The sequence below is a fragment of the Diospyros lotus genome, chromosome 2 (assembly GCF_014633365.1).
Source record: "Diospyros lotus cultivar Yz01 chromosome 2, ASM1463336v1, whole genome shotgun sequence".
Lineage (NCBI taxonomy): Eukaryota > Viridiplantae > Streptophyta > Magnoliopsida > Ericales > Ebenaceae > Diospyros > Diospyros lotus.
This window is the reverse complement of record NC_068339.1, coordinates 42,862,444-42,934,532: the sequence shown is the minus strand read 5'-3', so window position 1 is coordinate 42,934,532 and position 72,089 is coordinate 42,862,444. Positions and strand designations below refer to the sequence as shown.

General features: G+C 34.7%; 4 protein-coding genes across 5 annotated transcripts in view; all 4 read right to left on the bottom strand.

The window, feature by feature from the left end:
* Window positions 1-21,681: 21,681 nt before the first annotated feature.
* LOC127794836 (uncharacterized) lies at window positions 21,682-23,336 on the bottom strand. The gene is made up of 5 exons (XM_052326091.1): window positions 23,062-23,336; window positions 22,859-22,991; window positions 22,474-22,767; window positions 22,277-22,390; window positions 21,682-22,176 (listed from the first exon to the last, which is right to left on the bottom strand). Exons 1-5 carry the CDS (start codon window positions 23,334-23,336, stop codon window positions 21,682-21,684), a joined length of 1,311 nt encoding a protein of 436 aa, XP_052182051.1.
* Window positions 23,337-29,648: 6,312 nt separating this feature from the next.
* LOC127794835 (glutamate receptor 2.2-like) lies at window positions 29,649-30,867 on the bottom strand. Its single transcript, XM_052326090.1, has 2 exons — window positions 30,588-30,867; window positions 29,649-30,439 (listed from the first exon to the last, which is right to left on the bottom strand). The coding sequence occupies exons 1-2, from the start codon at window positions 30,865-30,867 to the stop codon at window positions 29,649-29,651; spliced, it is 1,071 nt and encodes a 356-aa protein (XP_052182050.1).
* Window positions 30,868-48,494: 17,627 nt separating this feature from the next.
* On the bottom strand, window positions 48,495-52,103 carry LOC127795568 (glutamate receptor 2.7-like). Its single transcript, XM_052327337.1, has 5 exons — window positions 51,790-52,103; window positions 50,299-51,641; window positions 49,861-50,173; window positions 49,249-49,652; window positions 48,495-49,102 (listed from the first exon to the last, which is right to left on the bottom strand). The coding sequence occupies exons 1-5, from the start codon at window positions 52,076-52,078 to the stop codon at window positions 48,737-48,739; spliced, it is 2,715 nt and encodes a 904-aa protein (XP_052183297.1). The 5' UTR covers window positions 52,079-52,103; the 3' UTR covers window positions 48,495-48,736.
* Window positions 52,104-68,773: 16,670 nt separating this feature from the next.
* LOC127794157 (uncharacterized) overlaps window positions 68,774-72,089 on the bottom strand; it is a 4,375-nt gene continuing 1,059 nt past the window's right edge. Inside the window, exons 2-9 of one of the 2 annotated variants that reach the window (XM_052325083.1) lie at window positions 71,562-71,643; window positions 70,519-70,747; window positions 70,247-70,401; window positions 70,033-70,078; window positions 69,853-69,944; window positions 69,600-69,696; window positions 69,339-69,395; window positions 68,774-69,170 (exon numbers count right to left, since the gene is read on the bottom strand). In XM_052325083.1, the coding sequence (XP_052181043.1) occupies window positions 69,057-69,170; window positions 69,339-69,395; window positions 69,600-69,696; window positions 69,853-69,944; window positions 70,033-70,078; window positions 70,247-70,401; window positions 70,519-70,747; window positions 71,562-71,643 (872 nt within the window). In that variant the 3' untranslated portion in view covers window positions 68,774-69,056. The remainder of the gene's footprint in view (window positions 69,171-69,338; window positions 69,396-69,599; window positions 69,697-69,852; window positions 69,945-70,032; window positions 70,079-70,246; window positions 70,402-70,518; window positions 70,748-71,561; window positions 71,644-72,089) is intronic. The other variant, XM_052325082.1, reaches the window with a different exon arrangement.

The window sequence follows — 72,089 nt, the reverse complement described above, 5'->3', positions numbered from 1 at the left end:
TAATCGGACCCATTTGGCGCTTGTTACTAATTGCCTTAGACCAGTCTATCCGAGGCTCATGAGGATCGTACTGTGGAACATAAGCATGTAATTTCTCTAGCAGCTTATCAATGGTGGATGCAGAAATGAGAATCTTTCTTGCTGAACGAGAAATGAACTGTTGGTCCACAGCCTGATCAAGAAAAGAGAGTAACCCATCGAAAAAATGGTTAACATTTAAAAGTCCAATGGGTTTGGTATGGAGATTACTCTTGGCCCAGGAGATTATACAAAAGATTTCTTCAAGTGTTCCAAAACCTCCTGGTAAAGCAATGAAGGCATCTGACTGATAAATCTTACAAGCCATGCGCTCAGACATAGAAGTCGTTTCTATAAGTTGACCGTGTGTAATCCCGAAAATATGTGGTTCAGCTAAAGGGATTGGCATTACACCTACCACAGATGAATTTCCAAGATGTACAGCTTGTGAAACATAACCATTCAATCCACGACTTCCCCCTCCATATACCAAATTAATTTTTTTCTCTCCTAAGTTTTTACCAAGTTCGCTCGCTGCAAGTGCGTGACAAATATCGCTCCCAAGTTGAGAGCTACAAAGTACACATATGGTATTGATTTGATGAACTAACTGGCCTTCCATGTTTGTTCCTTTTGTATGTCCTGAAAAGAAGTTTGGCGATCAAAAGTAGCTATACAACAATTCAACAAGAAATAAATACAAACAAAAATCATGCGTATGTATAAGTAGTTGTGATTGTGGCTCACATTTTCCTCTGGTTTTACGTCCAGAAACATTTTAAACACTTTCTATGAAGTGGGGATAAGCTTCCCATCCAATTTTCTTATAGATTGGCAAACAGGGTCGTTTTTAGTCAGATTCCCAAGACTATAGCGTTGGTGGTCACTTCTGAACTGAGTCCATAAAGCAAGAAGTTCTCTTTGCACTATTCCACATGGATGCGTCTCAAGAGTCAATCGGATATCATCCAAAGACTCCTTACTCAGTCCATCCTTTATGAAACTAATTTTATCTTCTCGATTTATGGACATAAACCCCACAGATTTGCATCGTGTGTTACAGGTCCATCGAGCACATTTGTAACAACCATTCACTCTTTTCGCTCTTCTTTTCTTCGCAAAATTACTCTTCCCTAAGCCTAGAAAATGCTTAAAACTAGGTGAAGTTTCACCAGCTAATCGAACTTTTGCTTCGATTAGCCAACGAATATCTTCAGGGATGTTATTACGCATCAACAGCCAAAGTCTTTCACACCTAGCAGCATAAATTTTTTTCAAATCATTATGCGGGAGAGATGGATAGTACTTGTGAATTTTTGAGAGATAAAGATCCATTTTTTTTTAAAAAAAAAAATTATACTAAGAAGAAAGTAAAGAACTATAAACTTTACAAAATGGATGAGAGTACCTGATCGGAGAATAACACAAAGGAGAGAAGATTGAGCTCAAGAGGGGTGACTTGCCTCATACAGATATGGAGTCTCTTATAGAGCAATGGGCATCACTATTCTACACTCGACTCGAGGCATGCCATAATTGCACCGTCAGACTTGACGTTGTTTAGCGTCTCATTTTTCAACATTTGGCAGTGTGCCTTTTTTTTTTCAACGCTCGGCGCCTCTGTTTTCAACATTTGGCAGTGTGCCTTCTTTTTTTTTCAACGCTCGGCGCCTCTGTTTTCAACATTTGGTAGTGTGCCTTCTTTCTTTATAAGGCAGTGTGATTGCACTGCCCAAGAAAAGATGGCTACCACCAGCGTCAATTCTGTCTCTCTCAATTCAATTTTTTTTTAATTAATTTTGTTTTAATTTTTGTTTTTTTGTTTTTTTTTAGGTAAAATTTTGTAGACACCTTACCCCCCAACTTAAATTGCGCATTGTCCTCAATTGGCAATAAAAGGATAGAAGATAGGCATACCTGGCGGTCTTCAATACATAAACTCGTATGGAGAAATTTTATTTAGACTGCACATAGAGAAACACTAGTTAAGTAATGCAGAAAAGGAACAACTTATATGTATATATAAAATTATTTAATTATATTTTTATTTATTTTTTTTTTAGAATTTTTTTTTTCTTTTCTTCCAATTAAGGATCAAATGAGTGATTGCCCACCTAATCGTATAATATCTCCCATTCACTACACCACTTTTAAAGTTATTTTCAAAATTATATAAATTGATTTTTCTCATGAATGCACATATATATTTTGAAAATATATCGTCCGGAGGTGTTGGTTTTATTATATCCGCGTATGGCACATTAATTTGCACAAACATCTCACATGTGTTTGGTTTAATTTGATCCTCAATAATATCGACTAACCTAAAAGATAGAAATTGAGGGGTAAATGTGGATAAACTTATGATTTTTTCACATTTTGGCTCTCGAATTTTATCCTCTTTTTCCTCCCAGGTTTCTTCTTTTCTTACATCATTTTGGTCTTTTTCTTCCTCCAAGGCTTCATTGACATCTACCTCACTGTGATCAACCACTCTCTTTTCTTGCACCAAAGGGTGTACTGTCCTAGGGGCATCAAGTTTCTCAATTATGTCCTGCTCCTGACTTTCACTTTTGATGATGGGTTTTATTAATGGGATTTGGAGTGAGTTGGGATGGACAGGCTCTGACATGCTCAAAGTCTGTGTTAGCTGTGTCAATTGGTTCCTAATGTCCTCTGTAACTCTAATGGTATGTTCTTGACATTTGGACATTTGTGTAAAAATTTCCATTTGGCCTTGCATAAATAGATTGAAGGTATCTTCTAATGAACTCCCATGAGGGGGTTGATATGCATCGAATGTAGACCCTTCATTCATTTGAAATGATTGAGGCTGGGAAAGGAAGTGCTCATGTGGTTGGGCTACAAAATTATTTTCCCATGAGAAATTTGGATGAAAGTGTGAATTAAGGTGATATGCATCAAAGTCCGAATGGTAGTTTTCCTCATGATTCTGGTAATACATTCCCTCATAGTTGTGTGTGTGTGTGTAACTGGATTGACCATACAATACCTCCTTAAAAGCAGGTATTATAGGGCAGTCATCCGTTAAATGAGCTGAAGTCTCACACACAGCACACCAAACCTCAATTTCATGGTAAGTGGGTAACAAATGGGTAGTGTCTGGTTGCAAATCAAAAGTGGTTTGCCTAAGAGGGTATAGATAATCCTTAAGAGGTCTAGACAAATCAGATTCAAAATGATAATTTTCATCATGACAAGTATCTTGAGCAGACAGATTGTAGTAATTTTGAGACATGAGTGTAAAGTTGACAATCCAATTGCAGGTAAAGACTCAGAATGATATGAAAATACTGTTTCAAAATTCTACCTGATCTCAGTCTCATATACAATGCACAAACAAAAATAAAGTAAAAGAGAAATAGAGTTACCGATTTTATCAAGAGATGCTTATTCTTTTATTTTTTTTATTTTTTTCTTTTTGTTTTTGCCTTAATCTCCCCGGCAACGGCGCCAAAATTTGGTTGCACTCTCACCTTGCAATTTTCTCACCCTGCAATTAAAACATAATAAGAACAAATCATAATAAAACTTTTATATTTTTTTTATTTTAGTGAGAGGTTTATACTCGCCAGTGTACGAGTGCAGTTGTAGTCCAAATTTAAATTTATATTTTCTGGATGAATCCAGGTCGTCCACTGAGAGATTTATTTATGGCAAAAGAAAAAGAATGTCACACACACGCACATGCATTTGGACAAATTGGCAACAAGGTTTTTTTATGAGTTTTTTTTAGACAACAGATACTAGAAAATAAAGTAAGGCAGAAATTGAAATAAACATTAAACGTAAAAATATGAATTTGGATAGTGCTTGAGTTAAGACAATTTCAGTACCAACCCGTTGATTCCCAAATTTTAGCATAAAAAATTAGCAACATTAATTTAATTTCAGATATGAGGGTTTGTTATTAAATGCAATTAGAGATGATGATAGTTCTAGGTTAAGCAATCCCCATACATGATATGCGAGATTCTAATTTAAGCAACCACCATAAATCCAATTGCAATTAATACACAAAACAACTAAATTAATCATCTGGGTTTAGGTATGATAGCGTTTCCAGTTCTAGTAACTCTCATACATGGCATGAAAGCTCTAAGTTAGGCTTACGCTCCAATCCAAACCTAGTGATTTTTTAATAATTAATACACACTCATACTGAAATTTAAATTAATGTTACTTATTTAAAGCGCAACTTTCTTTGGGAATCATTGGCGTTGGACACTGTCCTTGCCTTAATCCAATATTAGATTTAACTACTCATTTTTATTTGAAAGTTAATTGACAGAAATTTAAATGATGTAATTTAAATAACAGAATTTAAATGACAAGAAATTTAAAGGCATAAACTAACCGACCATTTAGGCAGTGGATAATTAAATGACAAGAATTAAAATTGCAGAAATTTAAAGGCACAAACTAACCGGCCATTTAGGCGGTGAATAATAAAGTAATAATAAATGATATAAGAATTTAAAAGAAGAAAGAAAAAAAAAGTAAGATTATAAGAGAAAGTACTAAAGAAAATGAGAAAGAACAAGAACAATTCTCAAAGAGAGAATTATAAGGAAACAACTAAACTTTTATTCAAGAATAATAATCACACTTACAAATGCAATCAAGTGATCTATTTATAGGTCACAAGATGCAATACAAACCACACAATTTCAATTATTCAACTAGACATAATTATATCTAATGGGCACTCACACACTTAAAGTTAAATGGATTTTAGCTATAATACACACCTAATATTAAATGGATTTTAGCTAAAATAATACCTAATAAAGCACTCATAAAGTTAAATGGATTTTAGCTATAATATCCACCTAATAGTTAAATGGATTTTAGCTAAAAAACACACCTAATAAAGCTCTCACATAAAACATAAAAATATATTTCTATAAATTGGTTTTTAATCTTTATTAGGATTAAAAATAATCCTTGGGCCTTCTCCAAATAATATCTTTCATGGGTTGCTCAAATTGGGCCTTAATTCTTCATGGGCTTGAATTCTTCATGGACTTTAATTTTTCATGGGTTTGATTTCTTCATAGGTTTGATTTCTTCATGGACTTGAATTCTTCATGGACTTTAATTTTTCATGGGTTTGATTTCTTCATAGGTTTGATTTCTTCATGGATTTGAATTCTTCATGGACTTTAAGTCTTCATGGGCTTTAAGTCTTCATGGGCTTGAATTCTTCATGCCTAAAAAAAAAATAAAAATAATTTAATGTTATTAATAAATTATATATTATATATATGTATTACACATGGCACATATATATATTAGATTATATTATATATATATTACATGCATGCATATAATGATATATATGTATTATATATAATTTTATATATTATTATTATTTACTTTAGAACTTCATTTCATTCATCTTTCAATTTAAATTTGCATATAACCATAAAATATATATTAATATCTAATTTAAACCATTTTTAAGATCAAAAGAAGGGTATAATTATAACAAATTTTTTATAAAATTAACCACTAATCAGGCCCTATCCCGGAAGTCTTGCTAGCATAGGTGTCCGGAGAGGTGGTCCTGTCAAAATGGACATAAATGCAACCACAAGAGACACATTCTCAAACATTTTTCATTACTTTACACAACGAAAGCAAAAATCATAAAATCCACAATTTCTTTGAACTCAACATCATGGCCCGCCTGCCTTTACAACTCAAAACAACACTTTTTAACGAAGTAAAACAGTGACTTTTTAGGATACAAACAAAACAAAATTTAAATAGTCTTTTGGTTATGGTGTCTCTATACACGTTATCTACCCATGGAGGACTAAGCTTTGTTGGACCCACCCTCGACTTTCTCTTTGCCTTAACTTAGAATGATATAAAGTAAGAGTGAGTCACAAGACTCAGCAAGCACAAAGAAATAAAAAGGGTACAAGGCTAAAGATAAACTCACCCTTACACCACATACAAACCATGTCATGAATCACAACTCGACCTACTAGTCATAAACACACACCAATGCACATATAATGAACCAAGGGGCCCATATAAGACACAACTGGCACCCAAAGTTTTGTATACAAACTTGCTCGCAACCATGAACTGGTTGGCACATATCCCCATCTCGAGCCAAAGCTCCCAACACATCATCCTGAGTTAAAGCGCATAATCTCATCTCTAGCCAATGCTGGTATAACATCATCTCTAGCCAACTCTCACATAACATCATCTTGAGCCAACGCTCATAGGTATACCCCGCGGATAAATCCGTTGAGCACATCAGTAATCATGCAATGCAATACATAGAAAATACATGGCGGAGTAAGCATAAACGTGATACCATGTCCCCTATAAACTAGGCATCAGGCCACACTTCACCCACATAGATATTTACACCTGGTGCAATGCTTGTGCTCCTAGTCTCTTTACAATGCCCGTGTCTAGGCACACATAACAAATGATCCACCTGTTATGCAAACCCAAAACTGAACCCTAAAACCACAATGTAATGCCAGATAATAAATATTAATAGACTCGGTTGACAACTTGTGATTGTGGGGGAATTGGTTAACATCTTCCTCAACCCAGTTAACAGTTTTCTCCCATAAGACACCCAAATGGTCGATCGCATAACCCAACTAGTTGACAGCCTCTGTGACTTACACCCTTAAATCCACACACAATACAACCGAAGTCCACACACGATAATTGTATCACCCCACTTTCATAGGCATTTTATTACTTTAGAAAATTTTGGGTTATGCACTTTCTTTTTCAAGATATAATACCAAGATAACACAAAATTCCCAAAATTTTCCATCTACGCAGCTAGCATAGGATTCATACATCATATAAACTAGGCTAGGTACTTAATTGATAGCGAAAAACAAGAATCGAACTTTAACTTTAACATTAACCATAAATAAGCTTATACATCATCATTCTTTAAAACGTTCAGAATTTAAAATATCAGAACTTAAATATATAGGCTGCATAACCATATAGCCAAAACAACATTCCCTTTTGCTAAGTGGCATTACACGCTTCTTCCATGCTCGCTTCTGCTATATCTTCATTTGGAACGTTTGAATATTCCAAGAACAAAGTTCAATTAGATGTTGAATTATCTAAGTAAGGGTATAAAATTCATGTTTCATGCATGTATGCAAAATGCAAAATGTTCTCATTCTTTTGTTTGAGCTGACGAGACATTAACCACACTTGAATGCTACTCTCCATTTTACAATCTCCTTACCAAGCCGAGGTGTTGTACAACACCTGTGGTAGAGCAGCGATGCCTGTTCGTACTCTCAAACATATGTTATGCATATTTTATCATCATGACAGGTGAAGGCAACTACATGGTGTATACATATCAAAGAATGTCAATATATCAAATGGATGGTGGGGCATACTTGCATATATGAATCACACTGCTTTATAATATAGGTTAAGTTTGGATAGAACCACTTATCTCGACGTATCTCAAAATATCTCGATTCTCGTGCTAGACTTCTAATGTACTCAATTTCGAAATCTCAACGTACCCTGGCCATCATATTTATTCAAGAATATCAATATTCTAATTTTCCTAAATTCTCTATAATTTTCTTTTATTTTTTTCCTATTTTTCCCTCAATAATTCCAAAAATGCATTCCTAAGCATTTTCTCAATTTTTCCACCACCATAATTCAAAAAATAATATTCTAAAAATATTTAAATTAATTTCAGAAAATACTTGGACCTCACACGCCTAGCGTGTGCCCTGCGTGTGAAACCCACACGTGTACTACATGCGTTAGTTGTCTTCTCAAGTGAACCTCTGGCACGTGCCTTGCATGTGAAACTCACGAGTGTACTGCACACGTTGGTTATCTTCTTAGGCGAGCCTCTTGCCACAGACGATCGAAAGTTTTCTTTTATCACACCACCTTGAAGATCTCTTCAAATCAATTGCGATGGTGCCACCTTTGCTTGAAAAACCAACCGGAAGACCCTCAATCAGTCGTTTAAAGACTCAACACTAACGACTGTTGCAACTTCCGGTGAAGCTTGAATCACACTCAAACCTTGACGAACCTTGCTCAAATTCTCTAAAAATTATCCTCTTGACCCAAGAAACCAAAGCGCCTTATCCTTCTCCCTTAATTCTTCCTTAAACTCTCGGATTTTCGAGTTTAAGATTTGAAGTTTTCAGCCATCTCTAATCTCTATTTATACCCGATTCCTTGGCCGCAAAATGTTAATTCTTGTCAAATCCTTGGCCTCTATCATCATTACAACCATTTAATGGCCTTGAATCGCTTTGATTTAGCCGAGATTTGGCTCGAAATCTCCTTGATTTTCCAATGACCTCACGGCCAAAACATCGGTCAAATCGTATCCAATGGCTGGCCATGATGGCCCTAGGCCTAGCCCTAGAAGCTTTGAACCCCTCCTGGAAGCCTCCACTGGCTAAAATCGATAATGGGAGATGTGGCTAACGGTTGACAGTGTTCATACTGCTAGTCTTCTAAAAATTATATTTTGGCCCCCTTTAATTTTCTAAATTTCATTTGGGCCTTTCCATGCAACCTTTTGAGTTTTTGAAAATTCCACAATGAACCCCTAAATTTCCTCTTTCACATTTTATCCCCCAAGTTTCATTTTACCATTTTTGGCCAAAATTCATAAATTACACTTAGACCCAAATATATGCAAGATCACGTTTTGATCTTGAATCCCTTTGTTTTACCCCGAAACCACTTCAATGTTGTTTCTTATGCAAAACTTGAATCCTCTCAAGGTTCCGTTTACTTTTCAGAAATCTCTTACAATCATTTATTTTTTAGGTTGCATCATAGTTGTATCGCAAAACAATATCTGTTCTGATTTCTTTCATCGTCATAAATCTTGTCTCAAAACGCTCGTAAATGACATATTCTTTTCTTTAGAAATTTATGTTCTAGGGTGCTCCCTTCCATTGACTCGACTGTTTAAATTTATTAAACTATTTTCTAGATCTTTCGACTTGACTCTTATAACATCACGAAATATGGGATATTTCGATATATTACTTATTTTGTTTTGAGGTATCATATCCTCCCTCCTTACAAAAATTTCACGCTTGAAATTTCTTTTTCCTCAATCCATTTTATTTACTGATTCCTCGAACAAATATGGAAAATTACTTCTCATATCCTCTTCTTGTTCCCATGTTATTTCCTCATTTACCGGAATCTTCCACAACACCTGCACTAGAGGTATAGACTTGTTCCTCAAGAGTTGTTTTTTCCGGTCCAATATTTTGATTGGTCTTTCTAGGAAAGTGAGATTTTCTTGAATCTCCACAGCTTTAAATGACATCACTTGAAAGAGATTTGGCTCGTGTTTTTGAAATTGAGACACATGAAACACATCATGGAGATTGGATAGGGTCATGGGTAAAGCGAGTCGATAAGCAATTGGCCCAATTTTTTCTATGATATCATATGGCCTTGTATATTTGGGACTTAACTTGCCTTTCTTCTTGTCTCGAGTTACCATTCTGAGGGGGGGATATCTTTAGGTATACCTTGTCGCCGACTTGAAATTCCAAAATCCTTCATCTAGTGTCAGCATAAGACTTTTGGCAACTCTAAGCCTATCTGATTCTTTCTTGAATTGTCTTTATTTTCTTGGACTATTTCTGGCCCCGCCATTTTTCGTTCTCTAACCTCGGTCTAGCACACCGAAGAACTACATTTCCTTCCATATAATGCTTCATAAGGAGCCATACCAATACTGCTATAATGACTGTTATTATAAGCAAATTCTACCAACGATAGATGTTTCTCCCAGCTTCTCAAAAAATCTATAGCATAGATTTTTAACATATCCTCTAAAGTCTAAATAGTCTTTTCTGATTGTCCATCAGTTTGGGAATGATAAGCCGTACTTAGCTTGAATTGAGTACCTAAACACTTTTGCAAACTTCCCCAAAATCTTGAGGTGAACCTTGGATCACGGTTAGAAATAATACTTATTGGTACCCCATGAAGCCTGACAATTTCGTTGAGGTATTATTAGGCAAGCTTATTGATAGGCTGGCCTACCTTCGTAGCCAAAAAATGGGCGACCTTAATTAATCTATCAACAATTACCCAAATAACATCGTTTCCCTTAGAGCTTCTTGGTAAACCAGTTATGAAATCCATTATGATATGTTCTCATTTCCATTTTGGGATTTCTAACGGTTGCAAAATTTTGCCGAGCTTTTGATGTTCAATCTTTATTCTCTAGCACGTATTATATTGACTAACATATCTTGCAACATTTTTCTTCATTCCAGGCCACCAATACATGGATTTCAAATCTTTGTACATCTTGATGCCTTCTGGGTGAATTGAATACTTAGATCGATGGGCTTCTTCCAAGATTACTTATCTTAACTCTTTTACTTGAGGTACATATATCCTTCTCTGGAATTGGACTATGCTGTCTCTTAATTCAAATTCTGGTCTTTTTATCTTACCATGCTCATCAACCCATAATTTAACTCTGGGATCTTCAAAAAGTGCTTATCGTATTTGTTCCATCAAGTTTAGCTGAATGGTGAGGCTGGCACATAGGTAGAGTTTCCTTTAGGAGTAACTCCTACTATTAATAGACTAAAAGCCTCAACTAATTTCCCTTTGGATACTCTCATCTTAGCCATACAAATAGGTTCCTTTCTACTCAGGGCATTGACCACAACATTGGCTTTGCCAGGATGGTACTAGATGACACAATCATAGTCTTTCAAGTGCTCCATCCATCGACGCTGCCTCATGCTTAGATCCTTATGGTAGAATACATATTGTAAGCTCTTGTGATTGATGGAAATTTCAAACCTTTCGCCATACAAATAGTGTCTTCAAACTTTTAAGGCGAATATTATAGCAGCTAATTCCAAGTCATGGGTTAGGTAATTCTATTCGTGTTTCTTAAGTTATCGGGATCCATAGGCAATTACTTTGGGGTGTTACAATAGGATTATAGAGTGGAGCTTTTATATTACCGTTAAGACCGGTACACACTATGCATGCTCATAAAGAAGGTAGTTGATCACATTGACTACTTGTGTGGTGACACTAATGCAAGTGTGTAGGTGCTCATTGGTGAATGAGTTCACTGAATAACCTAACTCGAGAACACCCAAATGGTAACTCTCACTAAATGTTAATTAGGAGTTCTCTGTAGCGACAAGTGCTAGTAATCTCTATTTCCTAAGGTATCACTATTATCTTGTATGAGGAGCATCATGCTTTGATGCCACCGTACAGGGTCCAATAAGATGGGTCTTTAATAGGGTGGTTATTGGGTATGATCCAAATCATATGAAGGTAGGTGAGTACGAAAGATGGATCCATTGAGTTTAGCAAGAATCTTAAAAGGTATATGTCCTATGTGAATGATGAAGTCACAACTCAAGAAGTCGTTGGCCAACGTGGATAGTTGAGAATTAATAAGAGTTATTAATTAAACTATACGAGTTGTGGACTTAACATTCGTACACATAGTGTTGGTTATTAGAGGCTTGACATTTCACCATACTTCTAGACCATATCGAGGTATTATGATAGAGGGATTGAATAACATTGAAACTCATCGCGAAAAAGCTCATCTAAAATGTTGTTTGCATTTCGTTATGATATGGGGATCATGATACATTGCTAAACGTTAATCTTGGTCTAAGGCAAGATGATAATTTTTGTCATGTGATGACATAAATTACTAGGAATAAGATTCTTTAAATTTCCCCTTTTCCATCTTCATAGTGAACCCATAAGGTCACACACAAACAAAGAGAAGTTTTATGCCAAATTCAGTGGGACAAAAAAGTGTTTTGGGCCCGGATGAATTAGTGGATTTTTGGGTCGAGCTAGCACTCGCAGAAAAGTCCATAGGATGTTAAAAGTTGAGCAAAAAAACAAGAAATGGGGAGAAAGGTGGCAACGAGCCGTGTTTGGCATGGGCTAGGGCCTGCCTGCGCATGGTCCAACGAGCGCGACTCGTGTGCGACCAGCCCATTGTTGGGTTGGTCGCGACTCTAGCATGTCCAGAACGTGCTAGGACCTTTCAGTAACCCTAGTTAGACTAGGGTTTGGCCTTCCCCCTATAAAAAGGCTCCTATAGCCTTTGCCTTTTGAGTGAAAAAAAATTACTTTTGAGAAAAAGTTAAAGAAAAATACCATATTTTAATGAAAGATTGGGTCTAATCTTGCATTCTTGGTGAAAGAAAATCGAAAAGCATGCTCAATGACATTTATAAAGCTTGTCTTTAGTGTGGATCACTTGTAGAGGGTGGGTGACATCTTGCGGCACAAAGATATAGCCTTTTGTGCGTTAAGATAACCAAAAGGCTAGTTTTTCGTTATTGTTTTTTATTTTTGAAAAGATTATATATTTGCAAACGAGATCCGTTCCTTTTGGATTTTATGATTGGCTAAAGAATTTGGTTGATCAAAAAATTTTAAAATTTTCATTGTGTTTTGTTCATTGAAACCCCACAACAACAACATTGGTGTTAGTAGCATCAGTGGTAGAGAAGTCATCGGAAACATAAGTGTACTCCGTTGCATAAAAGTATCCTCGAGGTTGTTGTTAAAATAATTAAGAAAAACTAAATTAGACCTGGAAGAGACAATTCCACAGTCGCAGGAATGCCCTCTGGTGCCACAAGTATTGCTAGAGAAAACAAAAAGAAAAAGATCAAAAGCCTGAGGCGTGTTAGAAACTGTCTTTAAGGGTATTTCGCCAGTGTAGCGTATCCTCCAGGATTCAACAAACTCTTTTGGCTTGAAACCAGGAACAGGAACAACAAGAAAATTTAATAAGAGAAAACCCAGCAAACAGAGTAAAAAAGTGTTTAGTGGAGGGAAAGACTCATATGTTCTCATTGTATTTGAAACATAAGCCAATTATGGTATTTATAGTTGTTAAACTATGTGAACATTGACGAATAATCGAAAAATGATTTGGTTCGTTGGAGAAAAATAAATAGGATTTAATTTGGATATTATCCAGCAAATGACGAAGTCTTCAATGGCTAGAAGCGACTATTGGGGGAATTGAGGCCGATGACAGTGCGAGAGGGGTGGTGGACAACCTGGTAGAGGAGCCAAATCTGGTAGTTGCTAAGTCTCTCTCTCTTATTCTGACTCCAAGCAAACTTAAATCCTATTTAGGAACTAGAAACCCAGAGAAAGAGTGAGAAAGCTGTTGGAAAATGATGGGTCCTAGATGGCTTGCAACTAATAGTTGAAATGAGATGAATTGAAGATAAAATGAACACAATGATTTACGTGGAAAATCCCCAAACAAATTAGGGTAAAAATCACGGGTAAGAATAAAAGAATTCACTATGAGAAATAATAGGAGTTACAATTTTCCTTCTAAATCACAAGGAGATAACAACAAAATAACCTCTCTTGAAAATAGGAGAAAACACTAATTTTCCCAACTCTTTATTTCTCTCTCTCTCTCTCTTTCTCTACAAATGAGAGACTTGGATTTTGGGATGATTTGGGATGCTTGTGGAGAGGATGGGATGAAGGGATTGAGCTGGGGAGGCCAATTTATAGGCCTTCCTCACGCCTAAATGGGTTAGGCAAAAGGCATGAGCAGCAGCCAATGTAGGCTGCTGCCTAACAATGGTAGGCTGCCTACCTTTCTTTAATTTAATAAAGGTTTGGCCACTTTGCAATTCCAATTACAATTCCATGTGCTGCTTTGACTATTCAACAATCTCCCACTTGAAGATTTGATTGAGAATCAATCAATCTTCACGCCATTCTTTCTTTCCTGCCATTCCCTGTTGCTTACGTCTTTGTCAGGCCACTAGAGGATCGACACCAAACGAACTTGTCAGTATTGACCGCCTTTGTCACGAAATCTGCTAGGTTGTCTTTTGTATAAATCTTCTGCTTATCTACTGTTCATTCTTCCACTTTCTCACAAACGAAGTCAAATCGAACTCGTATGTGCTTTGTCTTTGAATGAAAAGCTGGATTCCTTGCAAGATGCAAGGCACTTTGACTGTCACAGAATAGAGAAATCTTCTCTTGTTTGTGCCTGAGTTCTTCCAATACCATCTTCAACCATACTGCTTCTTTACTAGCTTGTGTAGCTGCTACATATTTTGCTTATGTTGTTGACGTGGCCACAACTGACTGCAGTTTTGAAACCCAGCTTACAGCTCTGCTAGTAAGTGCAAACACATATCCTGTGGTGGATTTGTTTTTGTCAAGATCACCTGCATAATCTGAGTCAATATATCCTCTGACACTAAAGTCTGATCCTCCATAACATAATGCAACATCTGCGGTCCCCTTAATGTATCTCAGGACCCTTTTCACGGCATTCTAATGCTCTTTACTAGGATTCGCCATATACCAACTAACCACTCCCATTGCTTGTGCAATATCTGGTCTTGTACAGATCATAGCGAACATCAAACTTCCCACTGCTGATGCATAAGGTACTCGAGACATTTCTTTCCTCTCTACTTCATTGCTAGGACACATACTTGAGGATAACTTGAAATTAACAGGAAGTGGGGTAGAAATTGGCTTACAATCTTGCATGTTGAAGCGTCGCAAGATCTTCCTTAGGTAGTTCTTTTGAGAAGCCAAATCTTCCTGCTATTTCTGTCTCGGTGAATTTGCATCCCTAGAATCTTGTTTGCTGGTCCCAAGTGCTTCATTTCAAACTCCCTAGCCAATTGTGCCTTCAATTCTTTAATACGATCTTTGTTGGACCTGCCACCAACATGTTGTCCACATACAACAGCAAAATAGTGTAATCACTTTCACCAAACCTTTTGAAATATGCACAAGGGTCTGCATTAAGTCTGTTGTATGCTCATGATGAAGGAATCAAATCTCTTATACCAACATCTCGGTGCCTGTTTGAGACCATATAGAGATTTGTTCAACCTGCAAACCAAGTTCTCTTTCTCTTTTTCTTCAAAACCTTCTGGTTGGAGCATATATATTTCTTCTTCAAGATCTCCATGAAGAAAAGCCGTCTTCACATCTAGCTGCTCCAGATATAGATCAAATGTAGCACACATTGCCAGGACTACTCGAATTGTAGTAAGTCGTACCACTGGAGAAAATATTTCATTGAAATCAATACCTTCTTTCTGAGCATATCCCTTTACCACCAGTCTTGCACGATATCGCTCCACTTGGTCATTGCCATCACGCTTGATCTTGTAGACCCATTTGTTTCCAATGGCTTTTCTTCCATGTGGTAGTGGAGCAAGATCCCATGTCTTGTTCTTATGAAGAGCTTCAATTTCTTCTTGTATTGCTGCCATCCACTGAGATGCATCTGAACTGTTCAGTGCTTCTTGGAGAGTTAATGGCTCTCCATCCTCTATTAGAAGACAATATGTAACATTGCTCTCCATGACATAATCTAAGTGCCAACCTGGTTGTCTTGTCAAGCAACTTGACCGACAAATTTTCAGTGCCTCAGACACAACTGGTTCTTGTTCCTCATGCTCTGGTGCTGCTTCAGAAGAATCCGCATCTTCTTTCTCTTGTTTATTTTCTATTTGAACTGTAGTAATCTCTGGTTTTTCCTTTGTAGTGCCATCATTTTCTTTTCCTTGCAGTTTATCTTCTACAAATATCACATCTTTGCTGATGACAACTTTGTGGGCAGTGGGATCCCACAAGCGATACCCCTTGACTCCATTAGCATATCCCATGAAGATACACTTTTTGGATTTTGAATCCAGCTTCGTTGTTTCTTGGGCATTGTATATCACGTACACAGGACTTCCAAACGTATGGACATGAGAATAGTTAGTTGGCTTACTAGTCCACATTTCCATCGGCGTTTTCAAATCAATCGCAGTTGATGGAGATTGATTGATCACATAACAGGTGGTCTTGACTGCTTCTGCCCAAAACGACTTCACTAGTTTTACAGTCTTCAACATTGCTCTTGTTCTCTCCAACAAGGTTCTGTTCATCCGCTCTGCCACTCCATTTTGTTGTGGAGTGTATGATGTAGTGAACTGTCTCTTGATACCTTCCTCTTGACATAAATCATTGAACTCATCGCTAGTAAATTCTCCTCCATTGTCAGTCCTCAGACACTTGATCTTTTTTCCCGATTCAAGTTCTACCTGTGCTTTGAACACTTTGAAAACTGGGAATACATCGGCCTTCCTTCTGATTGGATACACCCAACATCTCTTGGAGTGATCATCAATAAAAGATACAAAGTATCTTGCACCTCCTTGGGACAAAATCGATGCTTGCCAAACATCAGAATGGACTAGTTCCAAGATAACTTTACTTCTAACAGTGGAACTGTTGAATTTTGATCTATGCTGCTTGCTCATGACACAATGCTCACAAAAGGGTAATGATACGTTGTTGAGCCCTAGGAGAAGCTTTTGTTCTGAGAGAATCTTCAAACCTCGTTCTGACATGTGGCCAAGTTTACGGTGCCACATCATCGTTGATTCTTCTGCAGAGCTTATCGAATTAACATTCATTTCTCCATCTTGTATTGTCTCTCCGTTAAGCATGTATAGATTTGTAGCTATCTTTTCTGCTTTCGTCACCACAAGCGTGCCTTTAACTATCTTCATGATCCCATTCTCAATATGGGTTTTACACCCAACCTCATCTAGTTGTCCTAAAGACAATAGATTTTTCTTCAGGCCTTTGACATGTCGTACTTCTTGGATAGTGTGAACCGTATCGTCGTGCATCTTTATTTTGATGGTACCGATACCAGCGATCTCCAAGGCATGATCGTTTCCCATGAACATAGATCCTCCTGAGATAGGTTCATATTTATGAAACCATTCTTTCCGAGGGGTCATATGCCATGATGCTCCTGAATCCATAGTCCAAACATCAGTGAGTTTCTTTCTGCCTTCAACAATCGTTGTTGCCTCGCTGTATAGAATTTCACCATCATCTGAAGTACTTGCAACATTTCCCTGAGCTTTTGATGACTCGGGACCTTTTCCATTCTTCTGAAGATGCCAACACTCCTTCCTGATGTGCCCTTTCTTGCCACAATGGTGACATTTTATATTTTTCTTACTTCTTGACTTTGATCTACCATGATTATGGCTCCCACTGGGACCACGTTTCGTTGACCTCCCTCTCGTCATCGATAATGCCTCTGCTTGTTGCGAATTTGCCAACCTGTCCTTCTTATTTCTGCACCTTTGTTCCTCTTCCAAAATTGCGGCTGCAACGTCCTCAAAGACTAAATAGTCAGTGAGAATATTATTGGTCAGATTGATGATGAGTTGGTCATACAAATCTGGCATGCTTTGAAGTAGAAGTTCCGCACGCTCATTTACATCTATTTTGTAACCCAACTTTGAGAGTTTAGAAAATAGTGTATTGATGGCATTGATATGATTCGTTACTGAAACAGATTCCGACATCCGAAGAGTGTAGAGTCTTCTTTTTAAGAAGATTTTGTTGTGTAATGACTTGGTCTCGTACAACTTTGTGAGAGTATCCCAGATTTCCTTTGCAGTCTTCTTCTCTTCCACACTTGACAAGACTTCATCGGCTAGACTCAAGTGTAGATTAGCGACAGCAGTGTCATTCATTTTCTTCCACTTGCTATCGTTGGTGATCTCCACTGGTTTTTCTCCAATCGCCTCTATGCAATCTTCTTTTGTTAAGATCGCCTTTATCTTCATTTTCCATAACGAGAAATTATTCCCGTTAAACTTCTCTATCTCGAACTTTGTTGCCATTTTGCTCACCTTGATTTCAATCGTTTCACTTGAACTGTGAACAGTACCGTATACGTGAACAATGCGTATACGTGCCCAGTACTTTGAAAAGAGTGAATAATAATCTAACTTATTTTCTGATGTGGAGGATCCACTTTTTAGTGGCAACCACAGAGCATACGATAAGTAGATATCAACACTCAAGTCAAGCTCTGATACCACTTGTTGGAAAATGATGGGTCTTAGATGTCTTGAAACTAATAGTTGAAATGAGATGAATTGAAGATAAAATGAACACAAGGATTTACGTGGAAAACCCCCAGACAAATTAGGGTAAAAACCACGGGCAAGAATAGAAGAATTCACTATGAGAAATAATAGGAGTTACAACTTTTCTTTTAAATCACAAGGAGATAACAACAAAATAACCTTTCTTGAAAATAGAAGAAAACACTAATTTTCCTAACTCTTTATTTCTCTCTCTCTCTCTACAAATGAGAGACTTGGATTTTGGGATGATTTGGGATGCTTGTGGAGAGGATGGGATGAAGGGATTAAGCTGGGGAGGCCAATTTATAGGCCTCTCTCACGCCTAAATGGGTTAGGCAAAAGACATGAGCAACAGCCAATTTAGGCTGCTGCCTAATAATGGTAGGCTACCTATGTTCCTTTAATTTAATAAAGGTTTGGCCACTTTGCAATTCCAATTACAATTCTATGTGATGCTTTGACTATTCAACAATTGAGAAAGAGAGAGAGAAAAGGGTTGGTACGATAAGTTTTGAAAAAGCTTTGAAAGGTTCTTGGTCACGTGTAAGCAATTGACATAAAATATGCAAACTATTAGACAAATATCTTTTAAAATATTTTTATTTACAACAAATTTTCGGTCAGCTGATCGATCATTCGAGCTCAAAGCTCCCACCTGCACAGGAGCATGCGCTTTCCTCTGGAAATGAGATAAGCCTCGGGGAACGCCATAGACCGACTTGTTCTGTGTTTAATCAACAAATCCCATGTCAAAAAACAAACAAACAAAATCAAAATCGATCCTTCCGATCCCAAGAAAGGGTATTGAAATGGTGGGAGCTCGAAAGTGGAATCTGATTCCCAAGTTTTGAGAAGAAGTAATACTAAATCTGTGGGCTTAAGGTTGTGATTACTTACCAGAAAGCAGCTGGCATTCAAGGATATCATGGCGAAGGAGATGGGCTTCCTTTTCTTCTTCTGCGTTAGCTAAAGATAAACAGATAGATATAAGTTACGCCCACCACCAACTCATGGAAGTGGCGGCGAAGGAGCAAACCGCAAAGCTCTGAAGATGTGTTCCTTAGGGTTAGGGTCACATTCAGAGAGCTAGGGGAGAATCTTTGGAAAATTAGTTATAGGTGGGTTGTTTATTTGTACGGACTCATGTAATTGGAGAGTAAATTACCAATTAAGTTCTGATTTTTGGAGGATTGTTTACCCTGCCAGTAAACATTTGTCATTTTCTTTTTCTTTTCATCTTTTTAACAAAATAAGCAAGAAGGGAAAGTCTAAGGCGCACAGAGAGTTAAGAGCTTTGTGAGAGCAAAATATCCTTTAACTTGGGAAAATATATTGTTATCAAGTGAGTGATTGGCATTTTAAGTAAGTTTATTTTATAAATAATAAATGACGGTTACCATTTTATTTGTCATAATTAGATATAGGTAATATATATAAATTATGTATTTGATTATATCACCTAATTAGACATATTCAAATATGTCAACAGTAATCCCAACACATCAAAAGAAAATGAGAAAATGCTAACTTCTTTAAATTTCTTGTCAACAACTAGAGTTGATTGGGACATGTAATAACATAAAATGCTTCCCCAAGATAATGTTCATCTAAACCAACAATCATGGAATTAAAGTGCAGTTAATTTATTACAACAAGAAAGCTCGTGACAATTCGCATTTGTTCATTATTTTATACAATTGAAATATTATCATGAATTGGTGTACTATAGGTCCTATTGTGAAACATCCTTCATCTGGAGAGCAAATTCCCCCGGCATTAGGAAAGATACTTGTAGCTGGACTTTGAGGGCAATCAAATACTGCAGTCGTTGCCAATGTAAAAATTGCTATCCCTTCATCTATGGCAATTGGTTTTTTTTGCATCCATCAAAGGAACCATCTTTTTGCTTATCAAAGCTCTTAACCATTAGGGGTTTCATAAAAATCCATGCATTCTTGCTTTGATCATCCTTAACTAGAATGATCATTGTCACCCCAGATTCTGTAAGAGGCATTGTAAAATCAACAAATCTGGATCTATTTGCTCGAATGGTTACGTCACCCACAACAACATCGAACTTCTGCAAATACAAAAACAAACTTTGTTGCTTCGGTTAAACTAAACATTCCAAAGAAGCATCATGTGATTTCTAACTAAAAGTTAAACAATGAGTAGGGATTCAAGTTAGAAATTTAGATTACATACATTAAGAGCAATTTGATAAACGAGGTCATCATAGCTTATAGTAATATTAGCACCAGGAGTTACAAAAGGAATAAACTCATATTGGATAGCATAAGGGAGCAAATGATCCATTACTTCTTCGAACACATCTACACAAAAACCAATGGCAATGACAGCATTTGTTTGAGGATCCTTTTCCATTTTTATGAATCCAGATAATGTATTTTCAACCGGAAATCCAACCCTCAACTTCTTTTCCGTTGTTGTCATTTCCCAACCTTTAGGCACTATAAAAGATTCACCAGGCCATATGATTGGCTTGATGAGATCTTCTTCGTAAGTTGTATAACTATCCTTGTCTGCCATTAACTGCTTTGAGATCCCATATTTTTTAGTCCAAAAGCCTACTTCCCAATCTCGTTTTCCAATCACATTGCACTACAAGAATTCCGGGATTTAGCGACGGAATATTTCCGTCGCTAAATCCAAAATTCCGTCGCAAAATATCTTTAGCGACGGAAACTGTCCGTCGCTAAAGTCTGCGTCGCTAAATTTTCTTTGCGACGGATCCGTCGCTATTTTAGCGACGTCTTAGCGACAGAAATATTTCCATCGCTAACTGTATTTTTTTAAAAAAATTGCGACAGAATATTTCCGTCGCAATATTTTTAAAAAAAAAATTTAAATTATTATTTTTTATTAGCAACGAAAAATTCCGTCGCTATTATTTTTAAAAAAATATTTAAAATATAGCGACGAAATATTCCGTTGCTAATTAAAAAAAAAAGAATTTTTTTATTTTTTTTTAAATTCTGCGACGGAAATATCCGTCGCAATTTTTTTTTAAAAAAAGAAATTATTCTTTTTAGCTACGGACTATTCCGTCGCTATATTTTAGAATTTTTTTATGAAATTTATAATATTTTAAATTTTTTATTAAATTAACTTTATCGACGAAAATTTTCCGTCGCTATTAGTTTAGAATTTTTTTATTCAATTAATATAGCGACTGAAGTTTCCGTCGCTAATATTTTTCGATTTTTTTTTAAAATTAATTATAGCGACGGAAAATGCCGTCGCTACGAATTTTTTTGAATTTTATTAAATTAATTATAGCGACGGAATTTTTCGTCGCTGAAGTAAATTAAAAAAATTAAAAAATATATTAAAATTTTATTGCGACGAAATTATTTCGTCGCAATATATTAATTTTTTTTAAAAATTTTAGCGACACAATTTTTTTCCGTCGCTAAAAGTTATACATTTTTAATTTTATTTTAATTTATTTATTTAATTTTAAAATTTATTTATAATTATTTATTAAACAAATTATATAAAAATTCCAAAATTTATATTTATAATATAAAAATTATTATTCAAACAAGATACTAATAATTGTCTATTACATGCTAATATAATTGTCTGTTACATACCAATCGTTACATAAAAATAACTGCAAAAACTAATCATCTAAATCATCATCAACATTAGGTGAGTCAGGTTGATAAGTCGATTGTGGCTGAGAAGAAGAAGAAGAAGGAACAATACCACGAGTAGATGCAGTAAGTTGTTCAATCAAAAATCGCATCTCAAACATCTGTCGTCGAACATCGCTCAGCTCATGAGCCTGCGAATTAATCTGCTCCGCCTGCGAATTTATCCGCTCTGCTTGTGAATTTATCTGCTCCGCCTGTGAATTTATCTGCTCTGACTGCACTTTTAATTTCTCTGTCATTTCTTGTATAACTGGGTTTTCATTAAGACCAGATGAGACAGAGGATGAGCTGCCAACGTCAGAAAATTTTGATTGTGATAAAGATCCTATGCCGTAAATCCTCTTCTTCTTATTTTCCCCCCCAGCAGCCTGGATGAATATCTGATCGCAATCTGGCTGCTGAGGCTCCTCAGACCCTTCATTTGGTTGAGTTGCTTGCTCTAGCAACTGTCCATACATTTCCTACAACAGTTTAATGAAGAAAATAAAATAAATCAATTATGAATATTAAAACTTATGTTAATTATAAAAATGATATTACTTACAATTAAAAAATACTTACAGCGACACTTGAAGAACGTCTGTCGACATACACCATCTGTCCTTCTTCAAATTTTTTAGAATGAATTCGTTCAAACAATTCAATCAGTGTAGGCTCTCTCCCAAACTCATGTGTCTAAAAAAAAAAATGACATAAAATTAACCATGTTAATAAAAAAAAATTAAATATTAACAAATTAAATAAATTAAATATCTCACCATTCGTCTTTTATGCTCTGCTGAAGATATAGAACCCCCAGTATGACGGGAAAGACCAGCCCCAAGGCCACCTATCTCACTCAAACGGTTCAGCGATGCTTGTGCAGACCGTTTCTTGAAAGCTTCATCTTGTTCCCATTTCTGCATCCAGCTATCCCAAACATCATCTGGCACAAAGATCGATTTTCCATTGGCATGCCACATACGAATGTTGTCGATATATCGTTTCGCTGCTTTTTGTGTCCACTCTCTTCTCACTAATGCATCAATTGCAGGATCCCACTGAAAAATTTTCTGTAAAACAAAAAAAAAAGATTAAATAATTTAAACATTTCTACATTAATAGTTGAAATATATATATATATTATTAATTTGAATTTAATACCGCAAATTCATCCCAATACATGCCCTTTATCTCCGAAGGCACTTCTTTCCAAACATGACCTTTCTTATGAAGACGTTTCTTGAAGATTGTCGATATAATATGGGAGATATTTATTGTACGACAAAAGATGCTCCTGTATACAAATAATAATAATTAGTATAAAATTTAATACATGTCATAATGTAAAAAAAAATTAAAGTTACCCATCGCCATCTTGCTCTATAACATGTAATGGGTCGGATGTAAAATGACTGGCAGTCGAGTAAGATGATGGATGTACTGGTGACTCTGCAGGAAGGGTCGGTGAAGAAGCAACTACAAGAGTAGCAACAGGAGATGCTGATGGGAGGGATGCTGGTGAAATATCTCTCGAAATATATGGTGCTGCAGTAGATGAGGTGGAAGCAGCAGTAGACCCAGACGAGTTAGGTCTAGAACCACTGCGTCCTGCACGATATCGTCCTCTAACACCTGTCATCTATATATATATTATAATGAAAATGCCGTCAAAATTTTTTCCCGCCCATTTCCACTTTCTATTTCGATATTTTATTATATTTTATTTATTTCTTTCTTACCCAAAATAAAATTTTTATAAATCATTAATTAAATATAAGTTTGTGGAAAACGTGTAGTTCTTGAAACCTGTAGATGGTTTTTTCATAATTAAATAGTATTTGGAGAATGTATAAACATGTTAGTATATAAAGAAGTAAGATCTAATCAATATTATTAATTTTGGCAGCATCTCAGCACAGTTCTCCAGATGCACGATAAAGATTATGTGTTGATTCATACAAGTTAAACTCGATTTGAGTCAATTGCATGAATCAAAACATATTCTTATATGCAACCGGAGAACAACAAGAAATGCTACTGAATTTTCGTACCATGCATGAGTAAATTAATGCGTATTCGCTGGGCACACAACACGACACCAAATTTCCAGACTGTCCAACTGGACAATTCAGTGATCTCCTCGCTCCATCGAGGAAGTCACCGAACGGGAATCTAAGGTTAAGTTCCAACAAATTTAATTAAATACCTAAGAAATATTTAATTAATTTTTTTTATTTAATATAATTTTTAGAGAAAATTCAACAAAATCTCTCCTATAAATGAACTACACCCTATAGGATACACATAATCAAATTTACACATAATCAAATACACAATTAGATACAGACATACACATAATCAAATACACTAAATTAACACACATATCTGTACACATAAATTAAATTAACACTAAATTAAATTTACACTAAACTAAATTAAATTAACACTAAATGAATTTACACTAAACTAAATTAACACATATATCTGTATACATAATCAAATATACATTAACACACACGCAACTTTATACACACATAATAAAATAATAAAAATACCTCCCATCAAATCACTTACACTGCAAACATAAATATGTATGCGTATGGTATGGTACACGAAAACTTCTAGTTTCCAGGTTTGTAAAATATTTTTGTTTTTTAAACGTTAAGACTATTTTTATAATTTAAAAAAAAATTATGATCATTTTGTAATTTAAAAATATATTTTTATCTACGAATAGATAAAATATTTTTTTGTCTATCACTCAAAATTTTTATTTTTTTAAAAATGTATTTAAATATATTATAAATTTTATGTTTATTTTTAAATTAAATAATTATTTTTTATTATTTTTATATTAAAAATTATATTTACAAAAAAAAATTCTTATTTTTTTTATTCATGAATTTTATTCACATATTTATTTTTTAAATAATAATTTTTTATTTTCATTTTATATCATACTCATTTTTTATTTTATTTTCATTTTCATACAACATATTATATATATACACTTGACTGAAAACTCGAGAAAAATAAGTGTTAATTATTAAAAATATATATATCAAACTTTTTTAATAATTTTATAATATATTTTAAAATTTATTGATTAATTTTACATTTAATTTTTAATTATGTATTAATTCTATAATACTATTAAAATTTACATACTTAATGCTTTTTTGATGTATTAATTATTCTTTTTTTCCCAAGTTTTTATGCTTGCATAATGAATACTCTTTCAAGAACTTCTAGGATGGGTTTGATAAGGATGTAATCTTGCATTGATATTATAAGAAAAAGTTGACAAATTTTTAAATCTTCCAAATAAATAAGACACAAAAGTTGACAAATGTACACAAAACATAAAATACTATAAAAAATACACAAAATAATAGGATACACATAATCAAATGTACATAATGAATAATCAAATACAAAATTAGATACACACATAAACATAATCAAATACACTAAATTAACACACATATCTATATACATAAACTAAATTAAATTAAACTAACACTAAATTAAATTAATTTACACTAAACTAACACAAAATTAAATTAAACTAACACTAAATTAAATTAACACCAAATACAGAAATGAAGCAAATAAATCTATATATATATATATATAGACAGAGAGAGAGAGAGAGAGGGCCTTCTGGAGGTGGCGGCGGCGGCGTGGCGGGGGGCGACGGCGGTGCGCAGCAGGGGCGGCGATTCAGGGACGACGACGGTGGCGTGGGTGGGTTACGCGGCGGCGAGAGAGGGAGAGAGACAGAGAGAAGGGGGTGGGCGAGGGGCGGCGACGATGGCAGTGTGGGCGAGGGGCGGCGACGATAGCAGTGTGGGCGAGGGGCGACGACGATGGCAGTATGGGCGAGGGGCGGCGATGATGGGGTGGGTAGTTTGGCTACGGGTGAGATAGAGAAAGAGAGGGAGAAAGAGATGCACTGTGGGCGACGATGGTGTGTCGGTCGCGGGTGAGAGAGAGAAAGAGAGAGGGAGAGAGAGAGGCAGTGTGGGAAAAAGGGGGAGACAGTGAGCTAGGGCGAGGGTGAGGGCGAGTGCCAGCCGCGAGAGGTGAGAGCGAGTGCGAGATCGAACGAGAGAGAGGAGAAGGGGCACGTAGGCGATGCAGAAGAGGGAGAAGAGGGAAAGAGGGAGACGGGGGGCGTCACATGGGGTTTACGGGGGGAAGGGATGGGGGGTGAGGGGGGTTTTACCGGGATCAGTGAAAGAGTCCCCGCCTCTTTCATTAATAAATTATTAAAAAAATTAAAAAAATTAATTATTATTATATAATTAATAAAATTTATAATAATGAATAAAATTATTAAAATTATGATAATTATTAAATCATTTTATTAATAATTTTTTATAATCATTTAAAATATCATAATAAATTAATTTAAATCATTGCATTTTAAATTAATATTAATTTAAAAAATACTTATATTATAAATCTAATAATTATAATAAATTAATTTGATATGTTATAAATACTATTTTAATAAAAAAATTATTAAAGATAAAAAAAATATTTAAAAATATTGTAACAATATTCTTAATATATTTTGAATGTTGAGTAGTCTTTAATTTTTTAAATTTTTTTTTTTGATTATTTTCTCTTTCATATTCCTTCATTATTAGGGGAACGTGATCGGTTTAATTATCAAATTAATCAAAAAATAAATAAATTGAATTGAGAAATTAAACTAAATTGACTTGACAGATTAAACCCAATAAACTAAATTAGATAGAAAAAACTAAATATAGATCACATAAACTAAACAGATTCAATAAACCGAATAAACACATAAAAAAATTAATTAAAATTTAATTAATCTATAAACCAAATAAGCTAAAAAATCAAACAAGCTGAAAAATTGTATGTTAGGCCAAAAACGACGTCATTTTATTATCATAAAAACACCATTGTCTTAAAATCCAATCGATTCGATTTTTTTTAATTAAAAAATATAATCGAAAACAAAAACTAATTTTTTTTAAAAACATTAATTGAATAGAAGCAAATTTTTTAAAAAATTGATAATTTTTATTAATTTGATTCAATGAATTTGATTATACCGAATTTTAATTAATTTGATTCAATAAAGTAGTAAAAACCAAAATAAAATTAGAAATAAAAAAATAATACATTTTAAAAACTAACGATATATTGTCATACAAACAAAGAGTTTATATCGAATTTTAATTAATTTGATTTGATTCAATAAAGTAGTAAACAACAAAAATAAAATTAAAAATTTTAAAAATTATAAATATTTAAAACTAACGATATACTATCATACAAACAAAGAGGTCAAACGATGCATAACAAAACAACGAAGATATAATATTTAATAACATGAGATAATTAAAAAGAAAAATTTATAAAAGTTTTTAATTAAATATACATTAATATATTAAATTTCTTATAGAATTTAATATTTATATATTTAAATATTTATAAATTAATTAAATAAATAAATAAAAATTAAGGTTAGCGACAGATTAAAAGTTATGTCTCTATATCAGCGATGAACTCAGACAATTCGTCACTAAATTTTTTTATTTATTTTTTATTATCAATATTAAATTTTAATTTTTTATTTTTAAAATTGGTGACGGAAAAAACTTTCCGGCTCTATATTTGAAAAGCAAAAAAATTACAATTAAAATTTAATTTTTTAGCGACGAAAATAGTTTTGCGTCGCTAAAAGTAGTGACAGAATATTAAATCTGTTGCAAAATTTAATTTATTATTATTTTTAATTTAAACTAATATATTTTTCTTATTTTAAACTTTAGGGATAGAATTTATTTTCATCTCTAATTAACGATAGAAAATAAATTCCGTCTCCATCTAAAAATGTATTTTTTATTTTTTTATTATTAAAATAAATTCTCGCCTATTGAATTTATTTATTTTTAATATTTTAATTATATAAAAAATAATATAACTTATAAAAATAATAATAATAATTATTTAATTGATAAAAATAATGTATTTTAAATATAATTTTATTATTAAATAATTTAAATAAAATTTTACTGTAATTATCTAAAATGTGATAATAAAATAATTTAAATTATTATATTAATATATTGAAATATTTATTAATAGTTTGCTATATTAAAAATTTATTTTTTCTATAAATAAAAATTATATTAAACGAAATCTATATAATATTTAAAAAAACATTAACTAAACTTAGGATTCTCAATTATAGAATAGAACAATACTAATGACAGAACCCATCTGATCAACACAATGGGTTTCAGATTGTTGAATTTCATCTATAATTCAAAGACAAAATTAGAGAGGACAAATGATAAAGAGATATATTTATTTTTTTTCTTGATCAACATTAATGTTTTATATATAACACTTATATTAGATAGTGACATATGATACTGTTTTTAAGTATAAGATACAATGTTGTTCATATATTGGCCCTATTTGTTACACCTTAATTAAAGAAATTATACCTCATAACTTCTTAGTTTATAGTTTTTAAAACTTAAAATAAATTGTGAACTTGTTTGTTGCAACTTCTCAGAAAGATGTACAAGCTGGGGTACCCTAACTTTGAAAAAGTCAGCTTGCACCCCTTCTAAAACCTAGTAGAAGGTATAAGTTATAATTCTACAAGTTAAAACAAACAATACATTATCACTTTTTTAAAGTTAGAAGTTAAAAATTACAGCTTTTAAGCTACAAAAAACATGCTCATTATGGTTTTTAAACTTTTTAACTTAGCAAAAAATTCTCATATTTATAAAGAGAAAGAGATTGACAAGATAACTCTTAGACTCCTTTCTATATAATGTAATCTCTCAATATTTTTTCATTTTTATGATTTCTAAAATTTAAAATAAAAAAATTTCAATAATATTATGATTTTTAAACTTTTTATTTATTTTTCAAATATAATATTTGTTTACATTTTACACACAGTTAATAAATATTATAAATAATTAATTATTATACATTTAATTGATATAGTTAGAATTTAGCAATATTATGATTTTTAATATTAATATATTCATTTAAATTATATAAATTAATTTTTTCATATTCATCTCATGGTTAAATGTAAATTTAAATATTCATTCCAAATTTAAATATTTATAAATTAATTAAATAAAAAAAATAAAAAATAAAAATTAATGTTAGCGACGGAATATTCAATCTGTGGCTAAATCAGCGACGGAAATCATAATCCATTGCTAATTTTATTTATTAAGTAGCAACGGAACAAAGTTCCGTCGCAAAATTTTAAAATAAAAAAATTAATTTTAATATTACTTTAAACAATTAAAATAAAATTTTAAATTTAATTTTTTATTATTAAAATTTAGCGACGGAACATCGTTAAATTTTAATAATAAAAAAATTAAATTTAAAATTTTATTTTAATTATTTAAACTAATATTAAAATTAATTTTTTACTTTAAAATATTGCGACGATAAAAAATTTCCGTCGCTAAAAATAGCAACATAAATTTTTTCCGTCGCTAGCTAAAATTTAATTTTCATTTTTTTTATTACAATTAATACTTAGCGATGAAAATATTTTTTCGTCGCTAAAAATAGCGACGGATTTTATTTTCCGTCGCAAAAAAAAAATTTAAAATTATTTTTTTTGCGACGGAATTTTTTCCGTTGCTATAACCCGTTGCTAATTGTGGAAAAAAAAATAATCGCAATCCGTCGCAATTCCGTCGCTGTTCCGTAGCAAAATAGCGAAGGAAATATCCGTCGCTGAAAATCCGTCGCTAAATCCCGAATTTCTTGTAGTGTTGACTATTTGAAAGGTTGATGATTGTAACTCTCCGTCAACTAAATTAAATTCACCACTCAAGTCATTGAATCTCATGTTTTGAATTGATAGAAGAAGCATTGGCCCCATTTTTGAGATTCCAATTACATCTAAGTCTGTCTAATTCTCTCCATTGGTATTTGATTTCAAAAATTTTGGTTTTGAAATTTGTGCTTTCTCCATCGCCATTGCTAATAACTTGACGCTACTATACGCCCACAAGCCATATATGTTTAGTTCACCTTCATGTTCTATATCTGGATTCTCTTGAATAAATCTCTTTCTCCATCTTTTCTTGAATTTGTCAAGCTCTTTGGACCTTGGAACATAAGTCTTGACACCTATTACACCTTGCATTGCTTCTATATGTGTGGGATCCATGGAATCTAGCAAACTTGTAATAGCATCTGTTATAATCCAAACATATCCCTGTCTCATCATTCCAACTTCCTTAACCTTCAGGAAAAGACGAGAAGCAAGAGGTAAAAGCATATGCACCACAAAAACCCTAGTCTGCATGGTTTGTAGCTTGTAGAGTTCTCGAAGGATATAATCATCTGTGGCTGACAAAGAAATGACACTTCGATATCGAACTTGCGTGTTGATTGGTAGCAAAGCATCAATTAGATGGGGAAGTATCCCACTACCATAAGAGTTGTCCTCATAGATTAACACTATCTGCCTCCAACTAAATGCCTTGATTATAGATACCAGGGCTCCAATTTGAGCGGATGCAATAGGCACTGCTCGAATGAAATATGGATTTTCTTTCGGCGATAGAGAAGGACTAGTTGCTAAAGAAATTATGGGAACTTGTGTTTTGTTGCCGATATTAATCACAAATTCTGCCTGTGTGGATGATTGTGGACCTAGTATTGCCTGTACTCGCACATTCTTGAGTAAGTCTATAACTGTAAAAACATGATAAATATGACAAAATTCAAACTGTAAGACTAGAAATATTACATAAGCATGCACAAAATGATATTCTCCTGGATATATACAAATGCTTGCTTTGTAGAATTTAATTATGAAAGAACACACAACATATATAATTACCAGCTGATGCAGCCTCAACAATATCAGTCTTGGAATCTCTAGGGTGAAGAACAAGCCTTGTGGTAAAATTGAGGTGAGTGGCATAGAAATCTTCAAGTGCCATGTCCATGCATGTCTTTGTTATCTTCTCGACAATGGTGTCTTTGTCAAGAATCAACCCCACATCAACCTTAACAACTTGCCCGCCAAGCACATTATGTAGGAAGCCCGACGAGAGCAATAACAGTACAAGCATAGAAGAAGAAGAAGAAGAGGAGTATTCTGAATCAAGCTTAGCCATCAATTCCGGTGGAATTAATCCCTAAATCAATATTATATCTTGCTTCAACTAATTAGTTGCAGAATATTTATGCATATATATATATATATTAATGGGGTGGAAGACTACTGATGATGACACCACGCAGTTTCAACCACTAATATTGACCAAGACTGATCGTGATAGTCAGTCAGTATTAATCCAGTTGATTGTAACATATTTGCAGCTTGCAATCTAGATTTCTTTGGGGTTTAATACTAGGATCGTTGGTTAATTATTGACGAAGCGATGCATGCCATTCGTTCGTCAAAGAAGACGATGCATACCGTTCGTTGGTTAATTAATACTAGGATCGTTGGTTAATTCGTTCGTTAATTTTGACATGTAATTTCCAAGGAAATTTCATGTTATTGTCGTGCATCCACAACAACTAATTAAGTTGGTTTTATATCTATATATTTAGGGGTGTGGAATGGTTATGACTGAACCAAATCGACCAAAAAATACTAATCGAGCCGAACAACATATAATAATTGAACCGCAGTAATCGACTAATTTCAACTAACCAAACTAACCGAAATCCAAACCGAGTTAACCAAATTGATAGCAAATTGTGCAAAACCATAAATTGATAGAGAAATTGATATAGAAACAAACCGATTTACAGAAATGAAATAGAGGAACAACATCAATTGATACACAAAAGTTCAAACCTATTTATAATGAGGAAGAATCAAAGGAAATACATGCGAGAGAACACAAATCCATTTGTGCAAACAAAGAAACACAAACGAAAAACCCATAATGCAAATGAAGAAATACATCAAGAAACTAATCTTATTGAAATTCAAAAAAAAAAAAAAAATTGAAAAATCTTACAAAACCCTAACCTAACTGTCGGTACTAATCTCTGTCGACGGTTAGTCGTCGTTGGTATGGGTCGATTGTCCAAGCACAAGGAAATGAAGAAACAAAGAGACAAAGGGGACGATGATTGACGAATGGAAAGGCGTTGGTCTGAGTCTGACGAAGGGGACGACGATTGGCGAAGGAAAAGGTGAGGCGACCTACTGCTGATGGCAAAAGGAAAGGTGTCAAAGGTGGAGGTGATGATTACTGATGGCGACGGACTCAAAGGGTTCAATGGGTTTTTCTCTCTATCAGTCTTGGTTTATCTCAGTGTCTCACGTCTGTCTCAGTCCAGCCTTCTAGGTGAGTGAGAGTCTTTGCCTTGGGTTCTGTCGCCCGGGAGGGAGGGAGGTTTATGGGTAATAAGATATGCACTCTTCGGTTCGGTTCTTTGGTTATTTATACCAAAATAATCGAATTGAACTGAATAATCAATTTTTAGAGAAAAATATAACCAAACCAAACTATTTCCTATGAAAAATTGAACTGAATCAGTTCAGTTCTATTAGTTCGGTTTATCCAAACTTCTGCTCACCCCTATCTATATTAATGCATATTATATATACATATATATAATATAGTATACATAAAATTAGTCTAGATTACAATTCATTTTGCAATCTAAATTAATTAAAATGACGTCATTTCTTCTGCTCTATGGCTTCCCCTTTTCTTTCTCTTCCCTTCTCTTTTAACATGAATTATTGAATATCCGATGATAGGGCTAATTGACAACTCAATGGCAAGGCAAATGCGAGCTAAAGGCAAGTCTGATGGCGATGCGACCAAGGTTCATTGGCCAGACTAATTTTAGGTATTATATGTATATGTGAATTTCTTTTTGTGAATAAAAAATATTTAAACATTTTTACAAAAGTTTTCAAAAGATAATTGTATCAAAGAAGGCAAACTCCTATGCCAAGTCCACCAAACCAAAATTATCTTATATTATACTTTAGTTAATTCTTCTACCTTTAAAGTTTAACTCAGTAAAATACAAACAAGCTAAGCCTTTTTTTCAAAGTAGAAGAAAAGCAATGACTAGGACTGAAACTTAAAAAGACATTATTCCAAACTCGGTTAACTATTATATATAGCACCTATTAGTATTAGTGTATATGTATATGTTTTTTGTTTACATTAAAATCGACTTTGGAAAATGAGAGGCTAGGCTCTTCTTCAAAGCACCCAATTTCCATGGAGAGCATTAAATGCGCGGGAACAAGAAGACCTGTAATTTGTATAGAAGAAAATGCATGCATTCTTCTTCTTAAGCATTAGTCATTTACAATCAAATTTCACACGAACTTCCTTGTTAACTTCTTCTGGTTGTTACTTAAGGAGAAATTAACGTTTGGTAAGTAAATTACAAAGAAATTAATTTAAGTCAAGTCATAAGGTCACCCCCTTAGAGTCAAGCTTGACCCATTTACTGAACGAATTAAATATACATTTTTTATTTTGTAATGATATATTGAAGTGATGGAATATTAATCTAGATTATTAATTTGCAGACCAGCCAAAGTTATTAATCTAGATTAATTTTCAGTTGTTATCCTACAATTTACAAGTTGGTTTCCAATGGCTCAACCCATATTACAAAACTAGCTAGAGATGGAGATCCCCCTTTGCGATGCATATGAGTTTTTAATAGATTGACGCATACATATATTTAGAATTTAATTTTATAAAATATATATATTTTCCATCACTAGACAGACAAATTAAAGAGCCCCTAGGCTTGTTCAAAGCACACATTTATCTTTTATTTTTGATAAGTATGAATTTGAAGGATATATTTTCAAAGTACCCATAGTCAAGGAGTCATTTAAAATTTCGAATGACTTTTCATTAAAAAAAATTAAATGACTATAAATCTTCCATTTGATATATATATATATGGTTTAGTTCCAAGTCGTTATAGTCAAGGTCTACCATGAGGGTAGGTGACTTGACCTAGGGCCCCAATCAAAGAAGGCTCCCAAAAAATTAAGTTCAAGTTTTGAATATATATTTTAAATATATAATAAAAATATGTTAAAATACATAATTTACATCAATTCTATTTGAGCTTTATTGATAAAGTAGTAGATTATAAATCAAAAGTTTCTTAAGTCACTGGTTCTAGTCACTCCACCAGTACATTTGAATTTTTTTATATTTTAATGTTTTTTGAGGGATAAATACCAATCTTACAAAAAAAATTTACATTTTAATATTTTTTAAACAATAAATACCAATCCCACAAATTTTATAAGAAAAATTAATAATTTAGTGAATTTTTTTACATTTTAATGTTTGTTAAATAATAAATACCAATTCCACAAATTTTGTAAGAAAAATTAATACCTTAATGAATTTTTCTACATTTTAATGTTTTTTAAACAATAAATATCATTCTTGTATCGAAATTTTGTTAAAAAAATTAATACTTTAGTCATTGAACTTTTGAAAATTTTTAGTTAAAATTTTTAAATTTAAAAATTAATTGTATAAACTGTTAATATCATAATTCGATCTAAAATCTTAAAAGTCTAAGGACCTAATAAAATTTTGGTTTATGGGCTTGGTTTGGGCCTCCAAAATATCAGGGCCAACCCTGTTTATAGTTAATGTTCCCATAACATAGATATCAGTAATCAATTAAAATTATAAATTTTTTTACAAGATTGAGATTACTTTTAAATTAAATTGGTCTTAAAATTTCTACACAAGTGAAAGAAAATATATTTTAAATAATTTTTTTAAACAAAACATAAGTGCCAAAAGAGCGGGAGGAGTTACACAATCACTTCAATCTTTTCACAGTCAATTCCATAGCACTATCAATCATGTCCCACATAATGTTCATCTTAACAAAAAATTAATAAGTTGTTGATTATATCAATAAACAATTGTAATCATGCAATCAAAGTGCAGTTAATTTATTATAACTAGAAAGCTCGTGACAATTCATATGTGTTCATTAGTTTATACAATTGAAATATTATCATGAATTGGTGTATTAGATCCGTTGTGAAACATCCTTCTTCTGGAGAGAAAATTCCCCCGACATTATGAAAGATACTTGTAGCTGGACTTTGAGGCCAATCAAATACTGCAGTCGCTGCTAGTGTAGAAATTGCCATCCCTTCAACTATGGCAACTGGTATTTTGCATCCATCAGACTAACCATTTTATAGCTTATCAAAGCTCGTGGCCATCATACTAACCTTTCGCCTGATTGAGCAATCGGAAGCCAAAATGGTTTTGTTCTCATATAGGAAGTTAGAAATGAAAACGATGAGAGCAAAAAGCGAAGATACACTAGTAATAAGGAAGAGTCCCTTGAAAATTTCAAATGTGAGACTTCCAAAGGTGACCACGATGTTATTTTGGTCCATACAGTCTTTTTCTTTGCTAAATCATTTAGCTATAATTTCGTTCATTTTTTCCCCTCTTTTAAACTAAATATGGCTCTTAAAACATTAGATACAAAGGAAGATCCCTTTGCAAAAGGGATATAATTATAAGGATATAGTTAACTTGAGAGAGAGATAAAGATCAACATAGTTATAGGGATATAATTGAACAAAAAATGACATAATTATAAGAATATAATTGAAAAAATGAGAGAGAGAAAGAGAGAGACTCACAAAGCCAAAACCTTCAGAGCTGGGAGTTGGTCTTCCTCCCATAACATACTTGAAACAATATTTGGAAAGAAGTAGTCTCAAATAAGTGATCTCATCGACAATTACAGCAACCCCTCTATTCTTACGTCTTTTGGAAAGGGTTGCATTATATGTTTGTAAATTGTAAGTTCTTAACTTGGAAGGATTGAAGCCCATACTCTTCAAAAGTTCACCAACAAAAGATTCTTCTGCATGCCCAATATAGCCTACATTTTTTATGAGATCATTGATGTTTGTGATAGTGGGTTATAGTTTTTGCACAGCTAGCATTGACGTTAAGCTTGTTGTGTAACATGATGTCACTATTAACACCACAAACACCCATACAGCTAAAATAAATCTTGATAAATTGTTAACTACCTTCTCTCCTGCTCAAAATAGGAAAGTAAACAAATTCATTAATATACAATCTCAATATACTTGTGATGTGCCTTGTAAAAATAAATGGATGAAGTGGATTACTAAAAATAAATGAAAGAATTGAAAAAATGAGATAGCGCCACGTGGCCATGTGAAAGCCCCCGCGCTCATGGTCGCGACCCCGAGTGACCCTCACCCGAGGGTCTCCCATGCCCACACCCCCAAGTGACCTCACCAGGGGGTGCCCCACGCGTCGCACCCCCAAGGGACCCTTACTCAAGTGTGCCATAGGCGCTCCTTCGTGCCTATACTTGCGATTCGCACATCATTATCCCTCGAGACCCGATCAAAACTATCTCCGAGTTACTCATCGAGAAAATTGGGTCACCCGATACCTGGTAGCTTCTTCCATCAGTATAAATAGAGGGGTATTTCCCCTCATTTTCTATGCGATCTCTTACACTCACATTTCTTTCTTACTTTTGACTACTCTATATATTCGAGAGGCTAACTTAGGCATCAAAGGGCTTATGCGGGGATCCTCACACGTGCCCTTGACTGATCTTCTTTTTGGACAAATCATCCATCGCTCGGAGGGGTCATCCATCGCTACCATTCTACCCCGAGAGACTCATCCATCGTTGTCAGTACCCCTAGGAGAGTCATTCATCATTGTCGCTCCACCCTGAAAGAGTCATCCATCATTCTCGATGGTCACCCATTGTTTGGATAATCCACACGTGAGTTATCCTAATGCAATTTTCTATCTATAAATTCATTGTTGTAATTGAGAAACAACAATTAGCGTTAACATGCACCTTTTGACGCATACGGTTCAAAAAAATTGCGAAAAAAAGAATCAATGTGTAGATTCCAGCCCTCTTTCTTTTTTCATAGTAGGCTCTTTCTAACTTTTAACGAAAGGGCTTTCTCTTCGATTTTTCAATAAAAATGGTTGTCTGTGGAAAACTAAGAAAAGGCCACGAAGCAACTCACTCGACATGGCACAAACTCGAAGCAATTGTCAGATGCCCTGGTGCTCAATCACCCCAACGAGAGATTCTTTTTTGTGTAGAAGATCAACATTAGTCCACCCATGAGGGCTAACTAACCCTTATCCATCAGGGCCAGCCACCCCTCACCCATGAGGGTCAGCTCCTCCTTATCCATCAGTCTTCCCGGGAGGACCAACCACCCCTCACCCATCAGTCCCCTCGTGAGCGTCATCCATCTCTCACTTATCAACAATCGCCCTTTCTGGGGTCTCCTCACCCATTGGGGATTTAGCTTCAAGCATTGTCCCTTAACACCTCACATGCCCTTCCAGGACCCTATTTTCCAGGTCACATTAGCTCAAGAATACATTACCCATCTATGGTTCCTTAAGCTAAATAAAAAGCACTATGGCAGTAGCATGCCAATGGGGTGCAAGCTCTTCGTGAAATGGTTGTGATTTTGCGAGACTTGGTTCTTTATGGATCAATTCCAACCACTTTGAGAAATTTTATACCAAAAATAGCTCCGTCCAGTAGGGCTTGTCAGGAGGTACCAGGAAACGACTCATATTAGGAGGCCATCCCCGAGACTCATGCTCAATCCACCTCTTATTAAAATAATCAACCAAGGTCTTCTATGAGAGGGGCTTATACCCAAGCTTCTCCCCATCAAGGAAATCAAGGAGGGACTGGTCATTGAAGGGTAAATAGTCCAAGCCCTCAAAGGGGGAAATACTTTGAAACAGTGACTAGCATCCCCACGGAAGGAGGTCAAAATTCTCCTAAACCTGTAACAAGGAGAAACAATGAGCCTGACAACAACCCTACTACCTTTAGTACTTGAGAGGCAGTGGGCATGAAGAAAATGATTGCGCGAGTGTTGCAACAAAATAAGTTATTACCAGTTCCAAAGGAGCAATCCCGAGGGAGATTGCTATTTGTGAAAAATGTAATGAAATGGCCCTTGCCTAGGAAGTTTAGGATACCCCAAACAAGCCCTTACTCAGGCAAGAACGATCCTTATGATCACGTTCAGAATTATGAGTCTTCGATGATACTTCGTGGATGGGACGATGAGATAATGTGTAGGGCCTTCCCATTAACCCTAGTTGGACATGCTTGAGCTTGATTTAATAGTTTATCTAAAGCATCCATTTCCTAATTTGAGTAGCTAAAGGAAAAATTCATTAAAGCGTTCATTATTAATAGGAAGAACGACGCAACATATCTCCTTAGCATTTAGTAGGGGAGCAAAAAGACCATACGCCATTATGTGGACAGGTTCCAGAATGTAACGCTTAAGATTGGTAATCTACTGATTGAAATGATAGCATTTACTATGTTACAAGGGACGTGACTAACTTTCTTCTAAGAATCCCTATCTTTAGACCCTCCGAAATCCCTAACAGATTTGTTTGTCAGAGCAAATAAATACTTAAACCATACAGAAGTAATGACGATTGTGACAATAGATGAGGACAACGAGTAAAATAAAAAATAGCGAAATGTTGGAGAATACCGTAATTGGCTACAAGAAAGGGCCCGAAGGCTAGAGGATGCCAGGCTCCAATTCAATCACTACACCCGGCTCACCCAACTTCAATCTACCATATTAGCAGCCATAGAAGGATCGAGCCTCATCAAACTTTCGAAAATCGTGGATCGGCCTATAGAGAAGAATCAGGATGAGTATTGTCGATACCATAGAACTCATGGCCATTTCACTAATCAATGCCTGGAATTGAAAAATCAAATTGAGATGCTTATTCGGGAAAGACACCTATAGAGATACACACAGAAAGAAGGGAAAACGATAAGGAGTCACGAAAAAGGGAAGAAAGACCTAAAGGACAGGAAAGACATAATCAGAAACAACAAAAGAGAAGGAGCAACTACAGACAGAATTCCCCTTTGGATAACAAATTGACACACTAGGCTATACATGTCATTTCGGGTGGCAAAACCCCAAATTGTGTTGTCCCCCTTATATGACTTGTTTGCTTGACAATTGTTAATAATATGAGCCCAAGGCGAGATCATAGACGTAGGCACATTTGGATGAACCACATCAAAAAAGAAATGTCTGTACTCTCGTGTGCAATACATTATCCTTATTATGTCCATTATAATCTGTCTTCATTTTTCGGGATGAAAGGAAAGATCAATCAAAAGTTATCTTCAAAAATCCTATTACCCTACACATAGCTTGATAATGAGGTAAAAACCAAAGACTCATTGTCTCATTAACAGCCCAATAATGAGTAAGACAATAAGCCCGTTGCCCTACGCATACCCTACCAACGAGGAAAAAACAAAAGCCTTTTACCCTGCACGTAACCGACAACAAGGAGAAAGCTAAAAACACGTTACCCTTCTCATAGTTCGGTAACGAGGAAGATAACAAGCCCATTGTCTCACACATGGCCTGGCAATGGAGGAAAAATAAGACATTATCTTGCATGTAGCCCGACAATGGATATTCTTTTTAATCGTGAATGTAAGCATTATCTCGAACCACAAAAATAAAATATTGATGCTCTTTAATTGTAGACGTAGGCGTCACGTCGAATCGCGAAAACAAAATATGGATGTTCTTTCTAAATCGAGGGCGTAGGCATTACATTGAACCACGAGAACAAAATATATTACAAATATAGACATTACGCCCATAATACCAGGAAGAATATACACACAAAACTAGGGAGCCACGATGTTATAACAAAAAAGGCCCCAGTGCCCCGTTTACAGCCCAGCAATGAGGAAAACACAAGCTTATTGCCCCACTCATAGCCCGGCAATGAGGGTGTTTGTCTTGTGCTAAGCAAACAGGTACTACAACAGCATTAGCCTTTTTTTAGTTGGTATCTTCTTTGATGATATGGGTGATCAGGTCGACTAGGGATAATTGCTTGTGCTTTTGTTTTAGTTGCTGCTTGTAATGGCTCCAAGATTTTGGTAACTTCTCAATCAACAATCCAGCTACAATTTCTTTCAGTAAGTTGATTTTTTCTACCTTAGATTTTCCAAGAGCTTGTGGTATTCATTGTTTTGAGCCTTGATGTCTTTTTTATCAGTCATCTCCCAATGATAATAGTTGCCAATAACAAATTTATGTTTGCCAGCATCCACCACAATGTACTTAGTGATCATGGAGTCCCAAATCTACTTGGATTCCTTATAGGAACAATAGACATTGAAAAGTTCATTGGATAAGGTACTAATACTAGTATGTCTACATACCTTACTGGCATAAAGGCATGACTCCATTTGTTTTTCATCAGTAGGATCCAATTTGGACTGGGTCAGAGTAACAACAACGCCATGCATATCAAGGATTGAGGAAATACGCTCTTGCTAGCGCTTGAAATTTTAGCCTCCAAAAATCTCAATTTTAGAGATATCAGGGAATGGTTTTGCATATGGCATTATGGGAAGAACGACAGTCGGAACACCATTAGTGGTAGTGATATTGGTGTTGGCAGTAACAGGGTCACCATTAGGAATGACAACTGATAGAGTTGTAACTTGAGAGTCAATCATAAAAGTTGTGGGTTGGTTGCATCTATTATTAATCTCGAACATATTTTGATTAATAAAAGTATTTTCTTCTTTTAATACTTAATTAGCAATACGTTCATCTTTATGTTTTCTTAGTTAAATGAAGCCCAAAGAGTATAACGATGTCAATTAGGTTATGATGAGATCATACTAATGAGATCGAATAACTGATACTTCATTCTTAAACTATTCCTGGTCATAGGTGTAACACTTCGCTTTTCCAAACGTGTTATAACTTAGGAAATTCCGGGCTAAACTATTCCAACATAACACAAAACTCCCAAAATTTCCAACTATCATTCATTTATCCTGAATGACAATTATCATAAATATCAAATGCAGAAGTTAAAAATCGAACCTTAAAATAACATAGAATCATAACAGTATTATATGATCGTTTCTTAAATATAATTCGTATTACATAACATTCTTTCATTTTACAAGACTATTCATCAAAAAGAACATAAGTTTCTCAATATTGTTAAAACATAACTGAATCTTCATGAAGAAGCAAAAAATAGGGACAACTTGCCAAATCCATCGAACACGACATCTCGTGTCGTCACATCTCAACCATCTCCTTGCCTTTGTTGCAAGCCCCAACTGGAACGCTTGAATATTGTAGGGGCATAGCCCAAGTTAAATGTTGAATCATCTAAGTAAGGGATTCATAACAAGCATGATTTGAGCATGAATGCAAAATAAAATAATAACATCATCTCTTCACCTTCCTTTAGTGACCACAGGAAAACCCTTTGCTATCACCATTTCCCAACCTCCATTCCGAGGCCAGGACATTTATTACCATTACCCAACCTCTCTTCCAAGGTCGGAACATTCATCAACATCCATGCTAAAATAGCATTCCAACCATCATTTCATCGCCTCCCTTCTGAGGTTGGGATTTAATATAACATCCATGATAGATTATTGATTTCCCGTGTCACCAAATAAACATATAATGCAACTGTCCATAACTCCATCTACTGCAACGGCCATGGCTGTTTCGACCATGACCGAATCAGCTAGAGGGAATACCCGGGAGCGTAGATACCTAAGAAAATGGGTATGACCCTAACGAACATCTTGAAGTATGATTTATGATATTAAAATAAATCGGATCAGAGACAGTTTTTGGTACAATTTTGAGTCAGGCTGAAATACCGAATTGTTGTAAGAGGCTTCTGAAAAGACAACGAAACCTTCAAAGAAGTCAAACATTACATAAGGAACAACCCTTACATGGTCTCCAGAGGAAACAAGAGGGTTTCGCAATCAAAGCGTAATTCTAGGCCAAAGTGTGATTTTTGAAAATTCCTGAGGAAGGTCAAAACGACATTATTTCTGAAACTTAGGGGGTCAAATAAAAATTTTAAAACGTGAGGGTCTCAACGAAAGTTTTGAAAAAATCAGGGGTCTTGCGGAAAGGGCCAAAATACATTTCAAAATTTGAGATGGGTGAAAGCGCAATTTTAGAAAAAGTTGGGTAGCTATGGCTGACCAAGCTTTCGGCTACCCATTCCATCACCGCTTTCGGCCACGGGAAACTCAAGGAAAAGGGCTAGAGGACCTCTGGGCTTGGCTTAGAGCTATCCATAGCTGACAAAAAGGATCGAAACGGATGAAAATTCAGTCGAAAGTTGGCCACTGTAAATCGGGTTTTGGGGTCATTTTTCAATGGGTTTGGACTGATCTAGGGCAAGAGAAGACATTAGTGGCCTTAGGTGAAGCAAGATTCGTCGTTTATGGGCTCGATTTTGAGTATAAAATGATGATCAAAGTGGTAGATTTCTTTCAAGGTTGGAGCATAAAATCGAGTATGTTAGAGGCCAAATCGAGTAATAAGGATAAGGGGCTTTTGATCCTTGAAGGTCGTAGAGCGTTTTTGAAAAATTTGCTAAGCAAATGAGTGATTTTGAGCGAGATTAGAAGCCTCACCGGAAACCTAGGTGGACGGGTTGGCCAAACCTATAACCGGCCAGTTGGGGCACCTTCGGACCTCCTTTCAAGCATCCAAAACATCCATTGGGATCGACTTCCAGGGAGCTTCAAGCCTATGTGGCTGGTTTCATCGCCGATGATCGCCGGCACCGAAGAAGACGACCAATGTGTGGGTTACACGCGCAGCCACTCTCCTTGGCGCATGGCCTATTAGGTATTTCTACAAAATTTTTTAATATTTTTGTAATTTTATTTTAGAAATTATTATGAAAAAATATTTGAGAAAATATTCAAGTAGATATTTATTTTGGAATATTAGTGAGGAAAAATTGGAGAAAATTTGAAATAAATTGAGAAAAAATAGGGTTTAATATTTATTTGGATAAATATAATGAATATGGTGCTTTGTGGCTTAAATTGAGTGATTGTGCGACTTTCGAGGCGGTACATGCTTTTCGAGGTGATTTGATTTTTAAGTTAAATGTGAGTGGTTCTCCCCAAAAGCTTGTATATGATATGATTGTTTATATTGTGCATAATACTCATGAAAGTTATGATCATTTTATCATATTTGCTCATATACTATTGCATGGAAAGTCATAATTTTCGCATGGCACGATATTATTGGCATATTGATACTTGTGCATGGGATTGGGATGTCGCCCTGATAGTGTAACCCTAATTCTCCAATAGCAATTGAGGGAACAACGTTACGATTATCCTGAAAAAGAATGTCAGGATTTTGTCTAGAATTCCATGCCAAGCTGGTAGGTCAGGGAAGTTACACTAGGACATATATTCATTTATGTTACTACATCACGCATTCATGTAACTGTTATTTTAACCCTCACTTAGAAGATTCATCTTCTAATGTTGGACGTATGTCCTTAGAATATTCCACATTCCAAGTGAGATGAGCAATCAGAAGGACAAAGGTATGGTTGAAGCATGATCTTGATAGAAGTCTTTGCGGGCCCTATGCAAGGCTAAGTACTAGTCATTTTGTTTATTTATGTTATGTGGATTTTAATGGTCATTGTAATGATGTGATGGGCAGACGATATGTATGAACCCATGTATGTTATGTTTTTTAAGATTTCGATCTTATTTCCGCTGGTGATTATGAATTTCATTTCCTCGGTAATAATTTTGAGAATGTTATTATTATGCAAGTGTGTTGAGGATTTTAGTTGATTCATTTAAAAAAAAAATTACTAGCATATAATACAACGCCCTGAAGAGGCTGGGGCGTTACAATAGTAACTTGAAAATTTTCTAAAAATTCTGAAATTACTTTATTTTATTTTGGGGTATTACAATAGAACTATAAAATGGAGCTTCTATATTACCGTTAAGATCGGTACACACTATGCATGCTCGCAAGGAATATAGTTGATCTCATTGACTACTTGTGTGGTGATACTAGTGTGTAGGTGCTCATTAGTGAATGAGTTAACTGAATAACCTAACTTGAGAACAGCTAAATGGTAACTCTCACTAAATGTTAATTGGGAGTTATTTGTAGTGATAGGTGCTAGTAATCTCTATTCCTGAGATATCACTGTTATCTTGTATGAGAAGCATCATGCTTTGATGCCACCGTACAAGGTCCAATAAGATGGGGTCTCTAATAGAGTGGTTATTGGGTATGATCCAAATCATGCGAAGGTAAGTGAGTACGCAAGATGGAATCTATTGAGGTTAGTAATAATTTTAAAAGGTATATGCCCTATGTGAATGATGAAGTCACAACTCAAGAAGTCATTGGCCAACGCGAATAGTTGAGAATTAATAAGAGTTATTAATTAAACTATAGGAGTTGTGGACTTAACATTCTTACACACAGTGTTCGTTATTAGAGGCTTGACATTTCACCATACTTCTAGGCCATATCAGGGTATTATGATAGAGGGATTGAATAATACTGAAACTCATCGCGAAAAAACTTATCTGAAGTGTTGTTTGCATTTCATTATGATATGGGGATCATGATATAGTGCTAGACGTCAATCTTGGTCTAAGGCAAGATGATAATTTTTGTCATGTGATGACATAAATTACAAATCATAATCAAAGAGTTTAATTAGGAATAAGATTCTTTAATTGCCCCTATGCCATCTTCATAGTGAATCTATAAGGTCACACACAAACAAAGAGAAGTTTTATGGCAAATTCAGTGGGACAAAAGAGTGTTTTGGGCCCGGATGAATTAGTGGATTTTTGGGCCGAGCTAGAACTCGTGGAAAAGTCCATGGGATGTTAAAAGTTGAACAAAAAAATAAGAAATAGGGAGAAAAATGGCAATGAGCCGCGTTTGGCATGGCCTGGGGCTTGCTTACGCATGGTCCAGTGAATGCGACTCGCATGTGACTTGCCCATTGTTGGGTTGGTCGCGGCTCTAGCGTGTCTAGAACGTGCTAGGGTTTGGCCTTCCCCCTTTAAAAATGGTCCTATAGCCTTTGTTTTTTGAGTGAAAAAAATTACTTTTGAGAAAAGTTAAAAAAAATATCATATTTTTATGAAAAATTGGGTCCGATTTTGCATTCTTGGTGAAAGAAAATCGAAGAGGCATGCTCAGTGACATTCATAAAGCTTGTCTTTGGTGTGATGAATCACCTGTAGAGGTGGGTGACATCTTGTAGCACAAAGATATAGCCTTTTGTGTGTTAGGATAACCAAAAGGTTAGAGCATGTTCTCTTTGTCATTTTTAGACCGTTTTTTGTTTTCAGTTTTTCAAAACAGTGAAAACGTGCTCTCTTTATTATTTTCAAAAAAACATTTTCAAAAACAAGAAATTTTTTTGTAAAGGAAATGCAAAACAACAAAAAATCGTTTTGGTTGTTTTCAGCCAAAACACGGTTAAAAAACCAAAACATGGAAAACGGTGTTGTCTCTTCTCTGTCCCTTCTCTCTTCCAGATCCGACGAGCTCCCTACCTTCTTTCTCCTCTCTTGCTACATGTGCTCTCTCCTGTCTCTCTTCCTTGCTTCCTCTCTCTCTTCCTTCTTGGCTGACGACACACCTGCCACAGCCATCTCCGCCACAAGTCGCGGTCTCGCTATTCCTTTTCTCTTCTAGATCAGAATCCTGTCTCTCTCTCCCTTGTTGGCCGGCGACGTGCATGCCATGGCCATCACAACCGCGAGCCGTCATCGCCGCGACCAGCAACCCAGATCTGCCTCGCCTCGCCTTCGTCGTTTCAGCAACTCTGTCGTGCCTCGACTTTGCCTATTCCCATTGTTGCAGCAACCCAGATCCGTCGTTTGCCATTTGCCTACGCCATCAATCACTTCCTCCTGTGGCTCTTCCTCTTTAGGTTGAAGCCCTTGTACTTATTGGAGGATTATGTATGATTTTGTATTTTTGTATGGTTAAATCTAGATCTCTGAATCTGTTTGAGGAAATATGTATGATTTTGTATTTTTATTTCTAATTTGGTGATTGTTAGTATGATAGATGGCAAGGCAATTGTTAGCTATTTATGATTTTGGTGATTTTTATTTCTAATTTGGATATGTGAATTTGTTTGAGAATTATGTATGATTTTGTATTTTTAAATTTTGTATTTTTATTTCTAATTTGGTGATTGTTAGTATGATTTTGTATTTAGTACGATAGATTTTGTATTTTCACTCAATTATTTCATTTGATGCTACTGGCTATCTTTTTGGAGTTTGTGTTCTTGGGTTGTTGTAATACAAGCTTGGAGATTAAATGCTCATTGTATTATGTGATGTATTTGAAAGAAAACAAATAGAATAGATTTTAAGAGCAATGGCAGCCAATCCAATTGAATGAAAAGAACTATGTTTGCCTTTGAATTGGGTCAGTATTCCATGTCCCATTAGTGTTGCATTTTTTGCTATTAGTTTTGTTCATCGAGATTATCTTTTATTTTTATTTTTATTTTTATATTTTTTATCAAAGTTAATTTATTTCTTATTTTTATTTTTTATAAAGAGAAAAAAATATTACAAATTAACCAATTTCAAAATATATTATTTAATAATATATTAGTATTAAACTGTTTTAATTTAATAAATAATCAAATTTATTAAATAAAATATTATAAAATAATTTCTTTTAAAGTAAACGCATTTTTTAGTTTTCAATTTTACAAAATAATTTATTAAAACGACAAAAAGAACACATTTTCAGTAATCTTAAAATAGACATTTAAAATAAAAAATTAAAAATAAATTTAAAAGTCAAAATTCAAAATTAAAATACAAACAAAACACCACCTTAGTTTTTTGTTATTATTTATTATTTTTAAAAAATTTATATATTTACAAACTAGATCTGTTACTTTTAGATTTTATGATTGACCAAAGAGTTTGATTGATAAAAAAAATTTAAAATTTCCATTGAGTTCCGTTCATTGAAATCCAACAACAACAACAACAACAACAACAACAACAACAACAACAACAACAACAACAACAACAACAACAACAACAACAACAACAACAACAACATTGGTGTTAGTAGCATCAGCGGTAGAAAAGTCATCGGAAACATAAGTGTACTCTGTTGCGTAAAAGTATGCTTGGGTTGTTAAAATAATTATGAAAAACTAAATTAGACCTGGAAGAGGCACAGTCACAATCGCAGGAATGCCCTCTGGTGGCACAAGTATTGCTAGAGAAAACAAAAAGAACAAGATCAAAAGCCCGAGACGTGTTAGACAGTGTCCTCAAGGGTATTTCGCTAGTGTAGCGTATCCTCCAGGATTCAACAAACTCTTTCGGCTTGAAATCAGGAATAGGAACAACAAGAAAATTTAATAAGAGAAAACCCAACAAACAGAGCAAAAAAGTGTTCAGTGGAGGGAGAGACTCATCTGTTCTCATTGTATCTGAAACAGAAGCCAATGGTGGTATTTATAGCTGTCAAACTATGTGAATGTTGGCGAATAATAAAAAATGATTTGGTTCATTGGAGAAAAATAAATAGGATTTAATTTGGATATTATCCAGCAAATGACGAAGTCTTCAATGGCTAGAGGGGTGGTGGACAACCTGGTAGAGGAGCCAAATCTGGTAGTTTCTGAGTCTCTCTCTCATTCGGACTCCAAGCAAACTTAAATCCTATTTAGGAACCAGAAGAGAAAGAGTGAGAAAGAGAGAGAGAGAAAAGGGTTGGTATGATAAGTTTTGAAAAAGCTTCAAAAGGTTCTTGGCCATATGTAAGCAATTGACATAAAATATGCAAACTATTAGACAAATATCTTTTAAAATATTTTTATTTACAACAAATTTTCGGTCAGCTGATCGATCATTCGAGCTCAAAGCTCCCACCTGCACAGGAGCCTGCGCTTTCCTCCATAGACCGACTTGTTCTGTGTTTAATCAACAAATCCCATGTCAAAAAACAAACAAAATCGATCCTTCCGATGCCAAGAAAGGGTATTGAAATGGTGGGAGCTCGAAAGTGGAATCTGATTCCCAAGTTTTGAGAAGAAGTAATACTAAATCTGTGGGCTTAAGGTTGTGATTACTTACCGGAAAGCAGCTGGCATTCAAGGATATCGTGGCGAAGGAGATGGGCTTCCTTTTCTTCTTCTGCGTTAGCTAAAGATAAACAGATAGATATAAGTTACGCCCACCACCAACTCATGGAAGTGGCGGCGATGGAGCAAACCGCAAAGCTCTGAAGACGTGTTCCTTGGGGTTAGGGTCACATTCAGAGAGCTAATGGAGAATCTTTGGAAAATTAGTTATAGGTGGGTTATTTATTTGTACGGTCTCATGTAATTGGAGAGTAAATTACTAATTAAGTTCTGATTTTTGGAGGATTGTTTACCCTTAAAGTGAACATTTGTCATTTTCTTTTTCTTTTCATTTTTTGACAAAATAAGCAAGAAAGGAAAGTGTCAAGGAAAGCAGAGAGTTTAGAGCCTTGTGGGAACAAGATATCCTTATTTGACGATAATACTTTGCAATTATCGTCAAATTTCTCGAATTTTGTTTAAATTGCTTAGACTAAAGATTTTTATGAGAATAAAGTTAGCAGACAAGATTGAACGTGATTTTCTTGAAAGAAAATATATTTTAAATAAAAAATAAGTGCCGAAAAAGCAAGGAGTAACACAATCTCCTCAATCGTTTCACAGTCAATTTAAGAGCACTATTCTGCTTGCCCAAGATACTGTTCATCTTAACCAACAATTAATAAGGTGCGCTGATTCTGTCAATAAACGATGGTCATCATACAATTGAAGTGCAGTAAATTTATTACCAACTAGAAAGGTCATGACAATTCGCATTTTTTCATTATTTTATACAATTGAAATATTATCATGAATTGGTATACTATAGGTCCTATTGTGAAACATCCTTCATCTGGAGAGCAAATTCCCCCGGCATTACGAAAGATATCTGTTGTAGCTGGACATTGAGGGCAATCAAATACTGCAGTCGTTGCCAATGTAAAAATTGCTATCCCTTCATCTATGGCAATTGGTTTTTTTTGCATCCATCAAAGGAACCATCTTTTTGCTTATCAAAGCTCTTGACCATCATACCAGCCTTTTCCCTGATTGAGCAATTGGAGGCTAGAATGGTTTTGTTTTCGTATAGAAAGTTAGAAATGAATACGATGAGAGCAAAAAGCGAAGATACACTAGCAATGAGGAAGAGCCCCTTGAAACTTTCGACGGTCAGACTTCCAAAGGTGACCATGATGTCATTTTGGTCTATGCAATCTTTTTCTTGGCTAAACCATTTAGCTGTAATTTTGTTCATATTTTCCCCCTCTTTTAAACTCAATATGCCTCTTGAAACATCAGGTACAAGGGGAGATCCCTTTGCAAATGCCTACATGTAGAGATCAACAAAAAATGACATAATTATAAGGATATAATTGAAAGAGAGATAAAGATTAACAAAAAATAACATAATTAGTTGAACAAAAAATGACATAGTTATACAGATATAATTGAGAGAGAGAGAGAGAGACTCACAAAGCCAAAACCTTCAGAGGCATGAGTTGGTCCTACCATAACATACTTGGAACAATATTTGGAAAGAAATATTCTCAAATAAGGAATCTCATCGACAATTGCAGCAACCCCTCCATTCTTACTTCCTTTGGAAAGGGCTTCATTATATTTTTGTAAATTGTAAGTCTTTATCTTGGAATGATTGAAGCCCATACTCTTCAAAAGTTCACCAACAAAAGATCCTTCAGCATACCCGACATAGTCTCCATTTTTTATGAGATCGTTGATGTCAGTGATAGTGGGTTGTAGCTTTTGCACAGTTAGCATTGACGTTAAGCTTGCTGTGTAACTTGATGTCACTATCAGTACCACAAACACCCAAACAGCTAAAACAAATCTTGATAAATTATTAACTACCTTCTCCCCTACACAAAATAGGAAAATAAATAAACTCATTAATAAGCAATCTCAATATATATGCATATTCACTAATAGGCCTTTCAAATTCCATGCTAAATTTTGAAAACTAGTCCGAAATGTATTTCTAACATAAAGATGATATATATGGAAACCTATCAATGTTACATTCTATATGTTTTTTCATTTTGAGAGATATACATATAAAATACTTACTATGGGAAAACACTAGAGTGGAGAAGGAGAACCAAAATATCATTCCAACTTGTTGGTGCGGTGGGCCTCTGAATTCTTTGTTAACACGATGCTCTAGAACCCATACCACAAAGCCAATGAAGATGAACAATGCCCCAATTATTAACCACATATCCATTGTTAGGGGTTTCATAAAAATCCATGCATTCTTGCTTTCATCATCCTTAATAGGAACGATCATTGCCACCCCAGATTCTGTAAAAGGCATTGTAAAATCAACAAACTTGAATCTATTTGCTCGGATGGTTATGTCACCCACAACAACATCGAACTTCTGCAAATACAAAAACAAACTTCGTTGCTTTGGTCAGACTAAAAATTCCAAAGAAGCATAATGTGATTTCTAATTAAACATTCAACAATGAGTAGGGATTCAAGTTAGAAATTTAGATTACGTACATCAAGAGCAATTTGATAAACGAGGTTATCATAGCTTCTTGTAATATTAGCACCAGGAGTTACAAAAGGAATAAACTCATATTGGATAGCATAAGGGAGCAAATGATCCATCACTTCTTTAAACACATCTACACAAAAACCAATGGCAATGACAGCATTTGTTTGAGGATCCTTTTCCATTTCTATGAATCCAGAGAATGTATTGTCAACCGGAAATCCAACCCTCAACCTTTTTTCCGTTGTTGTCATTTCCCAACCTTTAGGCACTACATAAGATTCACCGGGCCATATGATTGGCTTGATGAGATCATCTTTGTAAGTTGTATAACTATCCTTGTCTGGCATTAAATGCTTTGAGATCCCATATTTTTTAGTCCAAAAGCCTACTTCCCAATCTCGTTTTCCAATCACATTGACTATTTGAAAGGTTGATGATTGTAACTCTCCATCAACTAAATTGAATTCACCACTCAAGTCATTGAATCTCATGTTTCGAATTGATTGAAGAAGCATTGGCCCCATTTCTAAGGCTCCAATTACATCTAAGTCTGTCCAATTCTCTCCATTGGTATTTGGTTTCCAAAATTTTGGTTTTGAAATTTGTGCTTTCTCCATTGCCATTGCTAATAACTTGACACTACTATATGCCCACAAGCCATATATGTTTAGTTCACATTCATATTCTATATCTGGATTCTCTTGAATAAATCTTGTTCTCCATCTTTTCTTGAATTTGTCAAGCTTTTTGGACCTTGGAACATAAGTCTTGACACCTATTACACCTTGCATTGCTTCTATATGTGTGGGATCCTTGGAATCTAACAAACTTGTAATAGCATCTGTTATAATCCAAACATATCCCTGTCTCATCATTCCAACTTCTTTAACCTTCAGGAAAAGACGAGAAGCAAGAGGTAAAAGCATATGCACCACAAAAACCCTAGTCTGCATGGTTTGTAGCTTGTAGAGTTCTCGAAGGATATAATCATCTGTGGCTGACAAAGAAATGACACTTCGATATCGAACTTGCGTGTTGATTAGTAGTAGAGCATCAATTAGATGGGGAAGTATCCCACGACCATAAGAGTTGTCCTCATAGATTAACACTATCTGCCTCCAACTAAATGCCTTGATTATAGATACTAGGGCTCCAATTTGAGCAGATGCAATAGGCGCTGCTCGAATGAAGTATGGATTTTCTTTCGTCGATAGAGAAGGGCTAGTTGCTAAAGAAATTATGGGAACTTGTGTTTTGTTGCCGATATTAATCACAAATTCTGCCTCTGTGGATGATTGTGGACCTAGTATTGCCTGTACTCGCACATTCTTGAGTAAGTCTATAACTGTAAAAACATGATAAATATGACAAAATTCAGACTGTAAGACTAGAAATATTACATAAGGATGCAAAAAATGATATTCTCCTGGATATATACAAATGCTTGCTTTGTAGAATTTAATTATGAAAGAACACACAACATATATAATTACCAGCTGATGCAGCCTCAACAATATCAGTCTTGGAATCTCTAGGGTGAAGAACAAGCCTTGTGGTAAAATTGAGGTGAGTGGCATAGAAATCTTCAAGTGCCATGTCCATGCTTGTCTTTGTTATCTTCCCGACAATGGTGTCTTTGTCAAGAATCAACCCCACATCAACCTTAACTTGCCCGCCAAGCACATTATGTAGGAAGCCCGACGAGAGCAATAACAGTACAAGCAGAGAAGAAGAAGAAGAAGAAGAAGAAGAAGAAGAGTATTCTGAATCAAACTTGGCCATCAATTCCCGTGGAATTAATCCCTAAATCAATATTATGTCTTGCTTCAACTAATTAGTTGCAGAATATTTGTGCATACATATATATATATATATACATATATTAATGAGGTGGAAGACTACTGATGATGAAGCCACGCAGTTTCAGCCACTAATATTGACCAAGACCGATCGTGATAGTCAGTCGGTATTAATCCAGTTGATTGTAATATATTGGCAGCTTGCAATCTAGATTTCTTTGGGGTTTTAATCCTAGGATCGTTGGTTAATTATTGATGAGGACGATGCATGCCATTCATTCGTCAAAGAAGACTCTGTCCGTTCACTCTCGTTAATTTTGACATGTAATTTCCAAGAAAATTTCATGTTATTGTCGTGCATCCACTACAACTAAGTTGGCTTCATATTTATATTTAGGTGTGTGCAATCAATTATAATCGAACAAAAGTAATCAAAGAATACTAATCGAACCGAACCAAACTGCATGTAATAATCAAACCGAACCAATCGACTAATTCCAACTAACCGAAATTGAACTAATTGAAATCTAAACCGAATTAACCGAAACCATAACCGATTGTGCAAAACTATAAATTGATATAGAAACAAACCGATTTACATAAATGAAATAGAGGAACAATATCATCAATTGATATAGAAAAATGCAAACCTATTTACAATAAGGAAGAACTGAAGGAAATACATACGAGAGAATACAAATCCATTTGTGCAAATAAAGGAAATACAAACGAAAAACCCATAATGCAAACGAAGAAATATATCAAGAAACTAACCTCATTAAAAATCAAAAAAAATTGAAAAATCTTACAAAACCCTAACCTAACTATTAATACTGTTATATTTTTCTGTGAAACATCAAATGTGGGCCATAGGATTGGGAGGGCAATTTGGCAACCATGGGCTGCCCTTTGGGCACCCACTGGAGGGCCAATTTTGCAGCCACCTTTGGGCCACCCCAAGCCTTTGGCTTTTGGTTTTTGTCGTGTTGCCTGCAGCTATCCCTTTTGCACGATCTCATCTAGGTTGTCTGTGCTGCTTTACTGTGTGCAATCTCAACCATTCAATCACCTTATTTATCGCGCCTCGAGATTGATGATTCGGAGAAGGGAAAAGACGAAAGAACAGAGGGGTGCTGAGGTGGTCGTCACTTAGGGTTTCTTCATTTTCTCTCTCCCTCTCTCTCTCTCTCTGTAAATACTGTACAGTTCATCTTCCCTTTCATGTTTTCTGGTTTTTTGTTTTTGATCGAATGTAACCTCTTAATCTGTTAGTGATTCTGAGCGTTTTTGTATTGAAAATCAGGATTGTTTTTGGGTTTTGATTTCATTGTAATCAGATTGAATATATTAGTGGAGTGAGCTCTTCTCACCCGAGCTCAAATGGACGTAGTCCCTGTTTTGGGATGAACCACTATAAATTTTCTGCCTCTTGTTTTGTTTATGTCTTTATTTCATCAAAGTTGATTTTGACTCTGTGTGTGTGTGGAGATTTGCTATCTCTGTTTGTTCGTAACAAATACTAACCTCTATCGACAGTCGGTCATCGTTGGTATGGATTGATCATCCAAGCAGAAGGAAAGAAAGGAAGAAACAAGAAAAGTGAAGGAACAGTTCAATAAGTTGTGAGTTCGACTCTTTTTCCTTTTGCAGTGAGGTAAAATCTTTATCAAAATCAAGAGCACAAATAACGGGGGATCGCGCAAGGGTAATAAATCCCAAGAAAAAGAATGAGTAGGACTAAAACTTAAAATGACATTATTCCAAACTCGTTAGCTATTATAGCACCTATTAGTAGTAGTGTTATGTATATGTTTTTTGTTTACATTAATATTGACTTTGGAAAATGAGAGGCTAGGCTTCTTCAAAGCACCCAATTTCCATGGAGAGAATTAAACGCGCGGGACATTTAAGCAGGGTAGTAGTCGCGATTGAGAACAAAAAGACGTGTAATTTGTATAGAAGAAAAATCAAATGACTATAAATATTTGATTTGATATATATTGTTTAATTCCAAGTCTTTAGAGACAGGGTAGGAGATTAAGACAGTGCCTAGGCCTTCCAATCATAAAAGGTTCTTTAAAAATTAAGTTTGAATTTTAAATATATATTTTAAATAAATAATAAATACATGCTAAAATACATAATTTATATAAATTGTATTGGAACTTAGTTAGTAGAGTAGTGGGTTATAAATCAAAAGTTTATTAGGTCATTGATTCAAGTCACACCAATACGTTTGAATTTTTTTACACTTCAATATTTTTCAACGATGAATATATAATCCTACAAATTGTTTTTATATTTTAATATATTTTAAATAATAAATATCAATCCCATAAATTTTATAAGAAAAATTAATGGTTTGGGGAAATTTTTTACATTTTAATGTTTGCTAAATAATAAATACCAATTCTAAAAATTTTATAAGAAAAATTAATACCTTAATGAATTTTTCTATATTTTAAACAATAAATATCATTCTTATATCGAAATTTTGTAAGAAAAATTAATATTTTAGTCATTAAACTTTTGAAAGTTTTCATTTAAATTTTTTAAGCTTGAAAATTAATCGTATAAACCGTAAATATCATATTCGATCTAAAGTTTTAAAAATCTAAGATTCCAATAAAATTTTGATTTATAAGCTTGCTTAGAGACCCTAAAATCTCAAGGCCGATCCTGATTATAGTTGATATTCTCATGATATAGGGATCAGTAATCAATTAAAATTATAACTTTTTTTTATAAGATCGAGATTACTTTTAAATTAATTTGGTCTTGAAATTTCTATATAAATAAAAGAAAATATATTTTAAATAATTTTTTTAAACAAAACATAAATGCCAAAACAGCGAAGTGTTACACAATCACTTCATTCTTGTCACAGTCAATTCCATAGCACTATCAACCATGTCCCACATAATGTTCATCTTAACTAAAAATTAATAAGTTGTTGTCAATAAACAATTGTAATCATGCAATCAAAGTGCAGTTAATTTATTATAACTAGAAAGCTTGTGACAATTCATATGTGTTCATTAGTTTATACAATTGAAATATTATCATGAATTGGTGTATTAGATCCTGTTGTGAAACATCCTTCTTCTGGAGAGAAAATTCCCCCGACATTATGAAAGATACTTGTAGCTGGACTTTGAGGCCAATCAAATACTGCAGTCGCTGCTAGTGTAGAAATTGCCATCCCTTCAACTATGGCAACTGGTATTTTGCATCCATCAGACTAACCATTTTATAGCTTATCAAAGCTCGTGGCCATCATACTAACCTTTCGCCTGATTGAGCAATTGGAAGCCAAAATGGTTTTGTTCTCATATAGGAAGTTAGAAATGAATACGATGAGAGCAAAAAGCGAAGATACACTAATAATAAGGAAGAGTCCCTTGAAACTTTCAAATGTGAGACTTCCAAAGGTGACCATGATGTCATTTTGGTCCATGCAGTCTTTTTCTTTGCTGAACCATTTAGCTATAATTTCGTTCATTTTCGCCCTTCTTTTATACTCAATATGGCTCTTGAAACATTAGGTACGTACAAAGGAAGATCCCATTGCAGAAGCCTACAGGTAGAGATCAATAAAAAAAGACATAATTATAAGGATATAGTTGGGAGAGATAAAGATTAACAAAAAATGACATAGTTGTAAGGATATAGTTAGAAAAAAAATAACATAATTATAAGAATATAATTGAGAGAGAGAGAGAGACTCACAAAGCCAAAGTCTTCAGAGTTGTGAGTTGATCCTACCATAACATATTTTGAACAATATTTGAAAAAAACTAGTCTCAAATAAGGGATCTCATCGACAATTACAACAAACCCTCCATTATTATGTTTGTGAATTGTAAGTCCTTAACTTGGAAAGATTGAAGCCCATACTCTTCAAAAGTTCAACAACAAAAGATCCTTTTGCATACCCAACACCTTTTCCCCTACCAACACCACAAATACCCATACAACTAAAACAAATCTTTATAAATTGTTAACTACCTTCTTCCCTACCCAAAATAGGAAAGTAAACAAATTCATTAATAGGCAATCTCAATATACTTGTGATGTGCCCTACAAAAATAAATGGACGGAGTGGATTATCCAAAATAAATGAAAGAATCGAAAAAATGAGACAGCACCACGTGGCTAGGCGTAAACCGCCACGCACATGGCCACAACCTGCTACATAACCGCTACGACAGCCCCACGAATGCCCAAGCCCACACAGCTGCGCTGGGCACCCCCAGTGACTTCACTCGAGGGTGTCTCCTACGACCCTTCATGGCCCTGAGAGGCCACACGCGCACTTGTGCTTGCACCCCTGGGTGACCCTCACCAGGGGTCCCCCATGCCCGCACCCCCAAGTAACCCTCACTTGGGGGTGACATAATCTTGCCCTCTTGCCCACGCTTGCGATTCACCACTACAAAAAAATCGACATTTAGCGGCGATTTTTTTAGCATTTAGCAGCAGTTTTCTAAGTCAGTCGTCGTGGAGCATTTAGCGGCTATTTTCAACAACTGCTAGAATAACCGCCGCTAATTTTAAATTTTGCGATAGTTTTAGAAACCGTCGCTAAATAAGTGATTTAGCAGTTTAGCGACGGTTTCAAAACTGCCACTAAAAATTAAAAAAAAAATTAATTTTAGCAGCAGTTTCGAAACTGCCGCAAAAATTAATAAAAAAAATTAAATTTTTAATTTTAGAGGCGGTTTCAAAACCCCCGCTAAAATTAATAAAAAAATTAAATTTTTTTATTGCCATCGCAGGATAGCCCGGCCCGCGCCCGACCCCCCGGCCCACGCCCAGCCCTCCTAACCCTTACGCATCACGTGGCCGCTTGTGCACGTGCCACGTGGCGATGCTGGAAATTAAATCCCAATGCACTTTCCCCTCCCCAAGTTTCGAACCCAGAACCCCTTGTGCGCGCGCGCGCACATGAACTGCCTGATCTGCGAAGAACCCCTTAACATATATGCACATATATATATTATATGCTAATCTAGTAACTAATTTTCAGAATTATATTTTATATTTTTTAATATATATTAAAAACATTTATTAATTGATTATTTTTTAAAAGAATAATAGAATAAATTAAAAATAAATTAATTGAGTTAAATTAAATAAATTAATTGATTAAATATAAAAAAAGAAGATTTTATATATTTTTTAAAAATTATTAAAAATTTATATATTAAATTTTTGTTAAATTTATTATTATTTTTTTTAAATTAGATTTCTAATGAATTTTGCTATTAATTTAAATGCAATTTTAAATTTATTTTTAAGATTTTATATTTATTTTTATTAATTTAATTTTTAATTATTTTCTTAAACAAAATTTAATTTTTTTAATGAAAATAATGAATCTTAATATTTAATATTTTTATTTAATTTTTTTTTAATTTAGCGATTAAATTTAATGAATTTTGCGACGATTTTTGAAAATCATCGAAAATATTATTTTATTTTTAATTTTGAATTATTTAATTTTTTAAATTTAGCGACGATTTTTAAAAAATTGTCACTAAATTTAATTTTTTTTTGAATTTTGTGGCGGTTTTCAAAATCGTCGCAATTGTTAATTTAATTTTAATTTTAAATTATTTAATTGTTTTTTTAATTTAGCGGCAGTTTTTGAAAAATCGCCGCTAAATTTAATTTTTTTTTTGAATTTTGCAATGATTTTTGAAAACCGTGGCAAATGTTAATTTAATTTTAATTTTAATTTTTTTTTAATTTAGCAGCGGTTTTTGAAACCACCGCGAAACAAAATTTAATTTTTTTATTATTTAATTATTTTTTAAATTTAGCGACAATTTTTTGAAAATAGCCGCAAAAACATGTTTTACTGAATTTTGCGGTGATTTTATGAAACCGCCGCAAAATTTTGAAAAAACCACCGCAAAAATCATTTAGATTTTTCCGACGGTTTCAAAATCGCAGTATTTTGCGACGGTTTCAAAACCGCCGCAAAATACCATGTTTTGTGATGATTTTTTAAACCGCCGCAAAAAATCTATTTTTTTATAGTGCACGCACCATCACTCCCACTCTTCCAAAGAAGCATCTTTGATTTCCAATTAAAAATTCAACAATGAGTAAGGATTCAAGTTAGAAATTTAGATTACATACTGATAGAATTGAAATGCAATGGCACACACCAAGAGAAAGGGTGAATTGGTATAATAAAAATAATTTTTGAGAAACAGAGATGTCGTCTGCGAAAATCATGGATTCGTTAAACCTCAAAACCTTAAAATGGCACGATAAGGTATCAATCGTGAAAAGACAATCTCGTTTTTTGAAAAATGAATATAAAATCTTATGGATGAAAGAACAAATTAAGTAGGGATAAAAATGCTAACAAGAGCAAACAAAACAAAAACCACTGGAAACAATCATTTATAGTGGTTCGGTTTTTCAAGCCTAGTCCACTACCTTAACTACTAACTAAAGATTTTGAAGTAAATCAACTATCAACCCCCTATTCAAAACCCGAGTAAGTCCTCTAGTCCGTGACTAGGAAATGTACAAACCTCTCAATCTAATAGGTCATCTAGCTTACGTTAGGATAAATACAGTAATCGTGAGAATGAAAGCTTAAGAGTACAACTCTTAGTTACAAGCTCTCTCCAACAAAAAAAATAAGGCTTACAGTGAATGTAACAGTATAAATACAAAGCCTTAGAAATATAAATACAGAGAGAGAAGAATTTAACGCTCGATGTAAAATGAAAGCTCGGTAGTTGGAGATATTAAATGTTTTCCAACAGTTTTCAATCGATTTTTCCAACTCATATTTATAGTTGATGGTAGATAAATACAAAAATCCGACCGTTGTGGTGGTTGGGTGAACATTAAATACGTAAAAAACTAGCCGTTACAAATTTCTGATAAACAAATTGTCGATAGACAAAAGAGGTTAGTCGACTATATTTTCAAATAAAATCAAGGCATAGTCGACAGACAAGAAAGCATAGTCGACAGTTATCCAACAAAATCTATTGATAGTCGACAAACACTATCACATAGTCGACACATCAAAAAATATGAAGAAAAATTAAACATTATATACATACATAGTCAACAGAAAAAATTTCATAATCGACAGATCCTGCACAATAGTCAACAGAACACAACATAGTTGATAGAAGCTTGGACATAGTCAACAGAAGCTTAGCACATAATTGACTATTCACAAGCATAGTCGACAGAGCATATACATATAGTCGACTATCCATTTGGAAAAACTGAACTCATAACATTTCTTAACTTTATTTATTTTAAAAATAAGTTGAGATTATCAAAAAGATATTAATTTTGAATTTAAAGACTCAACTTTACTCCTTTCAAACTTGATTTTCATAACTTTTCTTCAAACTTATTCATTGATTTAAAGATTGATTTTCATATAGACATTATCAAAACTATTTTATCTTCCAAGGGTAAAATATCACATACATCAAGAGCAATTTGATAAACGAGGTCATCATAGCTTATAGTAATATTAGCACTAGGAGCAATTGGATGGCATAAGGGAGCAAATGATCCATAACTTTTTCGAACACATCTACACAAAAACCAATGGCAATGACAACATTAGTTTGAGGATCCTTTTCCACTTTAATGAATCCATAGAATGCATTTCCAGCCGGAACTCCAACCCTCAACCTTTTTTCCGTTGTTGTCATTTCCCAACCTTTAGGCACTACATAAGATTCACCAGGCCATGTGATTGGCTTGATGAGATCATCTTTGTTAGTTGTATAACTATCCTTGTTTGGCATGAGATCCTTTGATATCCCATATTTTGGAGTCCAAAAGCCCATTTCCTAATCTTGTTTTCCAATCACATTGACAATTTGAAAGGTTGATGATTGTAACTCTCCATCAACTAAACTGAATTCACCACTCAAGTCATTGAATCTCACATTTCGAATTGATTGAAGAAGCATTGGTCCCATTTTTTAGGCTTCAATTACATCTAAGTTTGTCAAATTCTCTCCATGGGTATTTGGTTTTCCAAAATTTAGGTTTTGAAATTTGCGCTTTCTCCATTGTCATTGCCAATACCTTGACACTACTATATGCCCATGAGCCATATATGTTTAGTTCACATTCATGTTCTATATCTGGATTCTCTTGAAGAAGCCTCTTTCTCCATCTTTTCTTGAACTTGTCAAGCTCTTTGGACCTTGGAACATAAGCCTTGATACCTATTACACCTTGCATTGCGTCTATATCTGTGGGATCCATAGAATCGAGCAAACTTGTAATAGCATCTGTTATAATCCAAACATATCCCTATCTCATCATTCCAACTTCTTTTACCTTTAGAAAAAGATGAGAAACAAGAGGTAAAAGCATATGCACTACAAAAACCCTAGTCTGCATGGTTTGTAGCTTGTAGAGTTCTCAAAGGATATAATCATCTATGTCTGACAAAGAAATGACACTTTGATATCGAACTTGCGTGTTAATTGGTAGCAAAGCATCAATTAAATGGGGAAGTATCCCACGACCATAAGAGTTTTCCTCATAGATTAAACACTATCTGCCTCCAACTAAATGCCTTGATTATAGATACCAGGGCTCCAATTTGAGCAGATGCAATAGGCGCTACTCGAATGAAGTTTGGATTTTCTTTTGGCAATAGAAAAAGACTAGTTGCTAAAGAAATTATGGAACCTGTGTTTTGTTGTAGATATTAATCACAAATTCTGCTTGAGTGGATGATTGTGGACCTAGTATTGCCTGTACTTGCACGTTCTTGAGCAAGTCTATAGCTGTAAAAATATGACAAAATTCAAACTGTAGGGCTAGAAATATGACATAAGCATGCACAAAATGAAATTCTCCTCGATACATATGCTTGTTCTGTAGAATTTAATTATGAAATTGTTCTTGTTCTGTAGGATTTACCAGCAGATGCTTGTACATATTCTCCTGAATACATATGCTTGTTCTGTAGAATTTAATTAAAGAACACATAACATATATAATTAATTACAAGCAGATGCAGCCTCAACAACATCAGTCTTGGAATCTCTAGGGTGAAGAACAAGCCTTGTTGTAAAATTGAGGTGCGTGGCATAGAAATCTTCAAGTGCCATGTCCATGCATGTCCTTGTCATCTTCCCGACAATGGTGTAATCAATCCCACATCAACATTAACTTGCCCGTCAAGCACATTATGTAGGAAGCCCAACAAGAGCAATAACAGTACAAGCAGAGAAGAAGAAGAGTATTCTGAATCAAGCTTGGCCATCAATTCCGGTGGAATTAATCCCTAAAGCAATATTATTATAGCTTGCTTCAACTAATTAGTTGCAGAATATATATGGGGTCGAAGACCACTGATGATGAAGCCACACTGTTTCAACCACTAATATTGACCAAGACGGAAGGTGATGATCGGTTGGTATTAATCTAGGTGATTGTATTATATTAGCAGTGTTTGCAATCTAGATTTTGTTGGGGTTTAATACTAGGATCGATATATGGTTAATTATTGACGAAGACGATGCATGCCATTCGTTCGTCAAACAACACTCTCTCCCCTTCCATTCTCGTCAATTTTGATATGTATATTCCAAGGAAATTTCATGATATCGCCTGACTATGACTAAGTTGTTTTGATACTTTTCTTCTCTATTGGTTATCTCTTTTCTTCTTCTTCCCTTCTTTTTTTAGCATGAATTGTTGAATATCCAATGGTAGGGCTAATTGGCGACTCAACGGCAATTGCAAGCTGAAGGCAGGTTTGATGGCAAGGCGACCGAGGTTCATTGGCCGGACTAATTTTAGGTATTTTAATATATATATATATATATAATTTTAGCCCGATTCCAAAATTTTCTTATATTAAACTTTAGTTAATTCTTCTACCTTTAAAGTTTAAATTAAAGATAGTCTTATGAAAAATTCTAAAAAGCCCGACGGGCTTACCGATCAGGTTATCGAAAGAGGATAAAAAAATAATTTTGCCCCCATGCCCTACTCTCTCCTTTTCCCTCCCATGGATTGCCCCGCCTCTACTCTCTTGTCTCCCTTGTCATGGCAGTGGCCCGCTTTGTAAATTTACAAAGTGGGCGAGGGCAAAATCATCTTTTTGCCCTTTTTTTGTTAAAGACTTGATAAGCTTGTTGAGTCCCGTAGAACGACTTGTCGAAAATAAACAATAAAATAAGTTAAGCTATTTTTTAAGAGTAAGAGAAAAGCAACGAGTGGGACTGAAATTTAAAAAGACATTATCTCAAACTCGTTAACTATTATAGCTAAAAGTGGTGTATATTTACATGTTTTTTTTTGTTTACAATATTGACTTTGGAAAATGAGAGGCTAAGTTTGTTCAAAGCGCCCAATTTTCATGGAGTGAATTAAATGCGCAAGACATTTAAGCAGAGTAGTAGTCGCCATCAGGGACCTGTAATTGGTATAGAAGAAGATGCATGCATTCTTCCTCAGCATTTGTCATTTACAATCAAATTTCAGGCCAACTTTCTCGTTACCTTCTTGTTGATGTTACTTATTGATGTGGATGAGATGCCTTTGGCATTTTATGAAAGGTGGAAAGAGAATTGATGGAAGGAAAATTCATAAATTTTGGCAAGTTTGTAGCGTGTGATTTGGGTCATTTTAGAGGGTAATTTCAATAGAATCGGGTTAAGGATTCAAAGTCACAAACTTTGCTGGTGAGATTCATATTTTTTCGAGCAAACTCCTTTGACCTTGAAATTAGCGTTTTTATTATTTTAGAAAATAATTAATTTAGACATAAATTTCAATTAGGAAGTGAATTTTGATATGTCATTTTGAGGGATTCACTTTATTTTCATTCAATTTTGATCTTGTAATAAAAACTTAATCTTGCCCTTTTTGGTAAAATTCGAATTTTATGATTTTAGGTGTTTTCTAATTTCCTAATTGTATTGAGAGTTGTATCCTATAAATACTATGTTTATAGGATGTTTTTGTGGTTGTTTTCAGAATATTCAATAAAATTTCTGATAAAATTTTTCCATAATTCTCTTTAATTTTTTTTGATATTTTTTAGAATCAACGAATTATTAATTGAGTCCTATAATTCGGCATTCGTGAGTAAATCAACGGATTATTAGAAAGCTTCCACTACGTCACTTATGGAGAAATGCAGCGCCGGCTAAAGAGCAAAGCCACTAAGACCTATATCTAAGGCTCTCAAAAAAATAGGAATCCCAAAATATTTTTAAAAATCAGCCTTGGTTGCTATAAAAAATTAAAAATAAAAAAAATTATTATATTTTAAAGGACTTCTAAATTAATAATGACCTAAGGCTCGCAATCTCTTGAGCCAACCCTGAAGAAATGTTTGGTAGGTAAATTACAAAATAATTAATTTTAGCTAAGTCATAGAGTCACAGTGCTCTTAAGAGTCTAAGTCAAACTCGAGCCATTTACTAAACGAATTAAATCAAAATTTTATAGTACAATCGGTTATATATGGATGTTATCTAACATCTATGCATTCAACCCATATTATAAATATAAATATACATTTTTTATTTTGTAATGATATATTGAAGTGATGGAATAATATTAATTTGCAGGCCAGCGAAAGTGATGCAGTTGTTATCCTACAATTTACAAGTTGGTTTCCAATGGCTAAACCCATATTATAAAACTAGAGATTGAGATTAAGATTTAAATTAGTTAATTCCAAGTCTTTCTAGTTGATGTTCCCATGACATAGGGATGAATGATCAATTAAAAATATAATTTTTTATGAGATTGAGATTACTTTTAAATTAATTTCGTCTTGAAATTTCTACGCAACTGAAATAAAATTAATTATGTCGAGACTTGACAAGACAAGAAAGATACCAATCCAATACTTAAAGTTAACAAAAAATTAGGAGATAATTTATAGACATGTGAGAGTAGTGTTGAAATATCATATATTTGTCTCATCACTCGAAGTTTTTTTTATACCTTTTTGGGTTAGAGTTTCACAATAAGAATTAACCAATACCTATTTCATGAAAAATTAGTTAATTCCTCTTAATTTTGTGAATTTGGAAATAATTTAGATTGGACCTGTTAGATAAGTGTAGAATATTTAATTCTATACTTATGAAAATTAAAACACGTGACATTAATAAGATTTGAAATGCCCATCTTGTGTTTCTCCATGCATTTGGATTTATTTAGGGAGGTTTATAAGAATTGTCTTTGGTTGAGGGCTTATCTTATAGAAATTACATTCCAATGAGAACTTATCATATAAGTGTTCTAAGATCTTCTTCTATTTGAATTTTGTTTTACGAGGATTATCCATGGATTAAGTTATTTCAATTTATTTATGTCTAGCTAACTTACGAGTACAATTCACCCAGAATCTAAATTCTTCATGATAACCATTTAAAATGAAATTGTGAATTGACCAAATGTTCAACCTCCAATGTACCTTTAATGACTTAACATCTTATCTTATGTGATTTTTTTTTATTTTTTCAAACATCATCATGTTACTTATAGGAAAAAAAATAAAATAAAAAACCTGACCAGCTTTGGGTTAATTATCAATTTAGATTACCAATTTTGATTATAAATTAACATAAGAGAGTCCCTTGAAGAAGATTATCAATTTAGATTTCTCCCAGATCATTGATAAGAGTCATTGACAGATAAGGTTTTGGTAGTCTTGAGTATTTGTGTAATGACCCGTCAGGGGTCTAGACGTTTTTGGGTATTTTATTTTAGGTTCAAAAATTTTTGAACCCAAAATAAAATCATAATAAAAAAAATTAGCCATTAAATGTCAATAGTGCCCTTGGTCTTCCATTTGACCATTGTAAAGGTGAAGGGCAATCAGGTCATTTGGACAAAGTTGCAAGTGCAGACTGTGCATTTTCCTTCTTCGTGCTACACCTGCACTGGTGACCTTTCTCCTGTGCGTACTCTCATTTCCCATCTGAAACTACTTCTTCTTAACCAGCATTCTTCTTCTTCTTCCTTGTTCATTCATTTCTGCTACGTTGTTGTTCCTTCATTACTGTGGCGGAGTAAGTTAAGTGGAAGAGGCTGGTGGTGTTCTTCTTGGATTTCATCTTCATCAAGCAAGTTCTTTTCGCACTCTCTTTTAATTTTCAGTGCGAGCTCCCTTGTTATTTATTTTCTCGTGCAAGTTCCCTTATTAGTCTCTTCATTTTACTCACTGTGAGGGGTTATATATATATAGACATGTATAAAATATATTTGTACGCTTGTTGCTGCGTATGGTTCACTCTCTGCTAGAGTTCATTGAGTTTTTGAATCTGGGTATCTGTTGGAGTCTTCTTGAGGTCTCAAAATGGGGTTTGTTTTCACCCCAAGCTTTCTTCGTGAATGGCATTTTATATAGCTAGGTGAGGATGAGAACCTCTGTTCGTTCTGTATCCAAAGAAGCAGTGTTCAATGTATATATATATATATATCTGTGTGTATATCACCTTTGAATGAGCTCGCTGATCCAAATGCTTCTTCTATGTATATGTGTTGTGTTTGAATGTAAAATGCTCAGCCCATTCGAATGATTTTATTGAGGTATTCGGAGGTCTCGCATCAAACAGCAAAAGCTATATTGGAAATAAATATACACTGTTCACTCATATATGAGACCCACTTGTAAATGCATATATACAACATGCGTAACGAGCTAATACCCCTCAGAGATTTATAAAACTTATTAGAGCATGCCCTACCTAGCTAATCCACCATATATTCATGCTTAAACAGTCATTCGAATGCCCCTATTTTGTTCTGTTCGACAAACCCAGTTATATATATATATATATACACGTTCAACTTCTTTGATGTTCTAGCGAGCTCGTTCCAGTTCTTTTCGCGAGCTCGTTCCAGCTCCTTACCGCGAGCTCACACCTATATGCTCCCTAACCATAAGCTTAATCGCGAGCTCGTCCTCACGAGCTCATTCCTCAAGCTCTTGCCGCGCGCCTGACCTCAAGCTCGTCCAGCGAGCTCTTCCCCCTTGACCGCGAGCTCGTTCAGCGAACTGATGCTCACCCGATGACCTCGAGCTCGTTCGCTTGTCCTTGCTGCGAGCCCTCCCGAGCTCTCTCCGTAAGCCACGAGCTCATGACCTCGAGCTGGTCCCGAGCTCATCCCACATGCCTTTGAATGGGAGCTATCAGCTCTCACCCTATTTATTTTTTGCATTTTCCTTAATTTATATTTTACTTTCATTTACTTTAATACATAAATGTAAATAAGAAAGTACCCCCCATTTGGATTCAATAAAAATATCAAAAAAATCAAAATCCATAAAAATAAAAAGTTAGAATTTTGATTTTAGTACAAATCCATGAATTTGCAATTTTACCACCATCGAAATACATAGTTTCCATTTCTTGAAAAATTTATTAAAAATCATTTTTACAACAATGAATGCTAGTAATCAAATTACCAGGAGTTAGTTTTTCAAGATGAAGACATTTTCAAAATATGTTCTATTTGGTCCATTGCCTTAGAAAAATTTCAAAATTATGTTTGGTCAGCAATTTCATGTGGTGCGGTCATTTGATTGTATGGGGTCGAATAATGAATTTGAGCTATGATCACGAATGCAAGTAAATGCATGCTATAACTGGTTAAATGAAATCACAACAATCATATGATGGGAATGATAGTTACTAAATTTATAATACTCCTCAGCTGGTGAATCGAGATTTAATATTAAATAACATCTCTCAAGGAAGTATTCTTGTGTTGTAAATTATATCAAGCATTTTTGTGTCATAAATTAAATCTTGAATGTGGTAAATATTATGAAGTAAGATATGTTGAATTTATCTGATGATGGAAAAATACCCAGTATGGGTAAGTGATGTTAACAGCATGAATATCGTAGAATCAAGAATTAAATACATGTGGCTGGCAAATGCATACATGATGCATATATGTACATGTTACATATATATGTGTTTTGTGCACCTATTATTTTGCGCAGAGGGAGAAAGGGTACCCTAGAGCACTTGGCACGAGACGAGGTGACCATAGCCCGGCAGGTTGGCTCCATATTTATTTGTGAGGTTCTATAAAACTTATGCACTTTTGCATGCATTGATTTATGGCTTGAGAGCCGGGGAAATTGATATTGATAATAAAATGATGCACTCTTGCATGTATTGATTGATGGCTTGCGAGCCTGTGAGAATTAATAATGACATTGAAATTTTATGCACATTTGCATAAGGGATACATGGTGACATGATATATTGAGTTGAATTGATAATTCATGAATTACGAATCTTGTATATAATTGTGGAGTCCTTAATTACTCTTCTTGGTGTCATCGTGTTCTTGGATCCTATATATTGTTTCTTGTTTCTCGAACTTGCTGAGCCTTGTGGCTCACTTGATCTTTTTTGTCATTCCAGGTTAAGGAAAGACGGTTATTGGGGGCAAGTCCAATAGGACTACAACCCAGGGATAGTGGTGTACGGAGACGCGTCCTAACTTTAAAGATCCTAGTTAGTGATTTGGTAAGGTTGTAACAATGAGAATTTATTATGTTATTAGCATTTGAGACTCTTATTATTTTGTATGGCCATCAAGCCTAAAGTTATGAGATATTAGGAATGTAATTGAACCTTAATTTAATTTTCGCTACTAGAATTTAAATGAGTTGATATTTGAGTTCAATTTTGTTCTATATCATCTATGTAAGGACCTTCTTTTGAGTATTTGGAAGCGGGCCTTACATCCTAGTTAGTGATTTGGTGAGGTTGTAACAATGAGAATTTGTTATGTTATTAGCATTTGAGACTCTTATTATTTTGTATGGCCATCGAGCCTAAAGTTATGAGATATTAGGAATGTAATTGAACCTTAATTTAATTTCCGCTGCTAGAATTGAAATGAATTGATATTTGAGTTCAATTTTGTTCTATATCATCTATGTAAGGACCTTCTTTTGAGTATTTGGAAGCGGACCTTACAATTTGCTTCCCAATCTGCTACTTATACACACACAAGCTAAAATGATAAAAATACCCCTCTACTCTCTACAAATTTACTTCCCCTCACCCAACGACCCCGTGACCACCTCCTCTCTCCTCTCCCCCCCCCCCCCCTTTCCATGGCTGCTTCCAACAATTGCCTGTCGCTGCCTTCCTATTGCCGCCTTTGCCTCGTCACCTCACACCGACCACCGCTAAATCCTCAGCAGCGGTTGATGCGCGAGGCAAAGGCGACAACAAACGGTTGCGAGAAGAGGCCATGGGAATGGGGGAGAGAGGAGGCGGCCATGGGGTCATTGGGTGAGAGAAGAGAGAGGAAGAACAAGGGGCTTTTGCAATTTTTATCATTTGAGCTACTTTCTGTAAGTCAAAGTGTACAAGTAGCATTTTTCACCTGCATGTGAGCCCTTTTGTTCACAAACCCAAACGACGTTGGATGGTGTTTAAACGCTGTACATGGCAAATAGACAAGAAGGGCTAATGTGACACTTAGCAAAATGAAATTCTATTTTTCAAAAAATATAACCATAAATATGTATATTGAATACTGAAAGTGAATAAAATCCATTGACAGGATGAGTACACACTCAGAGAGTAATGGCTGCGAGTCCTCATCAATAGCAAACAAAAAAGCCCAAATGCAATAAGTAAACCAACACAAAGGGGAAGAAATGTACAGTTCTCATTAATTGACTATATTCAGAAATATGAACTGATCGCCAAGGCTTTTGAGCTGTGACTTTTACAGCATTTTCATGTCTTGTTGCAGTTTCTCTAACAAGAAAAATATGTATCAAAGACCAGAATAAATATGAAAACTATGTGCACATTAGCACCTGTTGATCCGTGTGAGCTGACTATCTTTCATTACTTCGTCCTAAAAGTTTGCTGTATTCATGAGCGTTTGGAAATGAACCTGAATTGACATCAGGAGGAGTGTAATTAGTCTCACCAACCGGGTTTCTGAGGTTGCACTGGTGAACTCACTCTGCATGCATGTGGATGCTGAACTACAACCAGAATGGAGTCCTTACAATTGTCAGAAGGCGAAGAAGGTGTTGGCTTCAGAAAGAACATATTTTATCAGCATAGATGCTAAGAATAGGCATTAGTAATATGAGATCATAGAAAAATAATGAGATATAGCCGCTTGAGACAAACTATGAGACACTAGAACTGATTATAAAGTACAAATCCAATACAGTTGTGATTTGAACTGTCATTACTCACCACCCCAATTTGCCATTCATGCCTATTTAAATCTTTGAATGTTTCTGCATCCATTTCCTGCAGCAACAGAAGTTAGCAGATAAGAAATTATCAAGTCAAAACTATGTCAAAAATTGATGCAGTTAACTTTAACATGGAGCAATGCTACTGGATGGATGATAAAATAAAGATTTTTTGTTCAGTGGAAGCCTATATATTAGTAAAAAATACCACAAAAACAATCACGGGACAACTGTCCAATTTATTCCCATTAGGACTTACAATGCTGTAGATGGGAGGCCCCATTGGCTGTTCTTTAGATCTCATTCTGGGCATAAGTGAGAAGCGCGGTGCTAAGTCTTGCGACCTAAACGTCCATCTGATAAAGAAGAGGGGCAATTAATACTAGATGGCTGGAAGTCCGAAAAAGGATCAGCAGAGTAATGATTTATGGTCGAATATACATCCTGATAAGCATGTTAAATGACATGGAAGGAAGTCCAAAACCTTCCGCAATTGTTAATTTGTTACATACCCGATGTATAGGAAGATGCAAAAATGTGCCCATTCTCGAAACAACAGTCGAACCCAATAGTTTTCCAATGAGCAATCCATGGCAATATGTATCTGAAAGTCAAAAGGATGAGTAAGCAGATCAAGTTTCTATTTCGCCTTGCATATACACCTGGAATCAAGATAGTTGGGATATTGATACCAAAATTTCTACCACTGCCATGACCTGCATTGCCCCTTGGAACTTTCTGGATGGTGAAGAAGCAAAAAATAGAAAACAATTAGAAAATGGCATTCGTTCTTTAAAGGCCTTCAAAGGCTAAAATATACATGCAGAACTCGGGCCAAATGACAGGAATTTTGAAACATCCATACAAACACACAGAGAGAAAAAGCATAGGAAGTTTAGGGCATACTTGAACATGACATATTTTGTATATATTGCATCGTGCATCAAATAGACATCTTGATCCTCTACAAAAGTTAATTGCTCCCGAAGAACTAATAGATTCCGAGATATATGATGGAATATCAGGTAGAATGAAGCAAAATAATTAAAGAGCAGGAGGACCTGGATGACAGAAAATTAAAGGATGTTAGCATCACAACTAGAAAGATATGTTCAACCAACGAAAAACACCTTTTCAACAAGTTTAATATTACAGTGCATCATGGAAAGAGAACTCACTGTGAAGTAAGGAATGGATGCCCTGTAACCAACAAGAGTCAAGTAGAATCCACACCCTAGTGCAGTTGTAGTACGACGTTCTGATATGGAAAGATGCTCGCACATAATGCAGTAACCATGAGAAATGAGCAAGAAGGACACGAAAGAAGCTGTCTGAAAGAGCACTCCAGAGACATACACCCCAAAAGCCATCCACACAGAGCATATCTGAAGATTAAAGCACGAATACCTAGAAGAACATTGCTCTGAAGTTTCAGACTAGTTTTGGGTCAAGAGAAAAGAGAAGCAAGATAACTGGACCCAAAAATTCTATTATGTTTACAAACACCTCATTACCATATTTCTTAAAAACATGCACACAGTTTTCTGGGATACATGTTGGGCAGTATGACATTCTATACTGCTTAGGATCGGATTGTGGAAATACAAAAAATAAGAGAAAATAAAGAACATAAAGGTTTAACGTGGTTCAGCCTCGATGCTTACATCCACAATCTTATGCTTACGGGATAATACGCTAATGTGGGTAATTTTGCATGGATAAGCTATGAACCATCCCATACAAAGGTGCACTCTTCCAGTGTTGCCTTCCCTGACCCCTCAGTTCTCAATGAACCTCACATGGTACAACTGGAAGTCACCTTTAGCACACTCTTTGGCCTAACATCTTGACACCCTTTTGGTCACACATACAACCAGGGACAGAGATGCCTATTTATTGGCAATTCCTAAGAGTGAATGCTTCAGAATTTGAGAAGTACCCTAATAATGCAGTATCCTGCTCATCTACCAACTCGGTGCAGAAGCCTCTTACTGTAAGACTGAAATTCTCACCTCTTATAGTGGCTACATGTGTGTATGCATACACATGTTATAAATGAATCAACAACAGGATTGAGCAGCATGAATACAAACAGATTATGCCAAAGGAAAAGATAGACAGACAGATATCTAAACACAAATGAGTTGACAACAGATTGATAGAGATTTTCTTTTACTTCTTTTAGATATAATTAATAGTGTTAATTACCACAAGGACTTACCAGAAGAAGAAGGCTAAAGAAAGTTGCAAGGCTTTAATTACTGGGACAGATGCAAGCGTCCACTGCAGTTTATTCCTCTGCTCTAGTGCATAAAAATAGCATACCAAGGATGACGAGATGAGAACAGAAATCCATAAGCATATGGAAATCTAATAAACAATTTTAGTAATACAGCAACGATCCAAAAGCAAGATAGAAGATTAATGTGAAGAGATGCAACAGTCAGAAACAAGTTACCTCCTATGAAAAGAAACATGGATTAATTCATCATGGTTTTCTTTTCTTTTCTGTTCTTTTTCCTTTTTCAGTTTCCATGATATTGTTAGGGACTAATGCCCATGACTTAAAAAATTCCCACTCTGAGGTGACATGATATCTGTCTGAACTACCATCTGGTGGTTGATAAATTCAAAATTTTAAGATGTCTAATTATCCAGAGTGACTAATAATGATGCATAAGCACTAGGAAATAAAAAAAAATAAGCTAAAATGAAGGAAATAATGAATATGAACTAATGAATCTTAAGC

Bases quoted from the DNA above. Each gene is read 5' to 3' on its own strand.
- LOC127794835 (XM_052326090.1), bottom strand. From the start codon at position 30,867: ATGGCTAAGCTTGATTCAGAATACTCCTCTTCTTCTTCTTCTTCTATG. The intron at 30,440-30,587 runs GTAATTATATAT...ATGTTTTTACAG, and splicing joins TGTTGAGGCTGCATCAGCTG to TTATAGACTTACTCAAGAAT.
- LOC127794836 (XM_052326091.1), bottom strand. From the start codon at position 23,336: ATGACAGGTGTTAGAGGACGATATCGTGCAGGACGCAGTGGTTCTAGA. The intron at 22,992-23,061 runs GTAACTTTAATT...ATTTGTATACAG, and splicing joins ATAGAGCAAGATGGCGATGG to GAGCATCTTTTGTCGTACAA. The intron at 22,391-22,473 runs GTGAGATATTTA...TTTTTTTTTTAG, and splicing joins CAGAGCATAAAAGACGAATG to ACACATGAGTTTGGGAGAGA.
- LOC127795568 (XM_052327337.1), bottom strand. From the start codon at position 52,078: ATGGCCAAGTTTGATTCAGAATACTCTTCTTCTTCTTCTTCTTCTTCT. The intron at 51,642-51,789 runs GTAATTATATAT...ATGTTTTTACAG, and splicing joins TGTTGAGGCTGCATCAGCTG to TTATAGACTTACTCAAGAAT. The intron at 50,174-50,298 runs GTACGTAATCTA...TTGTATTTGCAG, and splicing joins TTTATCAAATTGCTCTTGAT to AAGTTCGATGTTGTTGTGGG.